The sequence below is a fragment of the Glycine max genome, chromosome 16 (genome assembly GCF_000004515.6).
Source record: "Glycine max cultivar Williams 82 chromosome 16, Glycine_max_v4.0, whole genome shotgun sequence".
Lineage (NCBI taxonomy): Eukaryota > Viridiplantae > Streptophyta > Magnoliopsida > Fabales > Fabaceae > Glycine > Glycine max.
The window spans coordinates 16,245,165-16,317,253 of record NC_038252.2 but is presented as its reverse complement, the minus strand read 5'-3'; the positions used below and the strand labels follow the sequence as shown (position 1 = coordinate 16,317,253).

The 72,089-nt window shown below is 41.8% G+C and overlaps 2 protein-coding genes and 1 non-coding gene across 3 annotated transcripts; 1 reads left to right on the top strand and 2 right to left on the bottom strand.

The window, feature by feature from the left end:
- Positions 1 to 27,356: 27,356 nt before the first annotated feature.
- On the top strand, positions 27,357 to 28,331 carry LOC112999778 (uncharacterized). The gene is made up of 2 exons (XM_026126089.1): positions 27,357 to 27,622; positions 28,067 to 28,331. The coding sequence occupies exons 1-2, from the start codon at positions 27,357 to 27,359 to the stop codon at positions 28,329 to 28,331; spliced, it is 531 nt and encodes a 176-aa protein (XP_025981874.1).
- A 17,202-nt stretch (positions 28,332 to 45,533) lies between these two features.
- LOC112999883 (small nucleolar RNA R71) lies at positions 45,534 to 45,640 on the bottom strand. The gene has a single exon (XR_003265101.1). It is a non-coding gene; the product is annotated as a small nucleolar RNA R71 (small nucleolar RNA).
- A 2,628-nt stretch (positions 45,641 to 48,268) lies between these two features.
- Positions 48,269 to 48,694, bottom strand: LOC102660435 (uncharacterized). Its single transcript, XM_006599803.1, has one exon. It carries the CDS (start codon positions 48,692 to 48,694, stop codon positions 48,269 to 48,271), a length of 426 nt encoding a protein of 141 aa, XP_006599866.1.
- Positions 48,695 to 72,089: the final 23,395 nt, after the last annotated feature.

Here is a 72,089-nt window from a genome sequence, read left to right as displayed (position 1 = left end):
CTACCGCGGCTCCGGCCAAGCTATCTTGAAAGAAGTGTATTAATAGCTTTTCATCTTTAGAGTGGGCGCCCATCTTACGGCAGTACATCTTGAGATGGTTTTTGGGACAAGTCGTCCCTTTATACTTGTCGAAGTCCGGCACTTTGAACTTCGGGGAATAACAACATCGGGTACTAAGCAAAGATCCGTCATGTCTGCGAACGGATAGTCCCCAAATCCTTCCACGGCCCTCAATCTTTCCTCAGGAGATCGAGCTTCCTCCTTTCTTCAGTTGCTGGGGCGGCCCTTCCATGGACAAAACTATTGGTGGTGCTGCGATGTTGGGTTGAGGCAACGTGCCTGGTGCCGGCCCTTCGGGATCGGGGATAGAACTCGACATCCCTCGAGCATATCTTGAGGGTCTTTGTGGACTTCGTCGGGCTGCTGAGGAGGCTCTCTTTCATGGACGGGAGAAGCAATGTGGCCCGCATCTTCTTGCAAGACGGGTGGTGAATAGTTGGGCGGCAATCCATAAGGGTAAGCCGCTCGGTTGTATCCCAGGTGAGGGCTGCCATCGTGCCCCAGTGTGTCCCTTCCCCGTCCTACTATGTTTGAGGGAGGATGGTGCGTAGTTGCCAAGAGAGTCGGGTCTGCTTCGGCAGCCGAACTGACAGCGGCGGCGGTGGCCGCGTTCTTCTCTATGAGCTGCTTCATACTTAACATGGCCTCCATCATGGAGGCCATTTGTTCTTTCAGAGCCGACATGTCGGCTTTCATCTGTTCCTGCGTCTCCTCTTGATCACCCATCGTTCTAGATTTGGATCTGGTGCGATAGGGATCCTTGCGGCGCGTTTAGTTATGGTGTTTTTCCCTAAAAAACCAAACGTGAGGAGTGGGTAAAGAAAGAAAATGCATGCTAGAGATGAAATGTAGGAGTGATTTGATTTGCACAAGCTTTTTGGAGTAGAAACATGGGACCAACTCATTTTATTTCAAAAAGGAAGTCGTATCTAGTCAAGGTCTGAGAGACCATACAAGTTTCCTAACGATTTCTAATTATGTGGGCCATTAAGTCTATCATATGCTGACAATAGCCGAGAAGCCCATGAATCTCTTCGGGGCGGAGTAGGTGTCTGCCATCGCCTTGGCCTTGGCTAACAATCGGGGAAGTTCTTGACTCCCGTTCAAGGTAAGAGCAAACCGTCCATCCACATGGTTGCCTCTTGGTGTAAAGAGTCGATCACCCTTCCTCTAGCCTCTTTTTCCGCGTATACTTGGGCATACTCGTCCGCGATTCTATGCTCGTGGGCCGTGGCTAGACCCAACTCTTCTTGGTACTTGGCGATGATAGCTAGCATGTTGGTCTCCGTCTCGCATAAACGCTGAGACAAGCTTCTTTTGGACCTTGAACAAGCAATAACTCCTCTTTCAGAACCATGCTATGTGCTCGCGACTGGTCCCTTTCTTCCCTTCGCAACTTGAGTTCACTATTGCTACCCCATAGAGCTCCGCGAAATTTGTTCCGGCCATACTCTTCCTTGCGAGCCCTCTTGGTCTCTTGTTCAAGGGCTCTTGCGGTAATTGCATTCTCTTCCCGTAACCCGGCACACTCCTTCCGAATGTGTGTAGCGGCCAACTTGAACTTCTCCTTGGCAATTTTGCCTTTCCTAACTCGCTTTTGAGAGCTTGGACTTCTTCGTCCTCTTCCGGTGCTTCAAAACTCTCTTCGCTGACGACTTTTAACTTGGCGAGCCAATCTAAACCTCGTATATGAACTTTCAGCCATTCGTGGTACCCACCAATGATGCCATTACGAATGCCTCTAAGCTCTTGATCTTTCCTTAACGGGGTTTCCCATGCCTTATGGATTCTTTGTATAGTCTTGGAATTTTGTGTGCCGAGATCCCTCACAAGGAAAGGAGACATGCTTTCTTCCGTCGGTGCTCCCCTCATGGGGTACCCTAGTTGTCTTATAGCGAGCGTGGGATTGTAGTTAATACAACCCCTCGTTCCTACCAGCGGAATGTTTGGGTATCTTCCACATGAGAAAAGGACTCCTTCTTTTCCTTCCTTCCATCGGGGGAACCAACTGATTGTTCTACCTCCTATCCCGGCCAAAAGCTGGTCCCAATCTATTCTCCTCTTTTCAGTACACGAGCGATGGCTCAGGAGCGGACATGGATGTCTTGTGTCTTGTTGGAACAAATGGGAAACCAACCAAACACAGAGGGCGGGTAAGCAACAGATGATCCGTGCGCTACTCTTTTCGCACCTTCGGTCAAATGTATCAAATAGATCTGCCAAGACAGCTACCACCGGACTTTCCTTGCTATGGTGGTAGGCAAGGAAAGCGTCGATTGCTGCTAGGTCTACCAAACCATCCACGTTTGGAAAGAGGACGACCCCAAAAATTAGCAAAGCTAACACATCCATAAACGGGACCCAGTCTCCTTGATTGGCCATACCCCTCGCCTTGTCTTCTAGGTACTTCTGTGGTAGGCCCGCTATGCCATTCCGAGTCTGTTTTATGCGGTCCAAACCTCTTGCTGAATCCTTGACCACAGTTGCAATTCTGCTCAAAGAGGGGAGACATCCGGAGGACAGATATGGTTTTCTTCCCCCGAGAGGACATCCTAGAATTTCCTCAAATTCTTCAATGGTTGGTACTAATTGGAAGTCCCCGAATGTGAAGCACCTCAAAGGCTGGTCGTAGTATTGGGTAAGTGATGCAATGGCTTCTATGGACACCTCTGCTATGGTCAACCCTAAGATCTTTCCGTAAGTCTTGCGGAAGGCTTGCATTTGGAGGGGTTCCATCAACCGCCCTAATTCCTTGATGCTGGTGGTATCTGGGCTTTTGACCTTGACTTGGTAGAACCTCTTGCCGGTTTGATTTGTTCCCATGCTTACTAAAGTGAGATAAAAGCTGGTGCAAATCAAAACTCCGATATCTCATGGGTGGAATGGATGAATGCATGATGGAATGCATATGACACAGATGCAATCTAGGAATGCGGGGGTCCGGGGAATTTGTCCCCTTCTTAGATACGACGTCTAGGGGTAGCAAAATGCCCCAACGCACGTTTTTAAGAAGGCGACACGGACCCTCCGTTGGTTTGTTTACAGTAGGGATCAAGACAGAACCCATATGCAATGCCCATGCAAAAGACGCAATGCGGGAATGTGCACAGTATGACAATATTTACCGAACATAAGCAAAAGGGTATATGATACTTATGCATGGCAATGTGAAAAATGGCACGCAGCGTGTTTGCTTCGTGCCCCTATTTAAGGGACCTATAAGGGAGAGAACTAACTAGGCTTTTAGCAAAAATCCCCAAGGTAGTTATATCTCTCTTGATGGTTTCTAGAGGTATCATCCCCTTTGAAGAACATATTGTAGCAGTAGGGACTACTAGCAACAATAGGTTTTCAAAGAGAAAAGCTCTAGATGAGGGTTCACTGTAATCAAGCAAGTCGGAGACCTAGCATGATCACAGATTCACCTCCACTCCTTATGCTCCCATGAACCCGGGTATAGGGCCCTTTTTCACTCACAGTGTGTGCAAATAGTGTTGGTGTTTGTGTGCATCAAATGAATAAATATTTACTTCATGCATACATTTAAAACGCACTAAAAGCAACAAAGAGTTTATATACACAAGAACATAATGAAAGGAAACCAACAAAGGGGTAAGTCACGGTAAAATATTGCACAAAATTAAATGGCCTAACTCTCTAAAAACATTCCCCAGTGGAGTCGCCAACTGTCGCAACCTACCCTTCGGCGGGAGGGCAACGCGAGACTCGCGGGATGCGTGTTCCACGAAAGGAATCCGCGCGGAGTCGCCACCAACGTTTATTTGAGGAAAACGTCGGAAAAACCGGAAAAGACGCGGTCTACGAACTTTTTAGTGAAAGGTTCGGGAGTTGTATTTACGCACGGGGAAGGTATTAGCACCCCACGCGTCCGCCCCAAGGGACGGCAGCCTTTAATCGAATGTGCAAACATGACTTTGATTTTTTATGTTCCCTTTTTATGTCTCTATATCCTTTATACCCTTTTTATATTTTCTCTTTTTGTGGTCGACAAGGGTGTTTCCCTTTGCTCCTACGTATTCCTCAATTTGGGATGAGAAAATCAGACCTACGTAGTTCTTTTTTATCAAGTGATTCTTTTTTACTTTAAGAGGTGATCATTTTAAGGCGTTGGACCTTAAAAATGATCCATTTTACTTAGTGAGAAATTGAGATGACAAACTTCAAAAGCCTATTTTTGTGGACGAGCTTGACTAGGCGAATTGATTTTAGCCTTTAGTTTCACTTTAGTTATTAATCAATTCGATTAAGAATGAGAAATCCCAAAGAGAAAACGTCCGATTGATTTTCCGCTTTATTTTACTAAAAGATGTCTTTTTGATTATTATATTATTTTTTACCTTTTTTTTTTATTTCCAACGTGGTTACGGCACGACCGAACGGTCGGAATTTATTTTAACCGAAGTTAATGGATAATACAATTCAAACGTTCGGTGGAAATTTATTTTATTTTTAAGTTAAGCGAGAAATGACTTAAGTAAAATGGCTTAAGCACGTCAACAGGGGGTATAAAAAGTAAACAAAACGAGAATAAAAATGCACGAAACACAATGTGGACCACTACGGGTACATAGAATGAATCGAAAAGCTTGGTTCGAGGTACTTACCCGTTGAAGATCGAAGAACGATGAAGAACGAATGAAGAACGTCGAAGAACGGTTGAAACCCTTGCGAAATTCTTCACGGAAAATGTTACGGAAACGTTTCGGAAGCGCCTCGGCTTAGATTTTCTTCACGGAAACGATTTTTCCAAGCAAATTCGAAAGAGAGAGAAGTGCCAAAGGGGCTGAACCCTTTTCTTCTTCACTTCCTCCCCTATTTATAGCAAAATAGGGGAGGTGGTTGTTAGACAAGTGGCCTCAGATATCTTAAGAAGGGGGGGGGTTGAATTAAGATATTCCAAACTTTTCTCCTAATTAAAAATCTATCTTACTTTTTACTTAAGTTATGAATTCCCTTAATGACAATCTTCTTAAATATTAATTCAAATGAAGCAACTTGAATATAAATATAAAGCAATAATAAATAAAGGAGATTAAGGGAAGAGAAAATGCAAACTCAGTTTTATACTGGTTCGGCCACACCCTTGTGCCTACGTCCAGTCCCCAAGCAACCCGCTTGAGAGTTCCACTAACTTGTAAATTCCTTTTACAAGTTCTAAACACACAAGGACAACCCTTCCTTTGTGTTTAGAGATTCTTTACAACAAGAGACTCACAGTCTCTTAATCCCTTAGAGAATGAGAAGAAGAAGAGGAACAAATCTCTCTAGAAAGAGATGGATTTTACAAATTGAGCACTCAATTAATTCCTTAATGAATTGCAATTGAATTGGCCAAGGAATTCTTAAGAGGATAAAATGAAATTGCTCTTTGAGAGGATAAACACTTTGTTGTTCTGAAAATCTCTAAGCAATTTCGTGTTTAAGTCACATATATATAGACCATTGGTGGTCATGAGTAAAGCCTTTGAAAAGTTGTGACTCTTGAAATTATTTTTCTGAAATTCCTGTCTGGTAATCGATTACAGTAATTGTGTAATCGATTACAGCTTTTAAAATTTGAATTAAAACGTTTACTAACTGCTGGTAATCGATTACCAATATTGTGTAATTGATTACACAGTCTAAAATTTCGAATTCAAATTTTTATAGCTGTTATAAAATGTATTTGGCCACTGGTAATCGATTACATCCTCTGGTAATCGATTACCAGAGAGTAAAACCTTTGAAAAACACTTTTTATTTTAAATCACTTGGCCAAACCTTTGCTAATTCAATTAGGAATTCCCTTCCTAATATTCTAGTGATCATCTTGATGTTGTGCCTTGTAATCTTGAAGTATTGTCTTGAATTTTAATCTTGAAAAGCCCATTTGCATTAATTGCAACACATTATCATGATCATCATCAAAACATCAAAGCCAATTGCATCTACAATCTCCCCCTTTTTGATGATGACAATACAATACCTGAAATCAAGATTCAAGCAAGCAACAAACAATTGTTTATAGATAAAATGTGCATCCGTTTTCTCCCCCTATATTTCGGAATACATGATCACTTGATTTCTAAGTTTGTTAAGCTTTTTCTTAAGCTTTTTCTTTGCTACAACCTTTTTCTCCCCCTTTGGCAACATCAAAAAGCCAAAGAACTCGGAAATCAACATAGTTACAACAATGGAGTAGCAAGATATAAGCATCAGAGTATTAAATACAATAAGCCAAACTCACAAACAAGAAATAATCAAACCAGAATCCAAATAACTGAAAATGTCAACAACCACAAAACATCCAAGACTGAAATTTAAAATCCACAAGATAAATAAGCAAAGTACTTAGCATAATAATGTAAATTCTAAGAAACTAAAAGCCAAAATACACGGCTTATAAAAGATAAATAATCAGAATCTAAAAGCTAAGAAGACGGAGGAGGTGGTGGAAGATCGAAACTCTGACGAATGTATCCGACATCCTCTTCAAGCTGTGTAAGACGAATGTCCATACCGGCAAAGCGTGAATCTAACGAGTCAAAGCGGTCACCAACATACGAACGAAGACCCCGTAATTCGGAGAGGACTTCATTCATGAGAGCGGAATCCTCACGTTGAGGAGGAGGTGAAGGAGTACGTTCATCTTGAGGAGGGAGTGCATCCTTCTTCAGCCATTGTCCATTCCGATCTTTACGATACCCAAAGGAGGTCACTGCACCAGCACCAATTGCAAAGGAACGCTTGACTTGAACAAAGGGTTCATCATCAAGCGGAATTTGAAAATGACGCAAAAACAGAGTAATCAAGTGTGGATAAGGAAGAGGTGCATTGGCCCGTAATGCCTTATGCATTCGGTACCGAACCAAATGGGCCCAGTCGATCTGACGACCGGTTAGAAAAGCCCACATAAGAATCAAATCCTCCTCAGAGGCTTGTGCTAAATTTGAAGACCGAGGAAGCAAAATTCTAACAATGATATAATGCATGATGCGATTATCAAAAGTTAATGACCCGGCCAACAATCTACCGGTCATGTCAGCTTGATCATTGCAGACCATGCGACGAGCATCATGACTCGAATAATCGAATTTCCAGTCATCAACAATGGTGCCCTCAAAAGGTGCACCTTGACTGGGTAAATGAGTCAAAGAAAAGAAAAGTGACTGATCAATGACCATAGAAGTACCATGCACCTCAGACATAATAATACCATCTTGAATTTTTAAATTGCAGTAGAAGACCTTTACAAGTTCAGGATAATATGGCAATTTAAATGACATGAAATCAACAAGACCAGAATTTTGAAACACTTGATAGCAATCAAACGTTTCATCATTAAAGAACTCTACGTCTAGGTACTTAGGGTCTAAGATTATTCTAGAAGAAAACTGAGAAAGGTACCGTAGACGTTGATCATCGGATGAAAACAGTGTTGATGATCTTGGAGATGACAAAGAAGGAGGAATAGGTGCTGTGGGTGCTCCGGATGGGCCGTGACGGCGATGGGCAGCAGCGGTGGCGGTGGAAGATGATCCCTTTCTCTTCTTTGATGGCTCTGCCATTTGATGAAGTTTTTCTGGATTTTGATCGGTGGAAGTGAAAGAGGAGTGAAAAAGAGGAAGATTGGGCTTTACGGGACGTGATTTGGTGAAGAATCGAGTGAGAATCGAAGGTTTGAAGTTCTAGGTATGGAGGAAAACGTGGAGGAAGCTTTGGCTGCGCACGAGCTCCGATTTCGTGAGTATTTATAGAAGATGACGCATTGTAATCGATTACAGGTATTGGTAATCGATTACAGGCCCAATAAGCCTTCTGGTAATCGATTACAGGATGTTGTAATCGATTACAGGCTGCCTGTTCAAGTGTAATCGATTACATTGAGTGGTAATCGATTACCAGAGCCTATCTTAGGCTAGTTTCTAAGAGAATATCTATATTTATGCTCAAATACATCTTATATGACTAATTTTCACTACTAATACACTAAATTCAATCATTCAATTACTATATACACAAGAAATCATAAATTCTATCATAAAAACAAGAATTCAAACAAGATCAAACAAAATAATCTACAATCAAAAGGTAAAAAGTAAATCAATCAATCAATCAACTAATCAATCAACCAATCAATTCCTATTTTTCTAAATCTCTTACATCTAAGAGACCTAATTCTCTTCTAATAGAGAAAAACACTTCCTTGGGGAGAGGTTTAGTGAAAATATCAGCAAGTTGATTCTTAGTATCAACAAATTCTAATACACAATCTCCCTTTAAGACATGATCTCTAAGAAAGTGGTGTCTAATCTCTATATGTTTAGTTCTTGAATGTTGAACTGGGTTTTTGGATAGATTTATGGCACTAGTATTATCACACTTAATAGGTATGCGATCAAGAATGATGCCATAGTCAGATAATTGTTGCTTCATCCATAAAATTTGTGCACAACAACTACTGGCAGAGATATACTCCGCTTCAGCAGTAGATAAAGTAACACTGTTTTGTTTCTTACTATGCCATGAGACAAGAGCCGATCCAATAAATTGACAAGTTCCACTTGTACTTTTTCTATCAGTTTTAGATCCGGCAAAATCAGAATCAGAATATCCTATTAAGTTACATGTTGAATTCTTAGGATACCATAATCCTAAATTGATTGTTCCTAATAGATATCTCATGATTCTCTTTACTGCACTTAGATGTGATTGTTTGGGGTTGGATTGAAACCTAGCACACATGCATACACTAAACATAATATCAGGTCTACTAGCAGATAAATAAAGAAGAGATCCGATCATACCTCGATATTGTTTTATGTCTATAGACTGACCAGATTCATCTTTATCTAAGTAACAATTAGTGCTCATCGGTGTAGACATGTGTTTTGCACTATCCATCCCAAATCTTTTGATCAATTCCTTGCAGTATTTGGATTGATTAATGAATATACCTTCTTGAGTTTGCTTGATTTGTAATCCCAGAAAGTACTTTAGTTCTCCCATCATTGACATTTCAAATTCACTTTGCATATCAAGGGAAAACTCCTTGCACAATGAATCATTAGTGGATCCAAAAATTATATCATCAACATATATTTGAACCAACAAAATATCATTATGCCTTCTCTTTATGAATAATGTGGTATCCACTTTACCTCTGGAGAATTCTTTTTCAAGAAGAAAATTACTTAATCGTTCATACCATGCCCTAGGGGCTTGTTTCAAACCATAAAGAGCCTTTTGTAATTTATAAACATGGTTTGGTTTATCAGAAATTTCAAAACCAGGGGGTTGTTCAACATATACCTCTTCTTGAATTAAGCCATTTAGAAAGGCACTCTTAACATCCATTTGATAAAGTTTAAAGTTCATTATGGATGCATATGCCAAAAGCATTCTAATGGCTTCTAATCTTGCAACAGGAGCATATGTTTCTTCATAGTCTATCCCCTCTTCTTGATTATACCCTTTTGCTACTAACCTGGCTTTATTTCTAATAATTATACCATGTTCATCTAATTTATTTCTAAAAACCCATTTTGTTCCAATAACAGGATAATTTTCAGGTTTTTCTACTAATTTCCATACATTGTTTCTTTCAAATTGGTTTAGTTCTTCTTGCATGGCAATGATCCAATTATCATCTACTATGGCTTCTTTTATATTTTTAGGTTCAATCATAGATACAAAAGCCATATTATTGCATAAATCTTTAAGAGAATGTCTAGTTGTTACCCCTTTTGAGATATCACCAATAATATTGTCGAGGGGATGATCTCTTGAAGTTTTCCATTCTCTTGGGAGTACATCATTGGATTTGCCTTCTTCTGGAGGATCTTCATTGTTTCCTTTGTCATTTCCTTTGGAATCTTGTTCATGAATGTTCATATGTTCTAAAGAATCTGCAATGTCATCTAGCATATTCTTTGTTGACAATATAGCATTAGATTCATCAAAGGTAACATGAATGGATTCCTCTATATTCATAGTTCTCTTATTATATATTCTATATGCTTTGCTTTGTAAAGAATATCCAAGAAAAATGCCTTCATCAGATTTTGCATCGAATTTTCCTAGATTATCTTTACCATTATTAAGTACAAAGCACTTGCACCCAAAAACATGTAGATGAGAAATATTAGGTTTTCTACCGTTAAATAATTCATATGGGGTTTTCTTTAAAATAGGTCTTATCAAGGCTCTATTCATGATGTAACATGCAGTATTGACAGCTTCAGCCCAAAAATACTTTGGAAGAGAAGTATCATTTAATAAAGTTCTTGCAATTTCTTCCAATGACCTATTTTTCCTCTCAACAACTCCATTTTGTTGAGGAGTTCTTGGTGCAGAAAAATTATGTTCAATACCATGTTCATCACAAAATAATTCAAAATCTTTATTTTCAAATTCACCCCCATGATCACTTCTAATGGATGCAATCTTGAGATTTTTCTTGTTTTGTATGACTTTAGCAAGTTTCCTAAATGCATGGAATGAATCACTTTTATGTGTAATAAATAATGTCCAAGTATATCTAGAGAAATCATCAACTATAACTAAAGCATAGTAATTTCCTCCAAAACTCATGGTTCTAGATGGACCAAATAGATCCATATGCAATAACTGTAATGGTCGAGTGGTTGAAACAACATTTTTAGATTTGAATGAGACTCTTGTTTGTTTGCCCTTTTGACATGCATCGCATAATTTATCTTTTTCAAATTTCAATTTAGGCAAACCAACTACTAAATCTTTTGAAATTAATTTATTTAAGTGATCCATGTTTATGTGAGCAATTCTTTTATGCCATAACCATGGATCATCATCTTTACTAAGAAAGCAATGATTGTTTTCTTGTTTTATGCTTAAGTCTATCATGTAAACATTATTGACTCTATGTCCTACATGCTTTATATTAATGTCATGCTTATGTTCTATAAGACATTTCTGAGAATCAAATGATACTAGATAGCCTTTGTCACATAGTTGACTAACGCTAAGCAGGCTATGCTTAAGGCCTTCAACAAGTAGAACATTTTCAATGGAGTTTGAAGAATTTGTACCTATTTTACCCACTCCAAGAATTCTACCTTTGTTGTTGTCACCATATGTTACATGCCCGCTTTTCTTTGGAGATATGTGTGTAAAATTTGATGCATCTCCAGTCATATGTTTTGAGCATCCGCTATCTATGTACCACTTCTTTCTCAAAGATACCTGCATAATCAAGTTTTTGACTTAGGTACCCAAATTTTATTGGGTCCTTGCATGTTAGTATTAACTGAGGATCCTTTTGGGACCCATATCATTTTAATATTACTGTAATTTTTCTTGAAGTAGCAAGTTGATATGCCATGTCCTCTTCTTCCACAGTAAAAACAAGTGATAGAATTAGAATTACATTTTTGTGTGGAAGTGGAAAAGTTTTTATGAACCTTTTGTAGTTTTTCAGATTTATACCCTAGTCCATTTTTATTAGACACATATCTTTGTTTACTTAATATAACATCTAAATTATTTCTACTATATGAAAATTTTGCAAGTGAATTTTTTAACTCTTTAATTTCTTTTACATATTTATCACAACAACTACAAGAATCTGTTATTTTCTTGTCATTTATAGTGGAGATATTAACTTTTTCATTTGTTTTAGAGATTGAAACTTCATTTCTAAGAAGATCTAATTCTTTGTTTAATTTTGAAATTTCATTTTCTAAATTTGAAATTGTTTTCTTTGATGATGAAACTAATTTTGCAAGTTTAATTGATTCTTTATGCAAATCAGCAAATGCATCCTGCAATTCATCAAAAGAAATAGATAAGTTGTTTGAAGATGTTACCTCTTCATCACTTTCGTAGCTTTTTGCCATAAGGCAAAGATTTATCTCTTCATTTTCAGAATCATCAGAGGATTCCAAATCATTTTCATCCCATGTGATGTATGCTTTCTTTAGTTTCTTCTCACTATGATTTTTCTTTTCAGATTTTTCCATCTTTTTCTTGAAGATGGGACAATCAACCCTCAGATGTCCAGGTTGATTGCATTCAAAGCATTTTAGAGTAGAGGATGAATTTTCTGTCCTTCTCTTTGATTTAAAATTTGGTCGCCTCTGATTTCCTCTTACTTTAAGAAATTTGTTGAACCTTTTTACAAAGAAACTTAGATCATCATCATCATCTGCATCATTATCCTGATCACTTTCTTCTTGAATTGAGGATGATGCTTTAAGAGCAATTCCTTTCCTTTTCTTGTCATTTTCTTCATTTTGGTGCAATCTCAATAGTTCCATCTCGTGTTCCTGCAACTTACCAAATAAAGTGGCAAGAGACATGTTAGACAAATCTCTTGATTCAGAAATAGCCGTTACTTTGGGTTGCCATTCTCTACTTAAACATCTTAGCACCTTGTTTATAAGATCTTCATTTTGAAATTCTTTGCCTAAGGCTGCTAGATGATTTACTATATGTGTAAATCTCTTTTGCATACTCTGAATATTTTCATTTGTATTCATTCTAAATAATTCATACTCATGAGTTAGTGCATTTATCCTAGATCTTTTAACATCTGTAGTTCCTTCATGTGTTAATCGAAGAGTGTCCCACATTTCCTTAGCACTCTTGCAATTTGAAACTCTGAAATATTCATCCATTCCTAGGGCAGATGTTATTATGTTTTTGGCTTTTAGGTTGTATTGTACTCGTTTTCTATCCTCTTCAGACCATCTATCTCTAGGTTTTTCTATGGTTATGCTTTCACTTGATGAACTACCATCTATTGAAACTCTTTCTACTGTGGTGGGTATATAAGGCCCTATTTCTATGGCTTCCCAGATATTTAGATCTATTGCCTCGATAAAAATTTGCATTCGGGTTTTCCAGTAGTGGTAACCCTCTCCATTAAAGATTGGAGGTCTATTGATAGAATTCCCTTCTGGAAATAAGGAATTTGCTGAGGCCATCTTTTTCTTGAAGCTTCTAAACTTTGTACAAGAATGAAGCTCTGATACCACTTGTTAGACAAGTGGCCTCAGATATCTTAAGAAGGGGGGGGGTTGAATTAAGATATTCCAAACTTTTCTCCTAATTAAAAATCTATCTTACTTTTTACTTAAGTTATGAATTCCCTTAATGACAATCTTCTTAAATATTAATTCAAATGAAGCAACTTGAATATAAATATAAAGCAATAATAAATAAAGGAGATTAAGGGAAGAGAAAATGCAAACTCAGTTTTATACTGGTTCGGCCACACCCTTGTGCCTACGTCCAGTCCCCAAGCAACCCGCTTGAGAGTTCCACTAACTTGTAAATTCCTTTTACAAGTTCTAAACACACAAGGACAACCCTTCCTTTGTGTTTAGAGATTCTTTACAACAAGAGACTCACAGTCTCTTAATCCCTTAGAGAATGAGAAGAAGAAGAGGAACAAATCTCTCTAGAAAGAGATGGATTTTACAAATTGAGCACTCAATTAATTCCTTAATGAATTGCAATTGAATTGGCCAAGGAATTCTTAAGAGGATAAAATGAAATTGCTCTTTGAGAGGATAAACACTTTGTTGTTCTGAAAATCTCTAAGCAATTTCGTGTTTAAGTCACATATATATAGACCATTGGTGGTCATGAGTAAAGCCTTTGAAAAGTTGTAACTCTTGAAATTATTTTTCTGAAATTCCTGTCTGGTAATCGATTACAGTAATTGTGTAATCGATTACAGCTTTTAAAATTTGAATTAAAACGTTTACTAACTGCTGGTAATCGATTACCAATATTGTGTAATCGATTACACAGTCTAAAATTTCGAATTCAAATTTTTATAGCTGTTATAAAATGTATTTGGCCACTGGTAATCGATTACATCCTCTGGTAATCGATTACCAGAGAGTAAAACCTTTGAAAAACACTTTTTATTTTAAATCACTTGGCCAAACCTTTGCTAATTCAATTAGGAATTCCCTTCCTAATATTCTAGTGATCATCTTGATGTTGTGCCTTGTAATCTTGAAGTATTGTCTTGAATTTTAATCTTGAAAAGCCCATTTGCATCAATTGCAACACATTATCATGATCATCATCAAAACATCAAAGCCAATTGCATCTACAGTGGTTGCCGCCCAGCTCGCCCAGGCGAGCCAGGTTGCTTCCTCCAGAAGCAACCGCCTTCTGGAGGAATATTCTGGAGGGCCCAAGTGGGCCTGGGTGCTATTTGCACCCCCATTTTTACTAAGTACACCCCCCTCTGCTGTTTTTTGGTGATTCTTTTTTTCGTAAAGTTACGGAAACTTACGAATTTCGTAACGATACTTGTTTTCTTTCCGTAATGTTACGGAACCTTGCGGATTACATAATCATCCCCTTTTTAACTTACGGAATGTTACGGAACCTCACTTAATTATGCAACGATGCTTCCATTTGATTTTCGGTGTGTCACGGAAACTTACGGATTCTGCATCAATATTTTTTTGGTTTTTCGGCATGTCCTGGAATTTCACAAATCGCCTAATGATGGGTGCCAAGCACCTCACGAGGACCAAAGAATGGTCGCATGTCATCAAGCAAAGGTCCCCGGACGAAATTAGGGTATGACACACCCCTGCACCAAAATATAAAAGTGACGAAAGGGGAGACGTTTTTGCATTCAAAAACTTCTTTTCCCCCCTTTCAAAAGCCATACCCACGGGATTTACGAGTTTGCAGCCCTAGGGTCATCATTTTTCGCATTTTTTGATTCCGTTTTGCGCTTTTGTTCATCACCAACAAGTAAGTATTCCATCCCTAAGCTTTCTAGCTTTTCATTGGTGTATTTTGATCTCCTTTTGGTGCTCTAAAATGTGGGAATGTGCTCAAATATGTGGGGCAATTTTGGTTTGTTTTCTTGCTTGATTAGGTTGAATTGGGGGTTTGTATGAGATGGCCCTAGGCCTATAATGCATTTTGAAGCAATGGGACATGCCACATTGTCCCCGTTCTCTTGCTATTGATGCCTAAACGCGCGCCCACCAAGTGTTCGGTGAAATGCCTCAATGGCATTAGCGCGTGATTTTTGTAAGGAAACAACCCATGGGGCAATTTGGTTTGCACATATTTTTTGGGACATGCATTCAGTTTCGAAAGGGCTAGAGTAATTGCCCCACATCTATCCTAGGCCTAGGAACCAAAGTTTTATGCAAAAGAACACAAGAGGAGGTGCGTATTGGGTAAAGTTACCCTTTTTGGCCAGCAATCAGCTATGGGCCACGCTACAATAATTTCCCTACGCCTAGATGTTTAGGAATTTTGCTCATCATAAATGTGTAGGTTTAGAATAGGTAGCAAAATACCTTTGGCAATTTACACTTTGGGTGTGGTAGCAAAATACTTGGATGTATGTACGTGTAGTTTTTGGTAGTCAAAATGTCTCACAAAAAATATAAATATGTTGCATGTTATGTAAAGAAAATACCTTACAAAAATACCTTTTAATTTGGATACAATTTTAGTCAGCAAAAGAAAATATACTTGAATTTGCATGCGGCTTTAGGTAGCAAAAACACTTGAATAAAGCATGAAATGTAGCACCTATTGAGTAGATAGCCAAGATTCATCACAAAGTTTGTATATGCATAAGTATTAGAAATACCGGAATGTGCACATGTGCAATTTTGGTACCCCAAATGCTTTGAGTATGCATGTATGTAAATTTAGCCAAGGAAGTGCATGTGATGTAGGTAGCAAATACACCTTGGAAGTACATATAAATAATCTAGGTAACGAAGGTGCCTTGATTGTACATGGGTGCATTTTTCTTAGTTATAAGAATGTCTTGTGCAAGTGAACGTTCGTAAAGAAGTATGTGCATAAGTTTGCTCTAAATTTACATTGATGTTTGTGTTTATTGGAGGAGGTTGTATGCCATTTTTGTTTTAAGAGTAGCATTTCTTGGAAAAACTAACTTTCCAAATGTTTGCCTTTGCAGGAAATGGCCCCGAGGAAGCTTGTCTCAAAGAGGTCCAGAAAGGATAAGGCGGCCGAAGGGACTAGTTCCGCTCCTGAGTATGACAGTCACCGCTTTAGGAGCGTTGTACACCAGCAGCGCTTCGAGGCCATCAAGGGATGGTCGTTTCTCCGGGAGTGACACGTCCAGCTCAGGGACGACGAGTATACTGATTTCCAGGAGGAGATAGGGCGCCGGCGGTGGACATCACTGGTTACCCCCATGGCCAAGTTCGATCCAGAAATAGTCCTTGAGTTTAATGCCAATGCTTGGCCAACAGAGGAGGGCGTGCGTGACATGAGGTCCTGGGTAAGGGGTCAGTGGATCCCATTTGATGCCGACGCTATCGGCCAGCTCCTGGGATATCCGTTGGTGTTTGAAGAGGGCCAGGAGTGCGAGTATGGCCAGAGGAGGAACCGGTCTGATGGGTTCGATGAGGAGGCCATCGCCCAGTTGCTATGTATACCGGGGCAGGATTTTGCCTGGACTGTTGCCGGAAGACGGGTGCGGATCATGCGCACCAACATGACCACCCTGACTCAGATATGGATGACTCTGCTGCTCAGCAACATCCTTCCCACCGATCATAATTCCGACCTCCCCATGCGGAAGTGTCAGCTGGTGTACGCCATCCTGACGCGGATGAGTATCCATGTGGCTCAGTTAATCGCTGATGCCATCTATATTTTTGCAGGTATGGCGCCTACCAGGCACCCTTTGGACCCAGATAAGTCCAACCTGGCCCTGGGATTTCCCGCACTGATCGCAGGACTCTGCCAGTCGTTCGGAGTCCCCGTTGCACCTACCAAGGTGATTCGACCGCCCATCACCCGGGCTTTTATTGAGAAGTACTGTACCCAGAGACAGGCTCAGGGTGATGCTCCACAGGCCGCAGGCGCGCCCCCACCACCTCATCAGGCTGGCCAGGCTGGGTCATTTGACATGGAGCAGTATTTACGGCATTTGGTGCGCCAGCAGGCGGCCAACCACCGGGCACATGTACAGACCCATGATTGTCTGTACCAGATGAGCCTCAGCATGCAGAGCCAGGGCTTTGCTTCTTTTTCATGCCCTACTCCAGACCAGTTCAGGGCAGAGGTCGCATGGCCCGGAGATTGGCCCGAGGCCCAAGAAGGAGAGGCATCCCCAGAAGCTCCCGGCGATGGAGAAGAGGCCCACGGGGACGAGGAGATGGCCAATTTGCTTGACTTCTTGGGAGGGAGTGGAGCTACATGATTGGGAGATCCCCAGATTCATGTTTTCTTTCATATTTCTTTTATCATTTATGTGTTATGTTTTGACTTGAGAGACTAATGTTTGTTTTTGTTGTTTTGATTGTCATTTGTACAGCGCATACATTTTTGTTTGAATTGTTGCGTTAGTGTTTATATCATCACTGTCAATGATGTTTGAAATTCTGGAACCGTGTAGAGTTCTTCGTTTAGGAACATCGCCCAAAAAAATATATAATAAAACAAACAAAAATCATGATAAAAAAAAAAAGAGAACAGAAAAAAAAAAGAGAGCAAGTAAGGAAAAAGAGAGCAAATAAGGAAAAAGAAGGCAAGTAAGAAAAAGATGGGGAGAAGGAAAATAAGTTGTCTAGCTGAAAAACCGGCATGCTTTTGAAAAGAGATGACTTCCAACTTTTCTTTGAAAAAATTCGCTGATCATAGCTATTTTTGGAAGAAATGTGTGTGTGCACCCGAAGGGTAAAAGCTGTGAAATTTCCCCGGACGCCCGAAATGGACTCGGATGAATGCACAAATTGATAAAAGAACATATCTTGGAAACATTGGGTTGACTAAAATGGAGGAAATGAATCCTGAGCCCTAGCATCACATGACCATAAAAATTTGACACTTGAGTGTCCGCATAGGTGCATGCATGACCAGTTTTGCATAAAATTTCCAAATCATCATTTTTGCATTTGTGTCATGGAAATGATGTGGGGTATCCTTTTTTTTCCCTGAACCAAACCAAATCCTGACATGTATCATGCCTAGCCATTCTACAAGTCTTGAGCCAAAATCCTGACTCACCATAATCCTTACCCTCGGAAGCAAAAAAGAAGAGAAGGAAAATTTCCAATCAAAGAAAAAGAGAAGGAAAATTTCCAATCAAAGGAAAAAGGGAGCAAGGAAATTCCCAATCAAAGAATGGAAGAAAGAAAAAAGAAAAGAAAGAAAATTCCCAACCAAAGAATGAGAGGAAGTAAAAAAGGAAGGAAAGAAAGTTCCTGATCAAAGAAACTAGAAGAAATGTGCAGAAAGGTCTTTTTGACCAGACAATATCTGAACAATACAGAATTGTCACCAAATGAAAAAAAGGAAGGAAAGGAAACCATGACCTAAAAGTGGTCTTCTCCCTTTGATTACCAACCCAAAATCCTATGCGTCGGTGACTTGTTCGCCTCGCGCAAAACAAAAATAGAAAAGGAAAAAAGGAAAAAAAAAAAAAAGAAAAAACTCAAAAGCCAGAAAGCCCACCAAAAGAACCCATTCCCAAGGGAAGTCCTATTGATCCATGATCACGCATGTAATTTTTGATTTGATAGGAAATAATTTGCAAAGTCAAGTCATGACATATCTATGGTTCGGAATTAGGATAAAACACTTACCTGTGCGAGATTGATACACTTTGAGTGGATTTCTTCTATTTTTGTTGAACCTAGTGTTTCCTCTAAATGGTCATTTAGAAACGAAATGCTAACATCCAAAATCTCATTTATGGTTATGAGAAAAATTCATCAGCATACTCTCCTTCCCCGATAGACGCATTGTTTTTCACTCAAAAAAGCATATGCTGCTCTAAATCAATTGGAATATTTGTCTCTTTGCTAAAGCATGTTTGCATTTTAGTGGAGAAAACACCGAGACTCTTTTTAAGTCTCACAAGTTATCCAGAACTACGTAGGTCTGAGTTCCTCATTGGAGGATACGTAGGAGCAAAAGCCTCGCTTTTGTCGACCACACCGCTTTTTGTCACCATGACCCAAGAGCTAGTAGCCCGCAGAGATGCCTTATGGTTATCCGCACCTCGTCATTCAGTGACCCCAGGTGTGATTGATAAGCAGAGGCCAATTGGTCATCTGCGCCCTTTCCGGAGATGTCAACATCTTCCGGTGGAGACTTTTTCAAGTCTCACAGTTATCCAGAACTACGTAGGTCTGAGTTCCTCATTGGAGGATACGTAGGAGCAAGAGCCTTGCTTTTGTCGGCCGCCCCAAAAGCTCTGTCATACTGACCTTGAGGTCATGTGACACGCGGAGACAAAATTTGGTCATTCTGCACCCCTTTGCCATTCAGACACAGTCGTGTCCGATGGCACGCAGACAAATTATGGTCATTCTGCACCCTTTTGTCATCTAGAGGCGGCGGGCCCGACGACATGCGGAGACAAAATTTGGTCATTCCGCACCCCTTTCCATTCAGACACAGTCGTGTCCGATGGCACGCAGAGACAAATTATGGTCATTCTGCACTCTTTGTCATCCAGACGCGGCGGGCCCGATGACATGCGGAGACAAAATTTGGTCATTCCGCACCCCTTTGCCATTCAGACACAGTCGTGTCCGATGGCACGCAGAGACAAATTATGGTCATTCTGCACCCTTTTGTCATCCAGAGGCGGCGGGCCCGATGACATGCGGAGACAAAATTTGGTCATTCCGCACCCCTTTGCCATTCAGACACAGTCGTGTCCGATGGCACGCAGAGACAAATTATGGTCATTCTGCACCCTTCGTCAATCGCGGCCGACAAGCCCGTTGACACCTTGATAGCAGGCAGAGACTGACACCGTCTTCTGCACCTTTTGTTGCCCCGGGAACAACAAGTCATTTGCATGCGGAAATTTTATGGTCACCCGCGACTCTCGTCAACCGAGAGGAACGAAATTAGTGTCTTATCTTTACTTTCCTTTTATCTCCAATAAAAGGCAAGTAAAGAGGGGCAACTGTCATACCCTAATTTCGTCCGGGGACCTTTGCTTGATGACATGCGACCTTTGTTTGGTCCTTGTAAGGTGTTTGGCACCCATCATTAGGCAATTTGTGAAATTTCGGGACATGCCAGAAAACAAAAGAAAATATTGATGCACAATCCGTAAGGTTCCGTGACACACCGGAAATCAAATGGAGGCATCGTTGCACAATTAGTGAGGTTCCGTAACATTCCGTAAGTCAAAAAGGGGATGATTATGTAATCCGCAAGGTTCCGTAACATTACGGAAAGAAAACAAGTATCGTTACGAAATTCGTAAGTTTCCGTAACTTTACGAAAAAGGAATCACCAAAAAAAGGTAGGGGGTGTACTTAGTAAAAATGGGGGTGCAAATAGCAACCAGGCCCACTTGGGCTCTCCAGAAGATTCCTCCAGAAGGCTGTTGCTTCTGGAGAAAGCAACCCTGCTCGCCTGGGCGAGCTGGGCGGCAACCATCTCCCCTATTTTGCTATAAATAGGGGAGGAAGTGAGAAGGAAAAGGGTTCGGCCCCTTAGGCACTTCTCTCTCTTTTGAATTTGCTTGGAAAAATTGTTTCCGTGAAGAAAATCTAAGCTGAGGCGCTTTCGAAATGTTTCCGTAACGTTTTCCGTGAGGAATTTCACGAAGGTTTCGACCGTTCTTCGACGTTCTTCATTCGTTCTTCATCGTTCTTTGATCTTCAACGGGTAAGTACCTCGAACCAAGCTTTTCGATTCATTCTATGTACCCGTGGTGGTCCACATTGTGTTTCGCGTATTTTTATTCTCGTTTCATTTACTTTTTATACCCCCTTTTGACGTGCTTAAGCCATCTTATTTAAGTCATTTCTCGCTTAAACTAAAAATAAAATAAATTTCCACCGATCGTTTGAATTGTATTATCCGTTAACTTCGGTTAAAATGAATTCCGACCGTTCGGTTGTGCCGTAACCACGTTGGAAATTAAAAAAAAAAAAGAGGTAAAAAATAATATAATAATAAAAAAACATCTTTTTAGTAAAATAAAGCGGAAAATCAATCGGACGTTTTCTCTTTGGGATTTCTCATTCTTAACCGAATTGACTAATAACTAAAGTGAAACTAAGGCTAAAATCAACTCTCCTAGTCAAGCTCGTCCATAAAAATAGGTTTTTGAAGTTTGTCATTTCAATTTCTTACTAAGTAAAATGGATCATTTTTAAGGTCCAACGCCTTAAAATGATCACCTTTTAAGTAAAAAAGAATCACTTGATAAGAAAGAACTACGTAGGTCTGATTTCCTCATCGCAATTGAGGAATACGTAGGAGCAAAGGGAAACACCCTTGTCGACCACAAAAAGAGAAAAATATAAAAAGGGTATAAAGGATATAAAGACATAAGAAGGGAACATAAAAAATCAAAGTCATGTTTGCACATTCGATTAAAGGCTGCCGCCCTTGGGACGGACGTGTGGGGTGCTAATACCTTCCCCGTGCGTAAATACAACTCCCGAACCTTTCACTTAAAAGTTCGTAGATCGCGTCTTTTCCGGTTTTTCCGATGTTTTCCTCAAATAAACGTTGGTGGCGACTCCGCGCGTATTCCTTTCGTGGAACACGCATCCCGCGAGTCACGCGTCGCCCTCCCGCCAAAGGGTAGGTTGCGACACACTCAAAGCCAAATTCCCCACCTAAAAACCATTCCCAAAATAAGTCCTATTGATCCATGATCACGCATGTAATCTTTGATTTGATAGGAAATGATTTGCAAAATCAAGTCATGACATATCTATGGTTCGAAATTAGGATAAAATAGTTACCTGTGTGAGATTGATATACTTTGAGTGATTTTCTCCTATCTTTGTTGGACCCAGTGTTTCCTCTAAATGGTCGTTTAGAAACGAAATGCTAACATCCAAAATCTCATTTATGGTTATGAGAAAATTTCATCAGCATACTCTCCTTCCCTGATAGACACATCATTTTTCAAAAAAAAAAAAGCATATGTTGCTCTAATCAGTTGGAAGTTTTGTCTCTTTACTAAAGCATGTTCGCATTTTAGTGAAGAAAACACCGAGACTATTTTTAGTCTCACAATTATCAAGAACTACGTAGGTCTGAGTTCCTCATCACAAATTGAGGATACGTAGGAGCAAAAGCCCTGCTTTTGTCGACGACCCCACTTTTTGTTACCGTGACCCAAGAGTCCGGTGGCATGCGGAACCACATGACCGTGGGATCCCCAGATTCATGTTCTTTTTATGTTTCATCCTTTATCATTTACATGTTATTTTATTTCTATGACTTGAGGGACTAAAGTTTGTTTTTTGTTGTTGTGATTGTCATTAGTTTTGTGCAAATATTTTGTTTGGACTATTGCGTTAGTGCTTACTTCGTTGTTGTCAATAGTGTTTGTTGAAATTCCGGTACCGTGTAGAGTTTTTCATTTAGAAACGTCGTCCTAAAAATAAAATGAACAAAAAATCATGATAACACCAAAAATAAAGTGTTGTGAACGAATGTCGTGTCTATGTATACAAAGAAAAGAAAAGAGTTTTTTATATATGTAAAAGAAAATGTGTATAGAAAGATTTTGTGTGTGTAAATAATGTGTGAAAAGAAATTCTTGTGTGTGTGAGCGACGAGTGTATATAAAGAAAATTTTGTATAAACTACGGGTGTGTGTTTGAAAAAATGAAAAAAAGAAATCTTTGAACATGAATAGGGTTTGTATATAGACCGTGTTGACGTAAAGAGAAGGAGTTTTAATGCGTGCGTGTACAGAAAAAGTTCGTCATGTATAGGAATGTAGGTGTACAAAGAAAAGTTTTTCTCATAGAGGGCAATGGATGTATAGTTTTTGTGAACATAAAAGATGAAACAAAAAGGAAAAAGAAAGAAAGACCTCGAAGGTCGACATGTTATGGTCGTAGCAAGCATAAATCATTCGTAGAGAGCAAACGTATCTTTTGGAAACAAGGGACTGACGCTAAGAGTTTATTTTCCTGAATGGCCGAGATAAGAATGGATGGTTTCATTGAACCGATGAAAGAACATAATTTGGAAACATTGGGTCTATTTGTGCAAATCCCCAGCCGTAGTATCACAATGCCATAAACTGGATGCTTCAGTGCCCCCCTAGCTGTGGCCATGACTAATTTTGCACATTGTTTCCAAATCATCATTGTTACGCGTGCCTTGTGGAAATGATATGGAAGTTCGGCCCGAGACCGACACCTTGACACCCGAATTTTTTTTGCCCCGGATATCAAGATCAGGCTCCCACGATAAAAGACCCCATTGAGACACAACCTTAGACTATTTTGAACCTTGGCCTACAAAAAGAATCCTCATCCTTTCCCCCGAAGCAAAGGACAGCAGAATCTCCTCAAGGGAGAGCAAATAGAATGCTAAAACCCAATTTCCCAAAGAAAGGAATGGAGAAGGAGAAATGAAAATAAAGAAAAGGAAAAAATGAAAAGAAAGGAAAAGAAGGATTCCTGATCGAAGATCGGAAGGAAGTAAAAAAAAGAGAAAATCGGAGGAAAACAGAGTAATTCCCGATCAATGAAAGAAAGAGAACAGAAAATCTTCAGACCAGATAAATTTTCGGCAAGGTAAGTGACTGCCGGCAAAGGAAAACCCATTTTTTGGTGGTTCTTCCTTTCGAATTGCCATTCAAAGTCATTCTCGACAGGCGATATCCCGCCCCACATAAACAAAGAGGAAAAAACTGAAACACCCAGCTTCCTCTCCAAAAACACTACCATCGAGAAAATCCTATTGATCCGTGATCGTACGTGGGATCTTTGATTCGATAGGAAATCGTGTGCAAAATAAAGTCATGGTGTAGTTATGGTTTGGGGTTAGGGTAAAACACTTGCCTGTGTGAGTTTTTGTACACTATGAGTGATTTATTCCCAGTTTCAGCTTAACCCAATGTTTCCCCTTAATGTTCATTTAAAAGCTAAATGTTGATGTCCTGCCCTTCATTTCCGGTTACAAGGAAGATTACCCTTGGCATGGGTATATTGCTTCTCTAAGATATGGTTCTCTCGCGAATGATTTATTTTTCTTTGCAAAAAGCATGTTTGCCTTTTTAGGTTGAAAAAACCCGGTGGACCATTTGGTCCTGCCAACAAATCTTGTTCGGAGACCCATGAATTGATTGCCTAACGCTGTTCATGTGTCCTCCACCAATGAGTCTCGAGCCCCACGAATTGATTGCCTAGCGCTGTTCGCCAATTCTCCATTCTCCATTTTTATTCGGAGCCCCATGAATTGATTGTCATTCATGCATCCTCCACCAACGAGTCTGGAGCCCCGCGAATTGATTGCCTAGCGTTGTTCGCCAATTCTCCATTCTCCACTTTTATTCGGAGCCCCATGAATTGATTGTCATTCATGCATCCTCCACCAACGAGTCTGGAGCCCCGTGAATTGATTGCCTAACGTTGTTCGCCAATTCTCCATTCTCCACTTTTATTTGAAGCCCCATGAATTGATTGTCATTCATGCATCCTCCACCAACGAGTCTGGAGCCCCGCGAATTGATTGCCTAGCGCTGTTCGCCAATACTCCATTCTCCACTTTTATTCGGAGCCCCATGAATTGATTGTCATTCATGCATGCTCCACCAACGAGTCTGGAGCCCCGCGAATTGATTGCCTAGTGTTGTTCGCCAATTCTCCATTCTCCACTTTTAATCGGAGCCCCATGAATTGATTGTCATTCAGGCATCCTCCGCCAACGAGTCTGGAGCCCCGCGAATTGATTGCCTAGCGTTGTTCGCCTATTGTCCATTCTCTACTTTTATTCGGAGCCCCATGAATTGATTGTCATTCATGCATCCTCCACCAACGAGTCTGGAGCCCCGCGAATTGATTGCCTAGCGCTGTTCGCCAATTCTCCATTCTCCACTTTTATTCGGAGCCCCATGAATTGATTTTCATTCATGCATCCTCCACCAACTAGTCTGGAGCCCCGCGAATTGATTGCCTAGCGCTGTTCGCCTATCCTCCACCCTCGAAATCTTGTTCGGAGACCCGTGAATTGATTGCCTAGCGTTGTTCATGTTTCCTCCACCATCAAGTACGGAGCCTCCGGTGACTGGGAAATGTGGTTTTTTGTTATTTTCTGGATCGTTTCCTTTGCCAAACATGTGTATATATATATTATGTCATTGTTGTTTTTTGTGGTTTGTGTTTGTTTTGTGTTGTGCAGAGAAAGAAGAAGGAGAGACAGGAGTCGTCATAGACTAATCGCGGAAAGGGCGAAGACGGACGAAATCAGTGTCTTATCTTTGCTTTCCTCTTATCTCCGATAAAAGGTAAGTAAAGAGGATCAACTGTCATACCCTAGTTTTGTCCGGGGACAATTGCTTGATGGCATGCAACCTTTGATTGGCCGCTTCGAGATACTTGGCACCCTTTGTTGCACAATATGTGAAGTCCCGAGACGTGTCGGAAATCAAAAGGAAGTGTGGATACGCAATCCGTGAAATTCCGTAATGTGACGGAAACCAAAAGGAAGTATTGTTACGCAATCCGTGAGTTTCCGTAACTTTTTTGAAAGCTAAAAAAGAGTAAATACATGATTGGTAAGGTTCCGTAACCTTACGAAAAGAAAATAAGTGTCGTTACAAAATTCGTAAAGTTTCGTAACGTTACTGAAAAAGAATCACCAAAAAAAGAGTAAATGGGGGTGTATTTAGTAAAAAGGGGTGTAAATAGCAACCAGGCCCACTTGGGCCTTCCAGATTCTTCCTCCAGAAGGCGGTTGCTTCTGGAGGAAGCAACCTGGCTCGCTTGGGCAAGCTGAGCTCGCCTGGGCGAGCTAGGTGGCAAGCTCCTGCCCTATTTTGCTATAAATAGAGGGAAGAGTGAAGAAGAAAGGGGTTCAGCCTTCTTGGCACTTCGTATTCTTTTGAAATTACTGAGGAAAATTGTTTCCGTGAAGAAAATCCAAGCCGAGGCGCTTCCGTAACGTTTCCGTGGGTAATTACGCAAAGATTTTCAACCGTTCTTCGACATTCATCGTTCATTCTTCATTTTTCTTCGGTCTTCAACCGGTAAGTACCCCAAGCCGAGCTTTTTCAATTCATTCTATGTACCCGTAGTGGTCCCCATTTGTTTCGTGTACTTTTATTCTCGTTTCATTTACTTTCCGTACCCCATTTTGACATGCTTCAGTCATTTATTTAAGTTATTTCTCGCCTAATCAAAAAATAAAATAAATTTCCACCGATCATTTGATTCGGAATATCCGTTAATTTCTGTTAAAATGAAATCCGACCGTTCGGTCGTGTCGTAACCACGTTGGAAATAAAAAAGAGGTAAAATAATATTATAATAATCAAAAAATACCTTTTAGTAAAATAAAGCGGAAAAATCAATCGGACGTTTCTCTTTGGGATTTCTCGTTCTTAATTGAATTGACTAATAACTAAAGTGAAACTAAGGCTAAAATCAACCCGCAAAGTCAAGCTCTTCCACAAAAATCACTAAAAGAGGATTTGAAAAGTTCAATATCTCAGTTTTTCTTACCAAGTAAATGGATCATTTTTAAGGTCCAACGCCTTAAAATGATCACCTTCCAAGTAAAAAGAATCGCTTGATTCACCCTTAAAAATGAACTACGTAGGTCTGATTTCCTCTTCGATGGAGCGTAGTAGGAGCAAGAGCCCTGGTTTTGTTGACCTCAAAATAAAAAGAAATAAAAGTTAAGGTAACACAATTTCCACAATTCTAAAAAAAGAGGCGGTTGTCCTTTGAGACAAACGTGAGAGGTGCTAATACCTTCCTCAAACGTAAATACAACTCCCGAACTTGGAATATTCTTTTTGATCGATGTCCTTCGGTTTTTCCGATGTTTTCCACAAATAAACGTTGGTGGCGACTCCGCGCATGTTTCCTCCTTTGGAAAGCGCACCTGTGAGCCTTGCCTCGCTCGCTCACAAAAGGGCATGTTGCGGCAAGCTCAATGAAGCTACCAGGAAAAACCATTACCCGCTTCCCTTCATGGATCAAATGCTTGAGAGACTTGTAGGGCAATCTTTCTACTGTTTCTTAGATGGATACTCAGGCTACAATCAAATTGTAGTGGATCCTCAGGACCAAGAAAAGACAGCTTTTACATGTCCTTTTGGTGTATTTGCTTATCTCCGCATGTCGTTCGATTTATGTAATGCCCCAACTACTTTCCAGAGATGTATGATGGCAATTTTTTTTTACATGGTAGAGAAATGTATTGAAGTCTTTATGGATGATTTCTCTGTCTTTGGTGCATCTTTTAAAAATTGCCAAGCAAATTTAGAGAAAGTGTTACAATGTTGTGAAGAATTTAATTTGGTGCTCAACTGGGAGAAATGTCACTTTATGGTTCAAGAAGGCATCGTGCTGGGACACAAGATTTCTAAAAGAGGAATTGAGGTGGATAAAGCAAAACTTGATGTTATTGATAAACTTCCATCTTCAGTTAATGTTAAAGGCATACAAAGTTTTTTAGGTCATGCTGGATTCTATCAAAAATTCATTAAAGACTTTTCCAAAATTGCTAAACCACTGAGTAATATGCTAAACAAGGACATTGTGTTTGTGTTTAATGACGAATGTTTAGAAGCCTTTAACACCCTCAAAGCCAAGTTGGTCTCTGCTCCTATGATCATAACACCAGATTAGGGACAAGAGTTTGAATTGATGTGTGATGCCAGTAATTATACAGTAGGTGCTATGGTGGGAGAGCGAAAGGGCAGAATGTTTCATACCATCTATTACGCTAGCAAAGTTTTGAATGATGCTCAGATTAATTATGCCACCACTGAGAAAGAATTCATGGCAATCATTTATGCACTTGAGAAATTTTGATCACGCAACAATTAAATATTTGTTGCACAAAGGTGATTCCAAGCCACGATTGATCAGATGGATACTGTTGGTTCAACAATTTGATTTAGTCATTAGGGACAAGAAGGGTTCTGAAAATGTGGTAGCAGACCATCTATCTAGATTAGTAAATGAAGAGGTCACTTTAAAGGAGGCTGAAATAAAAGATGAATTTCTTGATGAATCTTTGTTTTTGATTGCAGGAAGACCCTGGGGTTTGCTGATATGGCTAATTTCAAGGCAGCAGGTATCATTCCCAAAGACCTCAGTTGGCATCAGAGAAAGAAATTCTTCCATAACACCCGACATTATATATGGGATGATCCACACTTGTTCAAGGTAGGTGCAGATAATCTTCTTAGAAGGTGTGTAACAAGTGAGGAGGCCAAGGTTATATTCTGGCACTGTCACAATTCACCATGTGGAGGGCATTATGGTGGAAACAAAACAACAACTAAGGTTTTATAGTCAGAATTTTTCTGGTCAACACTCCTTAAAGATGCCCATCACCATGTCTTAAAGTGTGACCAATGTCAAAGAATGGGGGGAATTTCCCGAAGGAATGAGATGCCTCTGCAAAACATTATGGAAGTTGAAGTTTTTGATTGCTGGGATATTGATTTCATGGGTCCATTTCCTTCATCTACAGGAAATGAATACATTTTGGTACTTGTTGATTACATGTCTAAATGGGTGGAAGCTATGGCCACTTCAAGAAATGATGCTAAGATTGTGGTAAAGTTTATCAAGAAGAATATTTTTGCTCAATTCGGGGTGCCTCGGGTTTTGATTAGTGATGGTGGTTCCCATTTTTGTAATGCTCAGCTTCAAAAGGTGTTGAGTTGATATCATGTGAATCATAAGATAGCATCACCCTATCACCCTCAAACTAATGGCCAAGCTGAAGTATCCAACAGAGAATTAAAGAAGATATTAGAGAAAACAGTGGCATCAACTAGAAAAGATTGGTCAATCAAATTGGAAGATGCACTATGGGATTACAGAACTGCATACAAGACCCCAATTGGCTAATCTCCTTTTCAACTGGTGTATGGGAAATCATGTCATTTACCAGTGGAAATGGAGCACAAAGCATATTGGGCTCTGAAATTCCTAAATTTTGACGAGAAGGCATCCAGGGAGCAAAGGAAGATTCAACTTTTGGAATTAGAAGAAATGCGATTGACAACGTATGAATCTTCAAAAATCTACAAAGAAAGAGTCAAAGCCTATCACGATAAAAAGTTGTTGAAGAGAGATCTTAAACCAGGACAACAGGTACTACTTTTTAATTCAAGATTTAAATTATTTCCTAGTAAACTAAAGTCCAAATGGTCTGGATCTTTTGTCATTAAGAACATTCAGCCTTATGGTTCAATAGCGTTGCATGATCCACAATCTCAGGACCCTAACAGAACATGGGTGGTGAATGGTCAAAGATTGAAACTGTACCATGGTGGAGAGTTTGAGAAGGCAAACACCATCTTGCATTTTATCACCCATTGAGGTAAAAGTGTCAAGCTAATGACGTTAAAGAAGCACTTCTTGGGAGGCAACCTAGTTCTAATTTCGGCTATTCTATTTTTTTTATGCATTGTATAACGTGGAACTTCATAATCATTACATTGGGATATATCAGCTTGTTTTTGAATGATAAATATAAGGGTTTCAAATTCTTGAGAAAAGGATTGAAATAGAACTTAAAAATTTTCTTCTTCTGAAAATCAGTCCTTTCGCTAAGCGCAAGCCTTGCGCGTGCATTTTTTGTCATGCGCTAAGCGAAGAGTCTCTAGTGCTTAGCGCTCAACCCTTGCATCTCAGGCTGATTAGGTCCGCTAAGCTGGCCAAGGCTGACTCACTAAGCCCAGGTAACTTAGTCATTTTTTTGTTGAAAGTCGTGTGCTAAGCCCAGCCTATCTGGGCTAAGCTCATTTCATTGTGGCAGCCATTGCGCTAAGCCTAGCCTATCTGGGCTAAGCTCATTTCGTGGCAGCAACCATTGGGCTAAGCGAGCCTAGCTCGCTAAGCCCACATACTTAGTGAAATTTCTGAAATTTATGGTCCTGCTAAGCACAACCCTGCTGAGCTTAGCGCATATCTGTTGTGGCTATCATTAGGCTTAGCGGGCAGTCGCTCGCTAAGCTGACTATGCAGAAGCAGAATTTTCTCCAATATCTGCTAAGCGGCCCCATGTTTCTAAGCGGTAGTGTTTATTTTGTGAAGGTGCGCTAAGCAGACCATGTCCCGCTAAGCCGCCAGTGTTTTTTTTTTCTCAATCTTATTTTTCTATTTTTCAATTTGAATAACTTGTGGTCTAACTAACTTTTTGGGTTCCTTTGTGTTGCAGATGGCCTCCAGGAAGCGTAAGAGCATTGGGGCAAGGCCAACTACTTAGTATGACACTAGACAGTTCCATTCGCTTGATGCTTGGAATCGTTATACATATAACGTCTTAGGAAGGAGCATTTTGCCAGAGAGGAATGTAGAGATACACCACACAGAGTTTGATGACTTCAAGACAGAGTTAGAGAGGCGTAATCTTCACAAACGCCTCACCAACTTGGCTGATGGGACTATTGATGTTGCTTTGGTGAAAGAATTTTACGCTAATCTCTATAGCTCTGAGGATCCTTCACAAAAGCAAGCCAGAGTTAGAGGCCACTTGGTGAAGATAGACGCCGACAACCTCAACAAATTTCTAGAGACTCCTATAGCCCTAAAGGAGGGGGAGACATTACCCACCTACTCTAGGTACTATAGGTTACCATCAGACCACAGAGAGATTGAGGTTGCTCTTTGCATACCAGGGAGGGGGTTCATTTTAAATGTTGAGGGCCATTCGGGGAGGATTCTCAGGAAGGATATGAATACCTTGGCCCAGGTGTGGAGTGTTCTCTCTTACTCCAACCTGGCCCCTACATCTCATACATCAGACCTTACTATGGGCAGAGCTAGGTTGATCTTTGGCTTGGTCTCTCATATGGACAAGAACATCGGCGCTCTCATCTTAGGATAGATGACTTCCATTGCCCAGTCTAACTCTTGCAAACTTGGGTTTCCTGCTTTGATTACCGCCTTATGCCGAGCCCGACCATTAACTTGGCCTACATCAGGAAGAACAGTTGGAACGTTAATGATCTAACAGTTGCTTTTCGGGGGGCTAGAAGGGCGAAGGTGAGGCCCGCTGATATTCCATCTACTTCTACAGCTCTTTCAGTCCTAGCTCATGTTGACTCTCAATGCTTTGAAGCCATGCTTCAAAGTATCCATCAGGGACATATTCTATTGTTGCAGAGCCTATAGAGGGTAGCTCCTCCAGGATCCATCCTATCAATAGAGTAGTTTTTAGAGAGGGTAGCCTGGCCTAGGGCCCAACCTTCTCTTGATAGGGAAGGTGAAGGTCCCACAGCCCAGGTACCCCAACAAGTACAGGATGCTTCCTTTGAGACCACCATTCCAGAGCCATTCACTCTTCATCATGAGGCAGGTGAAAAATAGGTGAGACCAGAGACTATTGCTACTCCTGAGAGATCACTTGAGGGCACATCAGAGCCTCCTATTCCAATGGCAGACCTCTCCTCACCACAGCCTGCAGCTGATCCTTCCACTCCCAGACTTGAGATACCAGAGGACCTGACCACACCAGTCTTAGCACTAAACACCTCTCCTCCAGCTACTCCAATACTTCACTTGACAAATAAGGATGATGCTCAGACTCAGGGTACCTAGGATTTGTCTCAGAAATTTTAAATTCCTGATGATTTTGCTTTTTGGAAATTATTATGACTATTATATTTCTGTACATTGTTTTAGTGATTTTGGTTGATTTTTATATATACTTGTGTTTTTTGTGGATAGTTAGTATGCATGTTTTGAAGCATATGGAATAGTTTGACTTGATCTTGATGAATATGCACTGAAACACTTTTATCTTTTTGTGAAGTGCGTGTTATAAACGGATTTTGGATTGAGTGCATGATTGTGATGAAGATTGTGTCCTTTTTCATAAGTTTGAGCTAGTGTGTATGTTAGACAAAGAAAGAACAAGAATGTGAGCTTGCAATTAGAATTGTTAGTTAGTAGATAGGTTGGTTGAGAAAGAAAAGCTTGAACCATAACCGGTGAGAGTGTGATCTTAAACTGTGAGTGAACGGCTAGCATTGAGTAATAGTCTTTGCATCAATCTCTGAATTTTAGAATGAAATGTATGAAGGTGGACATGATGAAGGCCATGATTGTATATATAAGCTGTTAGTCGCTTTATACGACTAACTTTTGTATAGAAATCATTTTCCAAACCTTGTATAGTTCCCCAATTTATGGTTATTTTGGAGTAAATTTTGTAAATAAATCTTGTTTTTGTTGGACAAGTGGCCTCAAATATCTTAAGAAGGGGGGGGGGGGTTGAATTAAGATATTACAAACTATTTCACCAATTAAAATTCTACTTTGATTACAATGCAAGTTCCAAGTTCCCTTAAAGATGAAATTCTAAATAATGATTCAAATTAAAAAATCTAAGTATAAATGTAAAACAAAAATAAATTAAAGAGTTTAAGGGAAGAAAAAGTGCAAACTCAGATTTATACTGGTTCGGCCACACCTTTGTGCCTACGTCTAGTCCCCAAGCAACCCGCTTGAGAGTTCCACTATCTTGTAAATTCCTTTTACAAGTTCTGAACCACACAAGGACAACCCTTCCTTTGTGTTTAGATTTCTTTACAACAAGAGACCCTCGGTCTCTTAATCCCTTGTTGAGAATTAAAGTGAAGAGAAGAAGAAATCTCTCTTGAAAGGGATAGATTGAAAAATTTGAGCACTCCGATAATTCCTTATTAAATTGCAAGTGTACTGGCCAAGGAATTTTTAAGAGGATAAGACGATTTTGCTTTTTGAGAGGATAAGACCGTTTTGTTCTGAAAAACTCTAAGCAAATTCGTGTTCCAAGTCACATATAAATAGACCTTTGATGGCCATGTAAAAACCATTTGAAAAGTTGTGACTCTTAGAAATAATTTCCTGAAAATCTCCTCTAGTAATCAATTACAAGACTTGTGTAATTGATTACAGGCTTTAAAATTTGAATCATAATGTTTAGTAACTGCTGGTAATCGATTACCATCCATGTGTAGTCGATTACACAGTGTAAAGTTTAAATTCAAATTTGTAATGGCTGTTGTAAATCATTTTTGGCCACTGGTAATCGATTACATCCTCTGGTAATCGATTACCAGAGAGTAAATCTATTGAAAAAGACTTTTTAACTTAAATTTCTTGGCCAAACCTTTTGCTATTTCAATTTGGAATTCCCTTCCTAAAATACTAGACATCTTCTTGATGTTGTATCTTGTATTCTCGGATTGTTGTCTTGAATTAAACTTGAGAAGCGCATTTCCATAAGGCATCAAAACGCCATGATCATATGACATCATCAAAACACCAAAGTCAAAGTCTTTACTTCTACAATTTTATGGTTAACGCTGTCTCTAGAACATATCCATTGGATTTAATGATGAAATTTGTGCATTTTCAGGTGAAAAAGAGGCTAAGTTTTGAATTGCAAAAAGTAGCAGTTGGGCTTAGCTCAGCAGTTGGGCTAAGCGTGCATCCACTGCTAAGCGTAGCTTCAGCATGCTTAGCGCGAAGGAGAATCTGGCAGAGCATCAACATCAAAGCCGCGCGCTAAGCGCAGCAGGTGCCTTCAGCCAGGCTAAGCGCAAGACTAGCACTAAGTCCAATTCCACTTACTCGCGCTAAGCGCAGTGTCGTGAATTCAGAGCCTATTTAAAGCTTGTCTTGTGCAGAATTAGGGCACACAATTTTTGTACAGCTTTTACACACTTTATAGAACTTCCAGGGCACAAAATTCCACAGCAACCATAGTGCCTATTTAGGGAATAGAGCCCTAGAAGCAGCAAAGAGGAGCAGCTTGTGCATTGAAGCCTAGGTTTTGTCATTTGAGAGAGATTATTGAGTAGAAAGTGAGTGTGAGATGCTGAGAAGAGGAGGAGGAGGAATCCCCCTTCTTGTGTAACGAACTATCATTCTCTGCTTTTAATCTCATTTATTGTTAGGGTTTCTTTGTAATGGCTGGCTAAACACCCTAGTTGGGGATTTCTAATGAACAACTGATGTAAATACATAATATCTAATTCATTGTGTTTTCTGTGTTCAATGCATCATTCAATGCTTGATGTTTGTATGCTTTTGGTCTGTCACCCATTTGCATGCATAGTTAGGTGACTTTAGCATTGGGAAATGTATTGTTGCCTTAGAACTTGATTGAAGAAGGATTGAAACTTAATCTTACATGAGGGATCTGCGCGTTAAGTTTTGGTTTTAATTATGCTGTTTAGTTTAGGCCTAGTCCTACATGAGGGATCTGCAAATGAAGTTTAGCTAAATTAGGCTAAACTTTCGTAAGCTACTTGAGTTGAGTCTAGTCTTACATGAGCGATCTGCGAATGAAGCTCAATTTAAGTTAGTCTAAACCTAAGAGGGCTGTCTAAATCGGGCCTAGTCATACATGAGGGATCTGTGGACGAAGCTTGGATTAATTCGACCTGACGAGGGATTGAAGGTTTAGAAATTTAGGCTACAACATAAAACACAGAACACGATTGATTAGAGAAATATATTTCTATGCATCGGCTTGTTTGTTAGAAAGACCCAACATTTCTACCTAATGCTGTCATTTTATTTACTTTGCATTTTGTAGTCTTTAGCATAAAAGTTTAGTTTAAATTCTGTCTGAAATTATCGCTTATACATGTTATCTCAACAATGCTTCAATTCTGAACTTAGTTTAGGCTAACATTAGTTCCCTGTGTTCGATACTCGGATTCATCTGTTTTAATTTTAAATACTTGACGATTCGGTGCGCTTTCCAGTAAACCCCCATTGAAATTTCCTTGAGACATAAATGCACAAAAACTAACTGCAATGGGGAATAATCAAAGTATTTATGGCGCCGTTGCCGGGGATCGAGACTGTTAGTAGAGTTTAGTTAAAGTTGCCATTGCTTTAATTTTACTTTTTCAATTTTTTTTATTCTTTTGACTAACATAGTAGTTTAGTACATTCATTGTTCTTTTGAACTGGATAACTGTTGTACTGTTCTTGTATGCAAAGAAGATCTTCTGCAGGTGATTTGATTCCCATTGATTAAGAGATTAACGCCACTTGTAGAAGGCGTAATCAAGAGAGAATTAGAAAATTTTTGCAGGACTTAGAGGCAGCAGCAATTCCAGAGGAAGAACCTCAATCATCTGAGGCATATTCTAGTTTTCCTATTGTAGAACATTCTCATTTAGATCCTATTTAAGAATACATCATGGCTGAAGAGCCAAGAAGAGTTACTCTGGAAGATTATTCAAGTTCTAATATGCCATAATTTTTCACCAGCATTGGACAACCAGAAGTTCAAGCACAAACCATTACTTATCCACCATCATTGATTCAGTTGATTCAGAATAATTTGTTTCATGGATTACCAATTGAAGACCCATATGCACACTTAGCCACTTACATAGAAATATGCAATACTATTAGGTTGGCTGGAGTGTCTAAAGATGCAATTCGACTGAGCTTGTTTTCATTTTCTTTATCGGGAGAAGCCAAGAGGTGGCTTCATTCATTCAAAGGTAATAGTCTTAAGACATGGGATGAGGTTGTAGAGAAATTTCTGAAGAAATATTTCCCTGAGTCTAAGACTGCAGAAGGCAAAGCTGCCATCTCTTCTTTTTATCAATTTCCTGATGAATCTTTGAGTGAGGCCTTGGAAAGATTCCACGGTTTATTGAGAAAGACTCTCACTCATGGATTCTCATAACCGTTACAACTCAATATCTTTATAGATGGGTTAAGATCGCAGTCCAAACAACTATTAGATGCTTCTACGGGTGGGAAAATCAAATTGAAGACCCCTGAAGAAGCCATGGATCTCATTGAAAATATGACTGCAAGCGACATTACTATTTTGAGAGATAGAGCTCATATTCCTAACAAAAAGAGTTTATTGGAGTTAACCTCCCAAGATGCATTGTTGGCACAAAACAAATTGTTGTGTAAGAAACTGGAAACCTTGACTGAAACACTAAGTAAGTTGCCAACACAAATTCACTCTGCACATACTTCACATGCTTTTGTTGTGTAGGTTACATGATGTACCATCTGTGGGGGAGCTCATGAATCTGGATGTTGTATTCCTATTGAAGAACACCCCACTCTTGAAGTCAATTACATGGGAAATCAGCCCATAAACAATTTTAATGCAGGAGGATTTTCTGGATTCCAACATGGCCAACAATATAATCAACAACAGGGACAATGGAGGAACCACCCTGGAAATCAATTCAACAGAGATCAAGGTGGACCATCCACAAGGCCACAACAACAAGGGCCTAGTCTCTATGATTGCACAACGAAGCTGGAAGAGACTCTAGCTCAGTTTTTGTAGGTTTCTATGTCTAATCAGAAGAGCACAGAGTCCCCCATAAAGAATCTTGAGGTACAAGTGGGACAACTTGCAAAGCAATTGGCGGATAGATCATTAAGCAGTTTTATAGCTAATATAGAGAAAAATACCAAGGAGGAATGTAAAGTTGTGATGACCAGAAGTAGAATGGCTATCCAAGGAGATGATAGTGATGCTCGAAAAAAGATGGAGGAACATAAACAACAGCTAGCACCTAAGCCAGCAATTGAACCTGATGTTGATGTTGTAGAACTTGAAGAGATTAATGAGGAGACTGAAGATGATAAGGAACAAGAGATACCAATAAAAGAGAAAGAAAAAGAAAGAATAAAAGAAGAAGAAAAAGAAAAAGGAAAAATTTGAAAAATGAAAAACAAAAAGAGAAAGTTGTTGATGATGAGATGAGGAAAGGCAAGAGTGAGGCAAGCACTGGCAAGAAGAAGGATACTACTCCAAACAAAGGCAAGGAAGTACCTTATCCTTTGGTACCTTCTCGGAAAGAGAAAGAAAGACATTTGGCCAGATTTCTTGATATCTTCAAGAAACTAGAAATACTTTACCCTTTGGAGAAGAACTTCAAAAAATGCCTCTTTATGCCAAATTTTTAAAAGATATGCTGACAAAGAAGAATCGATACATCCACAGCGACAAAATTGTGGTGGAAGGCAATTGTAGTGCTGTGATTCAACGCATTCTTCCGCCTAAGCACAAAGATCCTGGAGTTGTCACGATACCGTTTTCCATTGGTGAGGTTGTTGTAGGAAAAGCTCTCATAGACTTGGGAGCTAGTATCAAATTAATGCCTTTTTTCATGTGCCGACGACTTGGAGAGATAGAGATAATACCTACACGTATGACCCTCTAGTTAGCTGATCACTCCATCACAAGACCATATGGAGTGATTGAAGATGTTTTGTTGAAGGTGAAACACCTTACATTTCCAGCTGATTTCGTTGTGATAGACATAGAAGAGGATGTGGATATTCCTCTCATTCTTGGCCGCCCATTCATGTCTACTGCAAGTTGTGTAGTAGATATGGGAAAGAAGATGTTGCAAATGGGCATAGAAGATCAGAAACTCAAGTTCGATCTATTTCATGAAGATAAATAACCACTTGACCGGAATTTTTGTTTTAAAGTTCATGTGATGGAGGAAAGAAGACCTGAGAAGAAGGTCCTTGAAGTGGGAACATTACTGGATCCTGGATAATAGGATGATATGTCAAGCTAGTGATGTTAAAGAAGCGCTTACTAGGAGGCAACCCAGCTTTTCTTTCCCTTCTCTTTCTTCATTTTTAATTCTTACATGTAGTTAAGACATCTTGCTTGTGATTGTGATTGATTTCAGCTTGTTTCGTAATGAACAAAAAGGGTTATTAAAATTATGTGTGAAGAGATAAGCACAAAATGAATTAGAAAAATTTTCAGATTGCTTATCCGCTAAGCGCAAGCCTTGCGCTAAGCTCCATCTCTTCACACCCTAAACCGAGATTTCTTGTGCTAAGTGCAAAGACCCCTGATTGATTGGCTGAATGGTTCAGCTAAGCGCACATCGTTGTGCTAAGCCCAATATCTTCACTGTAAGTTGCACCTTAAGTAGTGGGCTTAGCGTGGATGATGCGCTAAGCGCCACTTCCTCTCTGTGAAAAATTATTATAGCTGCACTAAGTGCGCCATCCAGCGCTAAGCCCTAGATTCATTTTGTAAGTTGAGCTTTCAAGCTGAGCTTAGCGGGAAAGGATGCGCTAAGCGCCAACATCATTTTGTTTCGAAGTCATTGGAAGTGCGCTTAGCGCAGCTAGTGGTGCTAAGCCAGAATCACTCACTATAAGTTGAAGCTTGATGTATGCTAAGCCTTGCATCTCAGGCTAAGCGTATATCGCAGAAAGATTTTTTGTGTTGCAGACAACACTAAGCGCCGCTGCTGCGCTAAGCCCCAAATGCTTTCTGGAGGTTACAACTTCAAGTTGGGCTTAGCGTGAGGCCAGGCTAAGCGCTAGTGTTTTAAACTCAAACGTCATGTTGGCACGCTAAGCGCAGTTGCGCCCCTGAGCATTTTTGTTTATGCTGTGTGCTCATTGTTCCTCTGCATCATTTGCTTCCTCATACGCTGCATTACACATCCAAGTAAGTTTCTTGATTTCCTTTTGCTTTGTATTTCATGCTTCACACCTTAGGATAGAGGATTTATGTTTTTGTAGTTAGCATTGTTGTTAGGTTAAGTTACTTAGTTTTGGGGTTAGGTATTTTAGGACCTTAGGTAGTTTAAAAGCCAATTAGAGGAAATGTGGTTAAAAAGGGGTGAAAACCCCTGTATATCTTTCTGGGATTCGTGATGAACGCGCTAAACGCGCCTGCTGCGCTTAGCCTATTCATCGCAAATGTTAAAATTTTTCAGATTTCTGATGATCGCGCTAAGCGGACCATGTCACGCTAAGCGCGTTCATCTTGGCTGTGAACCAAAACGATGCAAATGCTAAGTGCGCCTGTGCACTAAGCGTCAATGGTATACTGAGATACCTAGTGTAGTTCAGGCGCTAAGCCTAGCTTGCTGAGATAAGCCCCACTTAGGTTCTATTTCTTTACCTTTGTAATAAGGCTAAGCGCGCCTGTGCGCTAAGCCTCAGTGTCTTCTTGTTGAGGCTGAGCTAAGCGCCAACATGCGGCGCTAAGCCTTAGTCCTCTACTATGTCTAAAATTGTAGACTTAGGCTAAGCGCCCTTGTGCGCTAAGCCTATTCTGGAGAAAAAATGCTTTCTATGTCTTCGAGCTAAGCGCCAGCTTGCTACGCTTAGCACTTTTGTTAATTTCATAAGGCGCGCTAAGCGTCAGCATGCCACGCTAAGCGCCCAGCTCTGTTTTTAGTTTAATTTTTCTATTTTCTTAAGAATAAACCTATGCTAATCTTGTGTGTTTTGTCTTATATTTTGCAGATGGCTTCTAGGAAAAGAAAGGCACCTTCTACACCTACCAAAGTCAGATTTGACAAATCCAGATTCACTTCCCAAGAGGCTTGGGAAAGATACACTGATGTTATTGTGCCTAGGAAGCTTTTGCCAGAGAGGAATGTGGTGGTCGACTATACAGAGTTTGATGAGTTCAAGGAGGAACTCGAAAGACCCCTGTTGTTGTGGAAGAGGGGGAAACACTTTGTGTATATTCCAGATTTGCATTCCGGAGGCCTGATCCTCAGGAGTTGGCTGCTAAGCTTTGTATCCCAGGGAGGAGATTCGAGCTTAATGTTGATGGGAAGCCGTTGAAGATATTGTGAAAGAACATGACCACCCTAGCTTAGACATGGAGCGTTCTTTCCTTCTCTAACATGATCCCTACCTCGCATACTTCTGATGTCAACCTGGACAGAGCCAAACTCATTTATGGCATCATTATGAAGATGGACATGAATATAGGGTACCTCATCTCCTACCAGATCTCCCTCACAGCTCAGCATGACACATCCAGACTTGGATTCCCGACCTTGATTACAACTCTATGTAAGGCTAGGGGAGTTTAGTCTGACTCGAGGTCCCTGGAAAACTTGAGTCCTGCCATTAATTTGGCATACATTAAGAAGAACTAATGGAATCTTGATGATCCAACAGTCACTTTCAGAGGACCCAGGAAGGCCAGAGGTAAGAGATCTGAGGCCCATTACACAACACCATCAGAGGCACCATCACCTTCTTCTTCTACACTTCCTTCTTCTTCCTCCACAGAGACCCAGTGATTCCTCTAGCACCATCACAGATTCCACTTCCAGCTCCTCTCTCTACAGGTCCAGCAGATTTTATTTACACTCCTCAGATGCTTCACTCCATGTTCCAGAGCATTAATAGGGAGCAGTCCATCATCATGCAGAGCCTTCAGGGCTTGGGCTTGCCCTCCATTATGAGCATGGAGGAGTTTGATGCATAGGTGGCCTAGCCAAGAGACCAGCCTTCTTCCTCTAGAGGGGGTGGGGCCTCCACAGCCTAGGAGCCTATGACAGAGGAGAGCACTCCAGCTCAGACCCCATAACCATCTCCACCCTCTACACCTGCTCTTGAGGAGACTCAGGCATCATCACTGGATCTTAATGAAGACCAGCCACAGGAGGAGCAATACGTTTAAATTTTTGCATTATGAACTCTTTAGTTTAATTTCAGTTATTTTATGCTTTATGTCATTTAAATTTCAGCTTTTGTGTTTCAGTCTTTTAATTTCAGTAGTATAGTTGTTTGTTTTCTTGTACAAAAAGCTTGATTGAACAGTGAATTGATTGAACATTGTATGCAGTGGCTTGTTTGGTATGGAATGAGTGTTAGGAAATGATTGATTGAGCAAATGTATGAATTGAATGGATTGGGATGATTGGATGATTGTTTTGATCAAGTTTGCCGTTATTAGAAGAGAATGAGCATATGATTGGAATTATGTCTGAAAATGTTAGTCAGTTGTCAGATTGATTATGAAGGAATGCATTAACCGTATCCCAGTGAGTGTGTGATCTTTAAAATTTTGAGAGAAACGACTATCATGTAGTGCTGATTTTTGCGTGAATCTCTAAAGTATGGATTGGATGTATGAACTTGAGGATGATGAAGGCCATGTTTGATTATGAATAACTACTTAGCCAAAAAGCTAAGCTTGTGATTGAATTAATTATCCCTTGCACCCAGTTTGAGCTGAATGAATTGATTGATTGATTGAACCTCGAGCCTATTCAGTTGTGTCTATTGCTATCTTATTTTAGGCTGTAGGAGAGCATCATCCACAGAAAATGGTTCAAGGCAAATTTGTTCCAAATTTGGGGGAGGCACTGGGTAAGGATTGAAATGGTAAAATAAAATAGTATATACACACTGCCTTTGTTTTCTGTGTTAAAAAAAAACTATAAGTATAAATAAAGTTAATAAGTGTGTATGCTATAATTTCAGGTATGAAATCTAAGTGCCTACGAAAAGAGGGCAAGTATGGGGAAGGAATGAATAAAAAAATGAAGGTTATTCAATGGATGAATGCTCTCCTAGAACCTAAGCTTTTGAATCCTAGAAAACCATGACCTAAGCTTTTGAATCCTAGAAACACCATGAATTGTTGGCAGCCTAACCTCATTACAAGCCTAGAAAATCCTTCGGATTCATTTTTGTGTGTTCATTACTGTATGATAGGAGATTAAATGCAAAGGTTGGAACTCGTGCTGGTTGTTTATGATGGAATAAGCCAAAAAAGAGTTTGAGTGAAACAATGACTGTGAGGTTTTGGTTGATGATCCTTCCTTGATTTCTCATGCTTACTAGCTTATTTCAGCTGTGACTCTAATACTTGTGCTCTTATCTTTGAAAAAACTGCATGCTTGTGAGAAGTAATTGATTTAAGCATTCCATGGTATTCAGTTCATATGGTTGACGTCCTTGATGAATCAAACACCATTTTCTTTTGATTGGCCATTGTCTTTGTCACTTGAGGACAAGTGAACTGTTCTTTCTTTGATTGAGGACAAGTAAAATTGTAAATTTGGGGGAGTTTGTTAGTCGCTTTACATGACTCACTTTTGTATAGAAATCATTTTCCAAAGCTTGTATAGTTCCCCAATTTATGGTTATTTTGGAGTAAATTTTGTAAATAAATATTGTTTTATGGTTAACACTATCTCTAGAACATTTCCATTGGATTTAATGATGAAATCTGTGCATTTTTAGGAGAAAAAAGGCTAAGTTTTGAATTGAAAAAAGTAGCAGTTGGTGATGTAAGCTCCATTGGAGCTTGTAGGCCTAGGATCTTCTTCATCGATGGATTCCTTTGCTTCTTGGAAGATGAATGGCAGCGGAATGGAGAAGGAAGAGAGAGAGGAGACGTAACTTCAAGGAGAAGATGAGTCTAGAAGAAGCTCACCACTATAGGAGGCCATGGATAAGAGCTTGGAGGAAGAAGGAGATGAATGAAGGGAGAGGAAGAGAAGAGCACGAAATTTTGTGCTCTAAAAGAGCTCTGAAATCTGAAGTTTAATTTTCAAATGATCAAAGTTGAATAAATGCACACACGTAACCTTTATTTATAGCCTAAGTGTCACACAAAATTGGAGGGAAATTTGAATTTCAATTCAAATTTCACTTGAATTTGAAATTGAATTTGTGGAGCCAAACTTTGGAGCCAAACTTTGGAGCCAAAATTTCACTAATTATGATTAGTGAATTTTAGTTATGGTTCAGCCCACTAATCCAAGATCAATTCCAAGATTCTCTACTAAGTGTGCTTAGGTGTCATGAGGCATGCAAAGCATGAAGGACATGCACAAAGTGTGACTATATGATGTGGCAATGGGGTGTAGTTAGAAAATGCTCACCTCCCCCTCTAAAATTTAATTGGATTGGGCTTCTACCAATTAAATTAAATTTATTTCCCAACACACACATCAAATATTCACTTAGTTCATGTGAAATTACAAAACTACCCCTAATACAAAAACTAGTCTAGGTGCCCTAAAATACAAGGGCTGAAAAATCCTATATTTCTAGGGTACCCTACCTACATTATGGAGCCCTATATACAAGGCCCAAAAATAATGAAACCTTAATCTAATATTTACAAAGATATGTGGGCTCGTACTTAGCCCATGGGCCCAAAATCTACCCTAAGGCTCATAAGAACCCTAGGGCCTTCTCTTGCATCTCTGGCCAAATCTACTTGGAGTCTTCTATCCAATGCCCTTGCGGGGTAATATTGCATCAGTTGGGCTAAGTGCGCATCCACCGCTAAGCACAGCTTCAGCGTGCTTAGCACAAAGGAGAATCTGGCAGAGCATCAGCATCAAAGCCACGCGCTAAGCGCAAGATGAGTGTGCTAAGCGCAGCACGTGCCTTCAGCCAAGCTAAGGGCGAGACTAGTGCTAAGCCCAATTCCACTTACTCGCGCTAAGTGCAGCATCACGAATTCATAGCCTTTTTAAAGCCTGTCTTGTACAGAATTACGGTACACAATTTTTGTATAGCTTTTACACAGCAGCCATAGTGCCTATTTAAGGAAAATAGCCCTATAAGCATCATAGAGGAGCAGCTTGTGCATTGAAGCCTGGGTTTTGTCATTTGAGAGAGATTATTAAGTAAAGAGTGAGTGTGAGATGCTGTGAAGAGGAGGAGGAATCCCCCTTCTTGTGTAAGGAACTATCATTCGCTGCTTTTAATCTCATTTATTGTTAGGGTTTCTTTCTAATGGCTGGCTAAACACCCTAGTTGGGGATTTCTAATGAACAGCTGATGTAAATACATAATATCTAATTGATTGTGTTTTCTGTGTTCAATGCTTCATTCAATGCTTGATGTTTGTATGCTTTTGGTCTGATCACCCATTTGCATGCACAGTTAGGTGACTTTAGCATTGGGAAATGTAGTATTGCCTTAGAACTTGATTGAAGTAGGATTGAAACTTAGTCTTACATGAGGGATTTGCGGTTTAAGTTTTGGTTTTAATTATGTTGTTACAATAATGCTGTTTAGTTTAGGCCTTGTCTTACATGAAGGATCTACAAAAGAAGCTTAGGCTAAATTAGGCTAAACTTTCGTATGCTACTTGAGCTGAGTCTAGTCTTACATGAGGGATCTACAGACAAAGCTTAGTTTAAGTTAGTCTAAACCTAAGAGGGCTGTCTAAATCGGTCCTAGTCTTACATCAGGGATCTACGGACGAAGCTTGGATTAATTCGGCCTGACGAAGGATCGAAGGTTTAGTAATTTAGGCTACAGCATAGAACAAAAGAACACAATTGATTAGAGAAATATATTTCTATGCATCGGCTTGTTTGTTAGTGATGTGTCATCATTTTCTCCTATTTCTTAACCCTTTTTGTCACCATTTTAATTACTGATTAGCCTTAATTGTCAAATTAATTATGCAGTTTTATCATTTGGGCCTACTGGATTAATTTTGTGTTTTTAATTTAATTTCAGGAGAATTATAAGCAATTGGGCTTGAATCCAGAATTGGGCTTGGACTTGAAGAGAGCAGACTATTTTATTCTACCAAATCTTATCTTATCTAGATTTTATCTCATCTAGATTCTATTTGTTTTGCTGTGAACAATGCTAAACAGTGATTAGCGACTGGGAATTAGCGACGAATTTTGCAATTTAATTAACGATTTTTGTTTTGATAGTTAGAGTTGTTATTTTTGGCTGAATTTTTGTGTGATAGCTTCTTTTGATCGATATTTCATTTGAAAAATACCAGGAACACTTAGTGTGGCGGTATTTGAGAGAGACAAAAATTTTGGGAACTTGTTTTTAGCAAAACTTAAAACGGCCATTACTTTTGCTCCGGGTATCAGAATAACTATTATTATATATGCATTTGGGGTAGAAAAAAAATTCCCATATTGTGGCAACCAGGAAAGGGGACTCCCAAACTCCAAAAATCAGCCGTTTACTAAGTTTTTTTTTTTATTTTTTAAGTATTATTGTCTTATTTTTCTAAACTTTGCTTAGGTAGTTTTCATAGTTAGACTTTGAATTTTTGTTTGAAATTTTTTGTGCTATCTTTTCATGATTTTAGGGTGTTCCTCACAAAATTTCATCTCATTTTGATATCATTTGAGTATAGCTGTAGTTTTACCCCCTTGTTAGGTGCTTGTTGAGAAACACATTATTTGCTGCATATAGTGCATGACTAGGGGCAATCCAGGTGATTTACAACCCTTTGATCCCGAAATAGATAGAACCTTTCATAGATTAGTTAGGCATAGTGTGCATCCTGGTCATTCTGTGCATTTTGAGCATTCTGTTGAGGGTGATTCTGAATATTCTGATTTTGAACATTCCACTACTAATTTTTATACTAAGAACATGGCTCAACCTCCACCTCGTGAGAGGACTCTTAGGGAGATGGTTGCACCTGATTTCACTTATGAAAGCTTGTGCATTCAATATCCTGATGAGGGTGTTCCATATGTTCTTAAGACTAGACTAATATATTTGCTGCCCAAGTTTCATGGTCTTGCAGGTGAAGATCCTCATAAGCATCTTAAGGAGTTCCATATTGTTTGTTCCACCCTGAAGCCCCCTGATATCCAAGAAGATCATATCTTTCTAAAGGCTTTTCCTCATTCTCTAGAGGGAGTGGCAAAAGATTCGCTATACTACCTTGCTCCCAGGTCTATTTTCAGCTGGGATGACCTTAAGAGGGTTTTCTTGGAGAAATTTTTCCCTACATCTAGGACCCCTGCCATCAGAAAAGACATTTCAGGCATCAGGCAACTTAGTGGAGAAAGTTTGTATGAGTACTAGGAAAGATTCAAGAAATTGTGTGCAAGCTGCCCTCACCACCAGATTTTTGAGCAACTCCTTCTTCAATATTTCTATGAGGGACTTAGAACCATGGAGAGGAGTATGATTGATGCTGCCAGTGGTGGAGCTCTTGGTGATATGACCCCTGCTGAAGCTAGGAATTTGATTGGGAAGATGGCTTCCAACTCCCAACAATTCAGTGCAAGAAATAATGCTATTGTTCTTAGAGGATTCCATGAGGTGGCCACGGATTCATCTTCATCTACTGAAAATAAAAAGCTTGAAGGAAAACTTGATGCATTGGTCAACCTAGTAACCCAGCTTGCCATGAATCATAAATCTACACTTGTTGCAAGAGTCTGTGGTCTATGTTCTTCTGCAGATCACCATACAGATCTATATCCTTCTTTGCAGCAATCTGGAGTCAATGAGCAACCTGAAGCTTATGCTGCAAACATTTATAATAGACCTCCTCAGTAGCAAAACCAACAACAACAGAATAATTATGACATTTCAAGCAATAGATACAATCCAGGTTAAAGGAATCATCCAAATCTTAGATGGACAAGTCCTCCACAACAACGACAGCCTGTCCCTCATTTCCAGAATGTTGTTGGTCCAAGCAAGCCATATGTTCCTCCTCCAATACAGCAACAACAGCAACAGTCACAACAAAGACAACCAGCAACTGAGGCTCCTCCTCAACCTTCCTTAGAAGAGTTAGTGAGGCAAATGACCATCCAGAATATGCAATTTCAGCAAGAGACAAGAGCTTCCATTCAGAGTCTAACAAATCAGATGGGGTAGATGGCTACTCAGATGAATCAAGCTCAGTCCCAAAATTCTGACAAATTGCCTTCACAAACTGTGCAGAATCCGAAAAATGTGAGTGCCATCACCTTGAGGTCTGCCAACCAAATTCAAGTGCCTCCACCAGTAGGAGCACCTACACCTGAACCTGTCAAGCTTCATTCTACACCTGAAAAAGAGGATGAAATAGTTGCACAAAAGAGAAAGCTTCCTGATCATGAGGGAGCTAACAAAAATTTTCATGCAGATGGACCTTCTTCTAGTAATTTTGACTTGCAGCAGCCTTCTGTCCCTCTTCCATTTCCACCTAGAGCAATTCCAAACAAAAAGATGGAAGAAGTGGATAAGGAGATCTTGAATACCTCTGCTAGATGGCATCAAGCAAATTCCAAGATATGCCAAGTTTCTAAAGGAGTTGTGCACCCACAAAAGGAAGCTCAAAGGCAATGGAAGGATTAGCATGGGCAGAAATGATCTATACAGTGGCTTAGTGCACACGGTAGTCGCTTAGCCTCGATGTTCATAATGAATATGAACATTCAGCAACCTAGTTGAACTCACTTAGCGCATGTATGTTGGCTAAGCCAGTTCGTCGGGAAATGTATACATTCAAGCACTTTTGATGAATTCACTTAGTTCATCAGACGCGCTTAGCGAGTTCATCGTGTTTTCCATAAAAAATTCAGAAAATGAACTTCGTTTTCATCCCTTTTTAGGCCTCTAAAAGGCACCTATCAAACATGCAAAACCATCAAAATTACCTACACAATACAATCCTTAACAAAGTCCTAATTTTTATCCATTCTATTTACAATCTAAACCTAAAAATCAAATTGCTAACTTAATGTCTTCTATCCTAAGGTATTAACAAAAGAAGAAGCATAAATGAAGTTGGAAACTTACTTGGATCGAAAATGCTTCATGAATATTCGGTAAAGGATGCAAGATGAACGTACAAATGCAATGCGAAAGTTTCAAAAGAGAGAAGTGGTAGGGAAAGCTTTTCAGATTTTTGGGGTAAGTGTGAGTGTAACTACTGTTGCACTTCACTTAACCATGTTTCAAGTCACTCGCTTAGCGAGATAATCCGCTAAGCAAGAGAGGTGTTTGGCTTTCCGCCTCCTCTCTTGGCGGGTAGACATGGGCCCATTTGAAATTCAATTTTTTTTTTAACTGCGCTTAGCGCAAAGGAGTGCGCTAAGCGAATTGTGCAAATAAGAAAACCTGCAACTCTTGCTAAGCCACACTCATGGTCAGCTTAGCGAATATACTGCATCCTGCATACAGGGGGGCATGCACTTAGCGAGGGGTTGCTAGCTTAGCGCTATCCAGGCTGCAAGGAATTTCGCTTAGCCCGAATGGGTCGCGCTTAGCTTAATTAAACTAGTGAATTGGCCGCAAAGAATAGGGCTTAGCGCAAGTGCACTGTGCTTAGCGAGTAAACATGATGTGCTTAGCGAATGTACTCTCGCTTAGCCCAATTCTAATCATATTGAATTGGGCTAAGCTTGCCCATGGCCAGCTTAGCGAGCCAATCACCTTGAGATGCAGGGGTTTGAGCGCTTAGCACAGGCTAACCTTGCTTAGCGAAAGAAGGAGATGCACTCAGCGTATGATATGTGCTTAGCGAGTGGACTATTTTCATGAAAATGTTTTTAAGTTATTTTCAATCCACTTTTTTAAAAACATTTTAATCCAACCCCAAATATCTATGACTCATTATAAGTTGATATCCCCCTTTTTCAATGATTATAAAGCAAATTTCAACGTATGCAATGCATGAAAAACAAAATGAAAGGAATCAAAACTGGGTTGCCTCCCAGGAAGCGCTCTTTTAACGTCATTAGCTTGACGCATATACCTCAATGGGTGATAAAATATATGGTGTTGTGAGCCTTTTTAAAATCTCCACCATGGTACAATTTCAACCTCTGTCCATTTACCACCCATGTTTTGTCAGGGTCCTGAGATTGTGGGTTATATGGCTCTATTGCACCATAAGGTCGAACTTTCTTGATGACAAAGGGTCTAGACCATTTAGATTTCAGCTTACCAGGAAATAATTTCAATCTTGAATTAAAAAGTAGTACCTGTTGTCCCGGTTTGAAGTCTTTCTTCAACAACATTTTATCGTGGTAGGCCTTAACTCTTCCTTTATAGAGTTTTGAAGATTCGTAAGTTGTCAGTCGCATTTCTTCCAACTCCAACAGTTGAATCTTCCTGTGCTCCCTGGATGCCTTCTCATCAAAATTCAGAAATTTCAGAGCCCAATATGCTTTATGTTCCATTTCAACTGGTAAATGACATGATTTTCCATACACCAGTTGAAAAGGAGATAAGCCAATTAGGGTTTTGCATGCAGTTCTGTAAGCCTACAGTGCATCTTCCAATTTGGTTGAACAATCTTTTCTGGTTGATGCCACTGTTTTCTCTAATATCTTTTTTAATTCTCTATTAGATAGTTCAGCTTGGCCATTAGTTTGAGGGTGATAGGGTGATGCCATCTTATGATGCACATGATATTAACTCAACACCTTTTGAAGCTGAGCATTACAAAAATGCGAACCACCATCACTAATCAAAATCCGAGGCACCCCAAATTGAGCAAAAATATTCTTCTTTATAAACTTTACCATAGCCTTAGCATCATTTCTTGGGGTGGCCACAGCTTTCACCCATTTAGGCACGTAGTCAACAACCACCAAAATGTACTCATTACCTGTAGATGAAGGAAAAGGACCCATGAAATCAATACCTCAGCAATTAAAAACTTCAACTTCCATAATGTTTTGAAGAGGCATTTCATTCCTTTAGGAAATTCCCCCCATAGGAGCAGAGCCTAACTTAGCTTTGAGGTTCTTAAAGGCTTCTAAACATTCATCATTAAACACAAACACAACATCCTTGTTTAGCAGATTACTCAGTGGTTTAGCAATTTTGGAGAAGTCTTTAATGAATCGCTGTCGCAACCTACCCTTCGGCGGGAGGGTGACGCGTGACTCGCGGGATGCGTGTCCCACGAAAGGAATACGCGCGGAGTCGCCACCAACGTTTATTTGAGGAAAACGTCGGAAAAACCGGAAAATACGCGATCTACGAACTTTTAAGTGAAAGGCTCGGGAGTAGTATTTACGCGCGGGGAAGGTATTAGTACCCCACACGTCCGTCACAAGGGATGGCAGCCTTTAATCGAATGTGCAAACATGACTTTGATTTTTACGTTCCCTTTTATGTCCATATATCCTTTATACCCTTTTATATTTTTCTCTTTTTGTGGTCGACAAGGGTGTTTCCCTTTGCTCCTACGTATTCCTCAATTGCGATGAGGAAATCAGACCTACGTAGTTCTTTCTTATCAAGTGGTTCTTTTTTACTTAAAAGGTGATCATTATAAGGCGTTGGACCTTGAAAATGACCCATTTTACTTAGTGAGAAATTGAAATGACAAACTTCAACAACCTATTTTTGTGGACGAGCTTGACTAGGCGAGTTGATTTTAGCCTTAGTTTCACCTTAGTTATTAGTCAATTCAATTAAGAATGAGAAATCACAAAGAGAAAATGTCCGATTGATTTTCCGCTTTATTTTACTAAAAGGTATATTTTTTGTTATTATATTATTATTTTACATCTTTTTTGATTTCCAACATGGTTACGGCACGACCGAACGGTCGGAATTCATTTTAACCGAAGTTAACGGATAATACAATTCAAACGTTCGGTGGAAATTTATTTTATTTTTGGGATAAGCGAGAAATGACTTAAGTAAAATGGCTTAAGCACGTCAAGAGGGGGTATAAAAAGTAAATGAAACGAGAATAGAAATACACAAAACACAATGTGGACCACCACGGGTACATAGAATGAATCGAAAAGCTTGGTTCGAGGTACTTACCCGTTGAAGATCGAAGAACGATGAAGAACGAATGAAGAACGTCGAAGAACGGTCAAAACCTTTGCGAAATTCCTCACGAAAAACGTTACGGAAAAGTTTCAGAAGCGCCTCGGCTTAGATTTTCTTCACGGAAACAATTTTGCCAAGCAAATTCGAAAGAGAGAGAAGTGCCTAAGGGGCTGAACCCTTTTCTTCTTCACTTCCTCCCCTATTTATATCAAAATAGGGGAGATGGTTGCCGCCCAGCTCGCCCAGGCGAGCTCAGCTCGCCCAGGCGAGCCAGGTTGCTTCCTCCAGAAGCAACAGCCTTCTGGAGGAATCTTCTGGAGGGCCCAAGTGGGCCTGGTTGCTATTTGCACCCCCATTTTTACTAAGTACACCCCCCTCTTCTTTTTTTGGTGATTCTTTTTTCGTAAAGTTACGGAAACTTACGAATTTCGTAACGATACTTGTTTTCTTTCCGTAATGTTACGGAACCTTGCGGATTACATAATCATCCCCTTTTTGACTTACGGAATGTTACAGAACCTCACTAATTATGCAACGATGCTTCCATTTGATCTCCGGTGTGTCACGGAACCTTTATGGATTGTGCATCAATATTTTCTTTTGTTTTTCGGCATGTCCCGGAATTTCACAAATCGCCTAATGATGGGTGCCAAGCACCTCACAAGGACCAAACAAAGGTCGCATGTCATCAAGCAAAGGTCCCCGGACGAAATTAGGGTATGACAGTTGCCCCTCTTTACTTGTCTTTTATTGGAGATAAAAGGAAAGTAAATATAAGACACTAATTTCGTTCCTCTCGATTGACGAGAGTCGCGGGTGACCATAAAATCTCCGCATGCAAATGACTTGTTGTTCCCGAGGGAACAAAAGGTGCAGAAGACGATGTCAGTCTCTGCATGCTATCAAGCGTTCTGTCCTACAGATAGCAAAAGAATGTTTATACGGATAACCACTCGGGTATTTCCGCCCGTCAGCGTGACTCAAAAGTCAGTATGACATATCTTGTGAGTGCGGAAGATGATGTAAATCTACGCGTGTCATCGGGCCTGTCGACCGCGATTGACGAAGGGTGCAGAATGACCAAATTTTGTCTCTGCGTGCCATCGGACACGACTGTGTCTGAATGGCAAAGGGGTGCGGAATGACCAAATTTTGTCTCCGCATGTCATCGGGCCCGCCGTCTCTGGATGACAAAGGGTGCAGAATGACCAAATTTTGTCTCTGCATGCCATCGGACACGACTGTGTCTGAATGGCAAAGGGGTGCAGAATGACCAAATTTTGTCTCCGCATGTCATCGGGCCCGCCGCCTCTGGATGACAATGGGTGCAGAATGACCAAATTTTGTCTCTGCGTGCCATCGGACACGACCGTGTCTGAATGGCACAGGGTTGCGGAATGAAAAAATTTTGTGTCCGCATGTCATCGGGCCCACCGCCTCTGGATGACAAAAGGTGCAGAATGACCCAATTTTGTCTCTGCGTGCCATCGGACACGACCGTGTCTGAATGGCAAAGGGGTGCGGAATGACCAAATTTTGTCTCCGCATGTCATCGGGCCCGCCGTCTCTGGATGACAAAGGGTGCAGAATGACCAAATTTTGTCTCTGCATGCCATCGGACACGACTGTGTCTGAATGGCAAAGGGGTGCAGAATGACCAAATTTTGTCTCCGCATGTCATCGGGCCCGCCGTCTCTGGATGACAATGGGTGCAGAATGACCAAATTTTGTCTCTGGGTGCCATCGGACACGACCGTGTCTGAATGGCAAAGGGGTGCGGAATGACCAAATTTTGTGTCCGCATGTCATCGGGCCCGCCGCCTCTGGATGACAAAAGGTGCAGAATGACCCAATTTTGTCTCTGCGTGCCATCGGACACGACCGTGTTTGAATGGCAACGGGGTGCGGAATGACCAAATTTTGTCTCCGCATGTCATCGGGCCCGCCGCCTCTGGATGACAAAGGGTGCAGAATGACCAAATTTTGTCTCTGCGTGCCATCGGACACGACCGTGTCTGAATGGCAAAGGGGTGCGGAATGACCAAAATTTGTCTCCGCATGTCATCGGGCCCGCCGCCTCTGGATGACAAAGGGTGCATAAAGACCAAATTTTGTCTCTGTGCGCCATCGGACACGACTCTGTCTGAATGGCAAAGGGGTGCGGAATGACCAAATTTTGTCTCCGCATGTCATCGGGCCCGCCGCCTTTGGATGACAGAGGGTGCAGAATGACCAAATTTTGTCTCTGCGCGCCATCAGACATGACCGTGTATGAATGGCAAAGGGGTGCGGAATGACCAAATTTTGTCTTCGCATGTCATCGGGCCCGCCGCCTCTGGATGACAAAGGGTGCAGAAAGACCAAATTTTGTCTCTGCGCGCCATCGGACACGACTCTGTCTGAATGGCAAAGGGGTGCGGAATGACCAAATTTTGTCTCCGCATGTCATCGGGCCCGCCGCCTTTGGATGACAAAGGGTGCAGAATGACCAAATTTTGTCTTCGCATGTCATCGGGCCCGCCGCCTCTGGATGACAAAGGGTGCAGAATGACCAAATTTTGTCTCTGCGTGCCATCGGACACGACCGTGTCTGAATGCCAAAGGGGTGTGGAATGACCAAATTTTGTCTCCGCATGTCATCGGGCCCGCCGCCTCTGGATGACAAAGGGTGCAGAAAGACCAAATTTTGTCTCTGCGCGCCATCGGACACGACTCTGTCTGAATGGCAAAGGGGTGCGGAATGACCAAATTTTGTCTCCGCATGTCATCGGGCTCGCCGCCTTTGGATGACAAAGGGTGCAGAATGACCAAATTTTTTCTCTGCGCGCCATCAGACATGACTGTGTATGAATGGCAAAGGGGTGCGGAATGACCAAATTTTGTCTTTGCATGTCATCGGGCCCGCCGCCTCTGGATGACAAAGGGTGCAGAATGACCAAATTTTTTCTCTGCGCGCCATCGGACACGACTGTGTCTGAATGGCAAAGGGGTGCGGAATGACCAAATTTTGTCTCCGCATGTCATCGGGCCCGCCGCCTTGGATGACAAAGGGTGCAGAATGACCAAATTTTGTCTCTGCGCGCCATCGGACACGACTGTGTCTGAATGGCAAAGGGGTGCGGAATGACCAAATTTTGTCTTCGCATGTCATCGGGCCCGCCGGCTCTGGATGACAAAGGGTGCAGAATGACCAAATTTTGTCTCTGCGCGCCATCGGACACGACTGTGTCTGAATGGGAAAGGGGTGCGGAATGACCAAATTTTGTCTCCGCATGTCACATGACCTCAGGGTCAGTATGACAGATCTTGTGGGGCGGTCGACAAAAGCAAGGCTCTTGCTCCTACGTATCCTCTAATGAGGAACTCAGACCTACGTAGTTCTGGATAACTTGTGAGACTTGAAAAAGTCTCCACCGGAAGATGCTGACATCTTCGGAAAGGGCGCAGATGACCACATTGGCCACTGCTCGTCAATCACACTTGGGGTCACTGAATGACGAGGTGTGGATAACCGTAAGGTGTCTCCGCGGGCTACCAGCTCTTGGGTCATGGTAACAAAAGGTGGTGTGGTCGACAAAAGCAAGGCTTTTGCTCCTACGTATCCTCAAATGAGGAACTCAGACCTACGTAGTTCTGGATAACTTGTGAGACTTGAAAAAGTCTCGGTGTTTTCTCCACTAAAATGCAAACATGCTTTAGCAAAGAGACAAATATTCCAACCGATTAGAGCAGCATATGCTTTTTTGAGTGACAAACAATGCGTCTACCAGGGAAGGAGAGTCCGCTGATGGAATCCCCCATAACCATAAATGAGATTTTGGATGTTAGCATTTCGTTTCTAAATGACCATTTAGAGGAAACACTGGGTTCGACAAAAATAGAAGAAATCCACTCAAAGTGTATCAATCTCGCACAGGTAAGTGTTTTATCCTAATTCCGAACCATAGATATGTCATGACTTGACTTTGCAAATTATTTCCTATCAAATCAAAAATTACATGCGTGATCATGGATCAATAGGGCTTCCCTTGGGAATGGGTTCTTTTGGTGGGTTTTTTCGGCTTTTGCGTGTTTTTGCCCTTTTCCTTTTCTGTTTTTGTTTTGCGTGGGGCGAGCAAGTCACCGACGCACATGATTTTGGTTGGTAATCAAAGGGAGAAGACCACTTTTAGGTCATGGTTTCCTTTTCTTCCTCTTGTTCATTTGGTGACAATTCTGTATTGTTCAGATATTGTCTGGTCAAAAAGACCTTTCTGCACATTTCTTCTAGTTTCTTTGATCACGAACTTTCTTTCCTTCCTTTTTTACTTTCTCCCATTCTTTGGTTGGGAATTTTCTTTCTTTTCTTTTTTCTTTCTCCCACTCTTTGATTGGGAATTTCCTTTCCTCTTTTTTTTCTTTGATTGGAAATTTCCTTTCCTTCTTTTTTGCTTCCGAGGGTAAGGATTGACATTCTCACCCTGGGTCAAGGTTTATGGTGAGTCAGGATTTTGGCTCAAGACTTGTAGAATGACTAGGCATGATACATGGCGGGGTTTGGTTTGGTTCAAGGATAAAAGGGATGCCCCACATTATTTCCATGACACAAATGCAAAAATGATGATTTGGAAATTTTATGCAAAACTGGTCATGCATGCACCTATGTGGACACTCAAGTGTCAAATTTTTATGGTCATGTGATGCTAGGGCTCAGGATTCATTTCCTCTATTTTAAATCAACCCAATGTTTCCAAAATATGTTCTTTTATCGATTTGTGCATTCACCCGAGTCCATTTCGGGCGTCCGGGAAAATTTTCACAGTGTTCACCCTTCAGGTGTATACACACTTTTTTTCAAAAATTGGTTATGATCAATGAATTTTTTCAAAGAAAAGTTGGAAGTCATCTCCTTTCAAAAGCATGTCGCTTTTTCAGCTAGACAACTTATTTTTCTTTTTCCATCTTTTTTCCTTACTTGCTTTCTTTTTCCTTATTTGCTCTCTTTTTCTTTATTTGCTCTTTTTCCATTTCATTTTTTTTCCTTTCTATTTTTATTTTTATCATGATTTTTGTTTGTTTTACATATTTTTTTTGGACGATGTTCCTAAACGAAGAACTCTACACGGTTCCAGAATTTCAAACATCATTGATAGTAATGATATAAACACTAACGCAACAATCCAAACAAAAATGTATGCGCTGTACAAATGACAATCGAAACAACAAAAACAAACATTAGTCTCTCAAGTCAAAACAATAACATAACATAAAAATGATAAAAGAAATATGAAAGAAAACATGAATCTTGGGGATCTCCCAATCATGTATCTCCACTCCCTCCCAAGAAGTCAAGCAAATCGGCCATCTCCTCATCCTCGTGGGCCTCTTCTCCATCGCCGGGAGCTTCTGGGGGCGCCTCTCCCGCTTGGGCCTCGGGCCAATCTCCGGGCCATGCAACCTCTGCCCTGAACTGGTCTGGAGTAGGGCATGAAAAAGAAGCGAAGCCCTGGCTCTACATGCTGAGGCTCATCTGGTACAGACAATCATGGGTCTGTACATGTGCTCGGTGGTTGGCCGCCTGCTGGCGAACCAAATGCCATAAATACTGCTCCATGTCAAATGCCCCAGCCTGGCCAGCCTGATGAGGTGGTGGTGGCGCGCCTGCGGCCTGTGGAGCATCACCCTGAGCCTGTCTCTGGGTACAGTACTTCTCAATAAAAGCCCGGGTGATGGGTGGCCGAATTACCTTGGTAGGTGCAACGGGGACTCCGAATGACTGGCAGAGTCCTGTGATCTGCGAGGGAAATCCCAGGGCCCTGTTGGACTTATCTGGGTCCAAAGGGTGCCTGGTAGGTGTCATACCTGCAAAAATATAGATGGCATCAGCGATTAACTGAGCCGCATGGATGCTCATCCGCGTCAGGATGGCGTACACCAGCTGACACTTCGGCAGGGGGAGGTCGGAATTATGATCGCTGGGCAGGATGTTGCTGAGGAGCAACGTCATCCATATCTGGGTCAGGGTGGTCATGTTGGTGCGCATGATTCGCACTCGCCTCCCTGCAGCAGTCCGGGCAAAATCCTGCCCCGGTATACATAGCAGCTGAGCGATGGCCTCCTCATCGAACCCATCAGACCGGTTCCTCCTCTGGCCATACTCGCACTCCTGGCCCTCTTCCAGCACTAACGGATATCCCAGGAGCTGGCCGATAGCATCTGCATCGAACGGGATCCACTGACCCCTTACCTAGGACCTCATGTCACGCATGCCCTCCTCTATTGGCCAAGCATTGGCATAAAATTCGAGGGCTATTTCTGGATCGAACTTGGCCATGGGAGTAACCAGTGATGTCCACCGCCGGCGCCCTATCTCCTCCGGGAAATCAGTATACTCATCGTCTCTGAGCTGGACGCGTCGCTCCCGGAGAAACGACCATCCCTTGATGGCCTCGAAGCGCTGCTGGTGTACAGCGCTCCTAAAGCGGTGACTGTCATACTCAGGAGCGGAACTAGTCCCTTCGGCCGCCTTATCCTTCCTAGACCTCTTTGAGGCAAGCTTCCTCGGGGCCATTTCCTGCGAAGGCAAACATTTGGAAAGTTAGTTTTACCAAGGAATGCTACTCTTAAGACAAAAATGGCATACAACCTCCTTCAATAAACACAAACATCAATGTAAATTTAGAGCAAACTCATGCACATATTTCCTTACGAACATTCACTCGCACAAGATATTCTTCTAACTAAGAAAAATGCACCCATGCACAATCAAGGCACCTTCGTTACCTAGATTATTTGTATGTACTTCCAAGGTGTATTTGCTACCTACATCTCATGCACTTCCTTGGCTAAATTTACATACATGCGTACTCAAAGCATTTGGTGTACCAAAAATTGCACATGTGCACATTCCGGTATTTCTAATACTTATGCATATACAAACTTTGTGATGAATCTTGGCTATCTACACAATAAGGTGATACATTTCATGCTTTACTCAAGTGTTTTTGCTACCTAAAGCCGCATGCAAATTCAAGTATATTTTCTTTCGCTGACTAAAATTGTATTCAAATTAAAAGGTATTTTTGTAAGGTATTTTCTTTACATAACATGCAACATATTTATATATTTTTGTGAGACATTTTGACTACCAAAAATTACATATACATACATCCTAGTATTTTGCTACCACACCCAAAGTGTAAATTGCCAACGGTATTTTGCTACCTATTCTAAACCTACACATTTATGAGGAGCAAAATTCCTAAACATCTAGGCGTAGGGAAATTATTGTAGCGTGGCTCATAGCTGATTGCTGGCCAAAAAGAGTAACTTTACCCAACATGCACCTCCTCTTGTGTTCTTTTGCATAAAAACTTTGGTTCCTAGGCCTAGGATATATGTGGGGCAATTACTCTAACCTTTTTCGGGAATGAATGCATGTCCCAAAAAATAGAAAATATGTGCAAACCAAAATGCCCCATGGGTTGTTTCCTTCCAAAGGTCACGCGCTAATGCCATTGAGGCATTTCACCGAACACTTGGTGGGCGCGCGTTTAGGTATCAATAGCAAGAGAACGGGGACAATGTGGCATGTCCCATTGCTTCAAAATGCATTATAGGCCTAGGGCCATCCCATACAAACCCCCAATCCAACCCAATCAAGCAAGAAAACAAACCAAAATTGCCCCACATATTTGAGCACATTCCCACATTTTAGAGCACCAAAAGGAGATCAAAATACACCAATGAAAAGCTAGAAAGCTTAGGGATGGAATACTTACTTGTTGGTGATGAACAAAAGCGCGAAACGGAATCAAAAAATGCGAAAAATGATGACCCTAGGGCTGCAAACTCGTAAATCCCGTGGGTATGGCTTTTGAAAGGGGGGAAAAGAAGTTTTTGAATGCAAAAACGTCCCCCCTTTCGTCATTCTTATATTTTGGTGCAGGGGTGGCTCGCCCAGGCGAGCTCAGCTCGCCCAGGCGAGCTAACCTGCATTTTTTGTTTTTGGAGAGGAACATTAACCATGTTCCCTCCTTCCTTATGGTTTAGCGCTTTGCCTAACTTGAACTTATTTAAGTTAGAATTAGGCGTTGATTACTTATTTTTAAAACAAACAAATAGTAAGACAACTGCGAATACAAAGGATACGGGGCTGCCTTGCAGCGACGTTCTCTGCTTGTCTAGCGCAGAGAAAGGGCAACGATTAGTCGGTCGTGACCCCATCCCCACTTGCATCCGTTCCTAAGTACCTGCAAGTAATAAACAACCAGGTTCGGCCAATCTTGACCGCGTCATTGTCTTACCTTGATTGGTTTCTGCTGTCCACGTTTTGTCCCCACCCCAGAAGGTAGCTCAAGATGATCCTGCCCCTGTTTTACCACAACAATATGCATGTGTATGCGTATGCATGAATGTTTTCAAACGCAGCAAATTTTAGCAAAAGTTGGTTTAGGTTCAATTTTAATTAAGCGCTTGGGGCATCCCACGAACTGAGCGGAAGGGCTCAGGTGATCACAAATCAAATGCAAGGTTTGAAACCAACGTGAGGACTAAAGCCTCAAATCCACGTTCATTTCTTTGAAAGATTGTAACGAGAGATACAACAGACAGAAAATCCCTGGGGGAAATCCAGAAAACGCATAAAGATAAAGAACATGCAGTGACATCCTTAATTGCCCCAGATTCTAAGCATAATATCGCTTGACGACATCAGAATTCACGGGTGAAGGTAGCTCTTCGCCATCCATGTTGGTAAGCACCAGGGCTCCTCCGGAAAAAGCCCTCTTCACAACAAAAGGCCCTTTGTAGTTCAGGGCCCATTTCCCTCGATTGTCCTTGATAGCATGGGACATTTTCTTTAGCACAAGGTCTCCCTCATGGAACTTGCGCAAGCGTACCTTCTTGTCGAATGCACTCTTCATTCTTTGCTGGTACAAGCGCCCATGACTCATGGCCGTTAAGCGCTTACCCTCAATGAGGTTGAGCTGGTCATAGCGCGTTTGAGCCCACTCGGATTCCTTTAATCCGGATTCTGCCAAGATCCTTAATGACGGGACTTCTACCTCAAACGGTAACACAGCCTCCATCCCATATACCAATGAGAACGGCGTTGCCCCAGTTGACGTTCGTACTGAAGTTCGGTAACCGTGTAATGCGAATGGGAGCATTTCGTGCCTATCCTTGTATGACACGGTCATCTTTTGGATAATCTTTTTGATATTCTTATTGGCCGCTTCCACGGCTCCATTCATCTTTGGCCGGTAGGGTGTGGAATTGTGATGCTGGATTTTAAACTCCTCGCACATTTCCCCCATCATCTTGTTATTCAGGTTGGTGCCGTTGTCCGTGATAATCTTCCTTGGCAAACCATATCGGCAGATGATCTCTTTCTTAATGAACCTGACCACCACACCCCTCGTGACGTTGGTATAAGAAGCTGCCTCGACCCACTTGGTGAAATAATCTATCGCTACGAGGATGAAGCGATGACCATTCGAGGCCTTGGGCTCAATGGCCCCGATGACATCTATTCCCCACATGGAGAAAGGCCAAGGGGCGGACATGACATTCAGAGGATGTGGTGGGGCATTGACATTATCTGCGAACGCTTGACATTTGTGGCATTTCCTCACATGGACACAACAATTACTTTCCATGGTAAGCCAGTAATAACCTGCTCTTAGGATCTTCCTGGCCATAGCATGCCCGTTGGCATGTGTTCCAAACGAGCCCTCATGGACTTCCTCGATCATGTGATTTGCCTCCCTGGCATCCACACACCGCAGGAGTGTCATGTCGTGATTTCTCTTATACAGTATACTTCCGCTCATGAAGAAACCGGCTGCCAACCTTCTCAATGTCCTCTTATCATTGTCGGCAATCTCTGGCGGGTATTCTTTGCTTACGACATATCGGTTGATGTCGAAATACCAAGGCTTTCCATCCCGTTCCTCTTCTACTTGGCAACAATGCGCGGGTTTGCCACGACACCAAAATTCAATGTAGGGTAGATCCCCGTGCGGCATTAGCTGGAACATAGACGCCAAAGTAGCAAGCGCATCCGCCATTTGATTTTTCTCGCGGGGAACATGATGGAAGGAGATCTCATCAAAGGTCTTAGCCAATTCCTTGATATAGGCTTTGTAGGGTATCAGCTTGGGATCTCTAGTTTCCCATTCCCCTCTCAGCTGATGGATTACCAACGCTGAGTCGCCGTACACCTTGAGTAGTTTGACATTGGAGTCAATCGCTGCCTGGACGGCTAGGGCACATGCTTCATATTTGGCCATGTTGTTGGTGTAGTCGAATCCTAGCCTGGCTGTGAAAGGTACACATTGATTGTCCGGAGAGACCAAGACTGCCCCAACGCCATGGCCTAGAATGTTTGACGCTCCGTCAAACCATACGGTCCATTTGTCCCGATCTTCGTCCAATTTTTCCTCAAACAAGGCCATGATGTCCTCATCCAGGAATTCAGGATGCATTGGCTGATAGTCGTTAAGAGGCTGTTGAGCCAAATAATCTGCTAAGGCGCTTCCTTTTATCGCCTTTTGGGTGACGTAGACTATATCAAACTCGGATAGCAGGACTTGCCACCGGGCGATTCGTCCCGTGAGAGCTGGCTTTTCAAAGATGTACTTAACCGGGTCCATCTTGGATATCAACCAGGTAGTATGGCTCAGCATGTACTGTCTTAGGCGATGGGATGCCCATACTAAAGCACAACATGTTCTTTCGAGCAAGGAGTAATTCATTTCACAGGTCGTGAACTTCTTACTTAGGTAGTAAACAACGCGCTCTTTCTTCCCGGATTCGTCATGTTGCCCCAGCATACACCCCATTGACTCGTCCAAGATTGTCATGTACAAAATGAGAGGCCTTCCAGGTACTGGTGGCATAAGCACGGGAGGATTCATAAGGCACTTCTTGATCCTTCCAAAAGCTTCTCGGCAATCCTCATTCCAGCGATCAGTTTGGTTTTTGCGTAAGAGCTTGAACAACGGCTCACAAATGGCAGTGAGCTGCGATATGAATCTGGCAATATAATTCTTGCGTCCCAGGAAGCCCCGGACTTGTCTCTCAGTACGGGGTTCTGGCATCTCAAGGATAGCCATCACCTTTTCGGGGTCTACCTCTATCTCTTTCTGGCTTACAATGAAACCAAGCAATTTCCCTGATTTGACCCCAAAGGTACACTTAGCGGGGTTCAACCTTAATTGATATTTCTTAAGCCTTTCGAACAACTTCCGTAGGTTGACAAGGTGTTCTTCCTCAGATTTAGATTTAGCAATTACGTCGTCCACGTAGACCTCGATCTCTTGATGCATCATATCATGGAACAAAGCTACCATGGCCCGTTGATAAGTTGCCCCGGCATTCTTGAGTCCAAAGGACATCACCTTGTAACAGAACGTCCCCCACAGGGTGACGAAGGTAGTCTTTTCCATATCCTCTGGTGCCATCTTTATCTGATTGTAGCCGGAGAAACCATCCATGAAGGAAAATAAAGCGAAATTGGTCGTGTTATCCACGAGGATATCGATGTGTGGCAAAGGAAAATTGTCCTTGGGACTGGCCCGATTCAGGTCCCGATAATCCACACACATTCGTACTTTCCCATCTTTCTTAGGGACTGGTACAATGTTGGCAACCCATTCTGGATACCGAGCGACGGCCAGAAAACCAGCGTCAAATTGCTTCTTCACTTCTTCTTTTATCTTTAAGGATGTTTCGGGCTTCATCCTTCTCAGTTTCTGCTTTACCGGGGAACACTCGGGATTTAGAGGTAATCGGTGCTGTACAATGTCAGAACTCAAACCGGGCATATCTTGGTATGACCAAGCAAAGATGTCTTGGTAGTCTTTTAGCAGGATTATTAATTCTTCACGGATAGGTGCGGTAATACCTGTACCTATCTTTACTTCCCTCTTTCCACTGCCAATTCCTAAGTCTACCAGCTCTGTTTCTTCTTGATGAGGCCCCATTTCTTGGTCCTCATGGGCGACCATTTTTTCTAATTCTGGGGGAAGTCCCACATCCTCGTTTCCTTCATCTTCCGTTTGATTCATTTCTTGCTCGAAGTCGATAGGCGGGTCCCAGGTATTAGTACCTTCGGGGAACTCGTCATCGGATCTGTCGTTTCAGAAAAAGAAATGAACATGCAAATGAATGAGAATGGGTAGAGACGTAGGAACAGATGAAGAAAGATCCTTGTATTATAAATTCAAAAACAAAAGACACAAAGCCTTAACAAAATGGAAAACTCTAAAGCCTAGGCCCAACTATAGAGCTTTTAAAACCGTAAAGGTTTACATTATGCTCGTTGCGTAAATGCCGGGGCGTTCCTCCACTCGCCAATTTCCCAGCTGGAAATCAGGAGGGCATGGTCGTACCAAATCCAATGTACTCGGAACATCATCTTCGCATATTGCGACCACTTGACCTTTGTCTCCCAGACCCGCGCTTATAAAGCTTCTACTTATGTGGCAGGGCGGGCTTCCTTCACTTTCTTGTCTCCAACGAGAGCTTTGACCACCGCTCTTCCTTCCCGTGATGCTTCTCTTCATATCTGCCTGAAAGGCTTATAGCCTAAACCATACTTCCCACGATTTCCTTTGGCATTTATCAGGCTAGTTATGCCGTCGTTGTCTTTGCCTAAACCCATTCCGGGTTCGTAACCGTTCCCCAACATAACTCGGGCCATCATTACTGTTGCATCGGACAGGCAAGCTTGCCCAGAGAAGGAATCTACGGAGGAAATGCTTACCACCTCAAAAGACTGGAAAGCGGTTTCTAATGACTCCTCTGCGGCCTCCACATAAGGCATAGAGGATGGGCAGCTCACCAAGATGTCTTCCTCGCCTGACACGATGACCAAATGCCCCTCCACTACGAATTTCAACTTTTGGTGGAGTGTAAAGGGCACAACTCCGACTGAGTGGATCCACGGACGCCCCAACAGACAGCTGTAGGGGGGTTAATTTCTCCAAAGTGCTCTTAGGCATCACGTTTAAACTGGAACCATTATCGATGAGCACTTTGGCTACGACATGGTCCATACACTTGACTGATACGTGCAAAGCCTTATTATGCCCTCTCCCCTCGGCGGGGATTTCTTCTTCGGCGAAGGCAAGATAGTTGTTGGCAGTGATATTGTTGACCAGCCCTCCGAAACCTTCTACCGAGATATCTTGGGCCACATAGGCCTCATTCAGAACATTTACTAGCAGAGCCCGATGAGGCTCGGAGCTCATAAGTAACTCCAACAGCGAGACCCTAGCCGGGGTTTTGTTGAGCTGTTCGATAACCTTGAATTCGCTCTGCTGAATTATACGGAGGAACTCGCTGGCTTCCTCTAGCGACACCTCCTTTTTACCATCCTTTTTCTCCGGGAGGCCTTTTGCCGGAATATCTTTATTCGAAGCGTGGGGTGCTTCGCCATCTTGTTTCTCCACCACTTTTCCTTTTCCCTTGACGTTCGCGGGTTGGACTGGTAGGTCCGGAGGCGCAAACACACGACCGCTGCGGGTCACACCACTCGTTCCCGTGATATTTGTTACCATAGCCGACAATGAGCTGACGTCGGTGGCTTCTTCTTCCTTCTCCCTCGGAGGTGTATATCTCCATGGGACTGCGTGGCTATTTTGGTACGGGAAAGGAACAGGTTTGGCTACTAAGGGGTGTCCGGGCTTTTGCGAAGCTGCGCTTTTAGTGAAGTATATCACCAAGGGTTTGGGCTTCGCAACACTGCTCCCATCCGTGGACTGCATGCATATATGCTGCTCTTCTTTTCCTTCACTGCCGACTTCCAGTCGACCTTGATCTATCATCCGCTGCAGCAATTCCTCTACTCCCAAACACGTTTCCATGTCATGCAGCTCGCCGAAATGTAGCAAACAGGAATCCTCCTTACACCCACTATGGGGAATCACACCTCCCTTTTGTAGGGCCTCAAAGATAAACCTCCTAGGGGTTGCCACATCCTTTAAAGGTTTATACCTGCGCAGCCTATCGGACTCAACGGCGTTAACTGCTCCCCCTCCATGATTGGCGAGCGGGTTGGTTCTCACATTGGGCCGATCCTCTTGGAAGGTCAGCCATCCAGCATCCATCAAATGTTGGACCTTGTATTTAAGGGCCAAGCATTTTTCAACGGAATGTCCCAGGACACCCCCATGGTACTTGCAAGTTGCATTAGGGTCATACCACTTTGGGAAAGGGGGTTGGAGGACCCTTCCGGGAGTTATCACGGCCAAATGATTGGCGATGAGGGATGGCAAGAGGTCTTCGTACGTCATTGGGAGTGGGGTGAATTCTTGAAATGGCCTCGGAGGGAAGTTCCTTGTTGTGTTGGAATTATCGGCCGGGCGAGTCGTGTTCGGAGTTGGAACTTGGGGAGCTTCCCTCTGGGTGGGCGCCTTAGGCTGCACGGATGCTGAACTAGAGGCGTTCCCGGTATGAGCCGAGAAGCTCGGGTGATGAGGTGTTGAAGAGACGGCATGGGCATCTCCTTCCTTCCTTTTTGCCCCTGTTGCCCCGATTCTTTTGGCGTTCGCACTCGTGGAGGAAACATAATCAAACTTTCCTCTTTTCAATCCTACCTCGATTCTTTCCCCGGCGAATACTAGATCCGCAAAGCTGAACAGCATGTAACCTACTAGCTTCTCATAGTAGAACACTGGCAGAGTGTCTACCATCATGGTGATCATCTCTCTCTCAACCATGGGAGGAGCTACTTGTGCCGCCAAATCTCTCCACCGCTGCGCGTATTCTTTAAAGGTTTCACTCTATTTCTTGAACATATTCTGCAGTTGAGTGCGGTCGGGAGCCATATCGGATTTGTACTGATATTGCCTTAGGAAGGCAGTAATCAGATCCTTCCAAGTACGGATACGGGAAGCTTCCAAATTAGTGTACCACACTACCGTGGCTCCGGCCAAGCTATGTTGAAAGAAGTGTATTAATAGCTTCTCATCCTTAGAGGGTGCGCCCATCTTGCGGCAGTACATCTTGAGATGGTTTTTGGGACAAGTCGTCCCTTTATACTTGTCGAAGTCCGGCACTTTGAACTTCGGGGGAATAACAACATCGGGTACTAAGCAAAGATCCGTCATGTCTACGAACGGATAGTCCCCAAATCCTTCCACGACCCTCAATCTTTCCTCAAGGAGATCGAGCTTCCTCCTTTCTTCAGTTGCCGGGGACGGTCCTTCCGTGGATAAAACTATTGGTTGTGTTGCGATGTTGGGCTGAGGCAACGTGCTGGGTGCCGGCCCTTCGGGGATCGGGGGATAGAACTCGACATCCCTTCGAGCATAGTCTTGAGGGTCTTTGTGGACTTCTTCGGGCTGTTGAGGAGGCTCTCATTCAAGGACGGGAGAAGCAATATGGCCCGCATCGTCTTGCAAGACGGGTGGTGAGTAGTTGGGCGGCAATCCATAAGGGTATGCCGCTCGGTTGTATCCCAGGTGAGGGCTGCCATCGTGCCCCAGTGTGTCCCTTCCCCATCCTACTATGTTTGAGGGAGGATGGTGTGCAGTTGCCAAGAGAGTTGGGTCTGCTTCGGCAGCCGAACTGACAGCGGCAGCGGTGGCCGCGTTCTTTTCCATGAGCTGCCTCATTCCTAACATGGCCTCCATCATGGAGGCCATTTGTTCTTTCAGAGCCGACATGTCGACTTTCATCTGTTCCTGTGTCTCCTCTTGATCACTCATCGTTCTAGATTTGGATCTGGTGCGATAGGGATGCCTTGTGGCGCGTTTAGTTATGGTGTTTTTCCCTAAAAAACCAAACGTGAGGAGTGGGTAAAGAAAGAAAGAAAATGCATGCTAGAGATGAAATGTAGGAGTGATTTGATTTGCACGAACTTTTTGGAGTAGAAACATGGGACCAACTCATTTTATTTCAAAAAGAAAGTCGTATCTAGTCAAGGTCTGAGAGACCATACAAGTTTCCTAACGATTTCTAATTATGTGGGCCATTAAGTCTATCATATGCTGACAATAGCCGAGAAGCCCATGAATCTCTTCGGGGGCGGAGTAGGTGTCTGCCATCGCCTTGGCCTTGGCTAACAAGCGGGGAAGTTCTTGACTCCCATTCAAGGTAAGAGCAAACCGATCCATCCACATTGTTGCCTCTTGGTGTAAAGAGTCGATCACCCTTCCTCTAGCCTCTTTTTCTGCGTATACTTGAGCATACTCGTCCGCGATCCTATGCTCGTGGATCGTGGCTAGACCTAACTCTTCTTGGTACTTGGCGATGATAGCTAGCATGTTGGTCTCCGTCTCGCATAAATGCTGAGACAAGCTTCTTTTGGACCTTGAACAGGCAACTAACTCCTCTTTCAGAACCATGCTATGTGCTCGCGACTGGTCCCTCTCTTCCCTTCGCAGCTTGAGTTCACTATTGCTACCCCACAGAGCTCCGCGAAATTTATTCCAGCCATACTCTTCCTTGCGAGCCCTCTTGGTCTCTTGTTCAAGGGCTCTTGCGGTAGTTGCATTCTCTTCCCGTAACCCGGCACACTCCTTCCGAATGTGTGTAGTGGCCAACTTGAACTTCTCCTTGGCAAGTTTCGCCTTTCCTAACTCGCTTTTGAGAGCTTGGACTTCTTCGTCCTGTTCCGGTGCTTCAAAACTCTCTTCGCTGACGACTTTTAACTTGGTGAGCCAATCTAAACCTCGTATATGAACTTTCAACCATTCATGGTACCCACCAATGATGCCATTACGAATGCCCCTAAGTTCTTGATCTTTCTTTAACGGGGTTTCCCATGCCTTATGGATTCTTTGTATAGTCTTGGAATTTTGTGCGCCGAAATCCCTCACAAGGAAAGGAGACATGCCTTCTTCCGTCGGTGCTCCCCTCATGGGGTACCCTAGTTGTCTTATAGCGAGCGCGGGATTGTAGTTAATACAACCCCTCGTTCCTATCAGCGGAATGTTTGGGTATCCTCCACATGAGAAAAGGACTCCTTCCTTTCCTTCCTTCCATCGGGGGAACCAATTGATTGTTCTACCTCCTATCCCAGCCAAAAGCTGGTCCCAATCTATTCTCCTCTTTTCGGTACACGAGCGATGGCTCAGGAGCGGACATGGATGCCTTGTGTCTTGTTGGAACAAGTGCGAAACCAACCAAACACAGAGGGCGGGCAAGCAACAGATGATCCGTGCGCTACTCTTTTCGCACCTTCGGTCAAATGTGTCAAATAAATCTGCCAAGACAACTACCACCAGACTTTCCTTGCTATGGTGGTATGCAAGGAAAGCGTCGATTGCTGCTAAATCCACCAAACCATCCATGTTTGGAAAGAGGACGACCCCAAAAATTAGCAAAGCTAACACATCCATAAACGGGACCCAATCTCCTTGATTGGCCATACCCCTCGCCTTGTCTTCTAGGTACTTTCGTGGTAGACCCGCTATGCCGTTTTGAGTCTGTTTTATGCGGTCCAAACCTCTTGCTGAATCCTTGACCACAGTTGCAATTCTGCTCAAAGAGGGGAGACACCAGGAGGAAAGGTATGGTTTTCTTCCCCCGAGAGGACACCCTAGAATTTCCTCAAATTCTTCAATGGTTGGTACCAATTGGAAGTCTCTGAATGTGAAGCATCTCAAAGGCTGGTTGTAGTATTGGGTGAGTGATGCAATGGCTTCTATGAGACAAAAAGCTGGTGCAAATCAAAACTCTGATATCTCATGGGTGGAATGGATGAATGCATGAAGGAATGCATATGACACAGATGCAATCTAGGAATGCAGGGGTCCGAGGAATTTGTCCCCTTCTTAGATACAACGTCTAGGGGTAGCAAAGTGCCACAACGTACGTTTTTAAGAAGGCGACACGGACCCTCCGTTGGTTTGTTTGCAGAGGGGATCAAGATAGAACCCATATGCGATGCATATGCAAAAGACGCAATACGGGAATGTACATAGTATGACAATATTCACTGAACATAAGCAAAAGGGTATATGATACTTATGCACGGCAGTGTGAAAAATGGCACGCAGCGTGTTCGCTCCGTGCCCCTATTTAAGGGACCTACAAGGGAGAGAACTAACTAGGCATTTAGCAATAACCCCCCAAGGTATTCATATCTCTCTTGACGGTTTCTAGAGGTATTATCCTCTTTGAAGAACATATTGCAGCAGTAGGGACTACTAGCAACAATAATTTTCAAAGAGAAAAGCTCTAGATGAGGGTTCACTGTAATCAAGCAAGTCGGAGACCTAGCATGATCACAGATTCGCCTCCACTCCTTATGTTCCCATGAACCCGGGTATAGGGCTCCTTTTTCACTCACAGTGTGTGCAAATAGTGTTGGTGTTTGTGTGCATCAAATGAATAAATATTTACTTCATGCATACATTTTAAAACGCACTAAAAGCAACAAAGAGTTTATATACACAAGAACATAATGAATGGAAACTAACAAAGGGGTAAGTCACGGTAAAACATTGCACAAGATAAAATGGCCTAACTCTCTAAAAACAGTCCCCAGTGGAGTCGCCAACTGTCGCAACCTACCCTTCGGCAGGAGGGCGACGCGTGACTCGCGGGATGCGTGTTCCACGAAAGGAATACGCGCGGAGTCGCCACCAACGTTTATTTGAGGAAAACGTCGGAAAAACCGGAAAAGACGCGATCTACGAACTTTTAAGTGAAAGGCTCGGGAGTTGTATTTACGCGTGGGGAAGGTATTACCACCCCACACGTCCGTCACAAGGGACGGCAGCCTTTAATCGAATGTGCAAACATGACTTTGATTTTTACGTTCCCTTTTATGTCCTTATATCCTTTATACCCTTTTTATATTTTTCTCTTTTTGTGGTCGACAAGGGTGTTTCCCTTTGCTCCTACGTATTCCTCAACTGCAATGAGGAAATCAGACCTACGTAGTTCTTTCTTATCAAGTGGTTCTTTTTTACTTAAAAGGTGATCATTTTAAGGCGTTGGACCTTGAAAATGATCCATTTTACTTAGTGAGAAATTGAAATGACAAACTTCAACAACCTATTTTTGTGGACGAGCTTGACTAGGCGAGTTGATTTTAGCCTTAGTTTCACCTTAGTTATTAGTCAATTCAATTAAGAATGAGAAATCCCAAAGAGAAAATGTCCGATTGATTTTCCGCTTTATTTTACTAAAAGGTATATTTTTTGTTATTATATTATTATTTTACCTCTTTTTTGATTTCCAACGTGGTTACGGCACGACCGAACGGTCGGAATTCATTTTAACCGAAGTTAACGGATAATACAATTCAAACGTTCGGTGGAAATTTATTTTATTTTTAGGTTAAGCGAGAAATGACTTAAGTAAAATGGCTTAAGCACGTCAAGAGGGGGTATAAAAAGTAAATGAAACGAGAATGGAAATACACAAAACACAATGTGGACCACCACGGGTACATAGAATGAATCGAAAAGCTTGGTTCGAGATACTTACCCGTTGAAGATCGAAGAACGATGAAGAACGAATGAAGAACGTCGAAGAACGGTCAAAACCTTTGCGAAATTCCTCACGGAAAACGTTACGGAAACGTTTCGGAAGCGTCTCGGCTTAGATTTTCTTCACGGAAACAATTTTTCCAAGCAAATTCGAAAGAGAGAGAAGTGCCTAAGGGGCTGAACCCTTTTCTTCTTCACTTCCTCCCCTATTTATAGCAAAATAGGGGAGATGGTTGCCGCCCAGCTCGCCCAGGCGAGCCAGGTTGCTTCCTCCAGAAGCAACAGCCTTCTGGAGGAATCTTCTGGAGGGCCCAAGTGGGCCTGGTTGCTATTTGCACCCCCATTTGTACTAAGTACACCCCCCTCTTCTTTTTTTGGTGATTCTTTTTTCGTAAAGTTACGGAAACTTACGAATTTCGTAACGATACTTGTTTTCTTTCCGTAATGTTACGGAACCTTGCGGATTACATAATCATCCCCTTTTTGACTTACGGAATGTTACGGAACCTCACTAATTATGCAACGATGCTTCCATTTGATCTCCGGTGTGTCACGGAACCTTTACGGATTGTGCATCAATATTTTCTTTTGTTTTTCGGCATGTCCTAGAATTTCACAAATCGCCTAATGATGGGTGCCAAGCACCTCACAAGGACCAAACAAAGGTCGCATGTCATCAAGCAAAGGTCCCCGGACGAAATTAGGGTATGACAATCGCCAATAGAATCCAGCATGACCCAAAATACTCCGTATGCCTTTAACATTAACTGGAGGTGGAAGTTTATCAATAACATAAATCTTTGCTTTATCCACCTCAATTCCTCTTCTAGAAATCTTGTGTCCTAGCACGATGCCTTCTTGAACCATTAAGTGGCATTTCTCCCAGTTGAGCACCAAATTAGATTCTTCACAATGTTGTAACACTTTCTCTAAATTCGCTAGGCAATTTTCAAAGGATTCACCAAAAATAGAGAAATCATCCATATAGACTTTGTCGCAACCTACCCTTCGGCGGGAGGGCGACGCGAGACTCGCGGGATGCGTGTTCCACGAAAGGAATCCGCGCGAAGTCGCCACCAACGTTTATTTGAGGAAAACGTCGGAAAAACCGGAAAAGACGCGGTCTACGAACTTTTTAGTGAAAGGTTCGGGAGTTGTATTTACGCACGGGGAAGGTATTAGCACCCCACGCGTCCGCCCCAAGGGACGGCAGCCTTTAATCGAATGTGCAAACATGACTTTGATTTTTTATGTTCCCTTTTTATGTCTCTATATCCTTTATACCCTTTTTATATTTTTTCTTTTTGTGGTCGACAAGGGTGTTTCCCTTTGCTCCTACGTATTCCTCAATTTGGGATGAGAAAATCAGACCTACGTAGTTCTTTTTTATCAAGTGATTCTTTTTTACTTTAAGAGGTGATCATTTTAAGGCGTTGGACCTTAAAAATGATCCATTTTACTTAGTTAGAAAATGAAATGACAAACTTCAAAAGCCTATTTTTATGGACGAGCTTGACTAGGCGAATTGATTTTTAGCCTTTAGTTTCACTTTAGTTATTAATCAATTCGATTAAGAATGAGAAATCCCAAAGAGAAAACGTCCGATTGATTTTCCGCTTTATTTTACTAAAAGATGTCTTTTTGATTATTATATTATTTTTTACCTTTTTTTTTTATTTCCAACGTGGTTACGGCAAGACCGAACGGTCGGAATTTATTTTAACCGAAGTTAATGGATAATACAATTCAAACGTTCGGTGGAAATTTATTTTATTTTTAAGTTAAGCGAGAAATGACTTAAGTAAAATGGCTTAAGCACGTCAACAGGGGGTATAAAAAGTAAACAAAACGAGAATAAAAATGCACGAAACACAATGTGGACCACTACGGGTACATAGAATGAATCGAAAAGCTTGGTTCGAGGTACTTACCCGTTGAAGATCGAAGAACGATGAAGAACGAATGAAGAACGTCGAAGAACGGTTGAAACCCTTGCGAAATTCTTCACGGAAAACGTTACGGAAACGTTTCGGAAGCGCCTCGGCTTAGATTTTCTTCACGGAAACGATTTTTCCAAGCAAATTCGAAAGAGAGAGAAGTGCCAAAGGGGCTGAACCCTTTTCTTCTTCGCTTCCTCCCCTATTTATAGCAAAATAGGGGAGGTGGTTGCCGCCCAGCTCGCCCAGGCGAGCCAGGTTGCTTCCTCCAGAAGCAACCGCCTTCTGGAGGAATATTCTGGAGGGCCCAAGTGGGCCTGGGTGCTATTTGCACCCCCATTTTTACTAAGTACACCCCCCTCTGCTGTTTTTTGGTGATTCTTTTTTTCGTAAAGTTACGGAAACTTACGAAT

Coding starts and splice junctions, on each gene's coding strand:
- LOC112999778 (XM_026126089.1), top strand. CDS start 27,357: ATGGTTCAAGAAGGCATCGTGCTGGGACACAAGATTTCTAAAAGAGGA. Junction 27,623..28,066: donor TTTAACACCCTCAAAGCCAA/GTTGGTCTCTGC, acceptor TTTTGATTGCAG/GAAGACCCTGGGGTTTGCTG.
- LOC102660435 (XM_006599803.1), bottom strand. CDS start 48,694: ATGGAACATAAAGCATATTGGGCTCTGAAATTTCTGAATTTTGATGAG.